The 72,089-nt window shown below is 36.7% G+C and overlaps 2 protein-coding genes across 2 annotated transcripts; both read left to right on the forward strand.

Moving 5' to 3' along the window:
- Positions 1 to 322: 322 nt before the first annotated feature.
- LOC111610414 (gastrula zinc finger protein XlCGF8.2DB-like) lies at positions 323 to 20,383 on the forward strand. The gene is made up of 2 exons (XM_023344600.1): positions 323 to 431; positions 19,218 to 20,383. Exons 1-2 carry the CDS (start codon positions 343 to 345, stop codon positions 20,164 to 20,166), a joined length of 1,038 nt encoding a protein of 345 aa, XP_023200368.1. The 5' UTR covers positions 323 to 342; the 3' UTR covers positions 20,167 to 20,383.
- An 8,886-nt stretch (positions 20,384 to 29,269) lies between these two features.
- On the forward strand, positions 29,270 to 35,653 carry LOC111610430 (zinc finger protein OZF-like). Its single transcript, XM_023344644.1, has 2 exons — positions 29,270 to 29,359; positions 34,302 to 35,653. The coding sequence occupies exons 1-2, from the start codon at positions 29,296 to 29,298 to the stop codon at positions 35,474 to 35,476; spliced, it is 1,239 nt and encodes a 412-aa protein (XP_023200412.1). The 5' UTR covers positions 29,270 to 29,295; the 3' UTR covers positions 35,477 to 35,653.
- The last annotated feature ends 36,436 nt before the right edge of the window (positions 35,654 to 72,089 follow it).

The raw sequence follows: 72,089 nt of genomic DNA on the forward strand, positions 1-72,089 counted from the left end.
CTGCACATGATGATTCACACTGGTGAAAAGCCATTTTCATGTGAGAACTGTGGAAAAAGTTTTAGTCAAAAACTTAGTTTAACTCAGCACATGATGATTCACACAGGTGAAAAGCCGTTTTCATGTGTGAACTGTGGAAAAGGTTTTAGTCAAAAACAGAATTTAACTCAGCACATGATGATTCACACTGGTGAAAAGCCGTTTTCATGTGTGAAATGTGAAAAAAGTTTTAGTCAAAAACGGATTTTAACTGAACACATGATGATTCACACTGGTGCAAAGCCGTTTTCATGTGTGAAATGTGGAAAAAGTTTTAGTAATAAACAGCATTTAAGTCGGCACATGATGATTCACACTGGTGAAAAACCATTTTCATGTGTGACCTGTGGAGAAAGTTTTCGTCACAAGGTGAGTTTAATTCACCACTTGAGGCGTCACACAGGTGAAAAGCAGTAGAAGTATTTTCCATACATGTCCTATGTTGAGGTTCACTATAGAACTGATTTGGTTTAAAACTAGAATGAAAGACTGGAGGGGTTTCATGTCTATAAAGCTGAAAATTGTTGTATTTGTTAAATGTGATCATTTGGATTCTTGGAGATGTGCAACCATGACACATTTTCCTTCAGAGATGTTTTATTTTTTTGGTATATTCTTTATCAAAAAACAATAATGATAAACTGTATGTTATTGTATTAAAATACTGTTTATGTCAAACTGTATGTTGTGTGTGTACAACGTGAAGAGCAGAGGGCTCAGCACACAGCCCTGAGGAGTGCCAGTACTGATGCTGATAGATGAAGAGGCTTGGGGGCCCACTGACTATTTCATGCATTAACAGAGTTTGACCGGACATGGACTCCTTTCCAGAACATTCTCACATGATTGGACTTGAGGGATTGATTTGTATTATTCTGTACCATAGAGAGTGTTTGTGGGGTTTATTTTTGTAGTTTTTTAAATTAACAATAGAATGTACAGAATTGAGTATTTTCAAAACATCTGCAAAAAAAGTATTTGTGATAGTTTTGTCTTTAAATTAAAATGAGTTTTCTTTCAAATTATTGTGACCAGTTTTACTCTACCTAATTAAAATCTTTTCAAATGAAAGAAAACTCATTTGTACTTTAAAGAAAATTCAAGATTCACCACAAACTAATTGTCATGCATTGATTGCACAAAGTACATGTAATTATTTTTAATATTTTCCTTTTTTTATCTAGTTTTAGCTGTAATATTTTGCTCTTTTTTGCTGCATGCATTTATGTTGAAACAATTTTTATGTGTATTTATATATGTATTTTAGAAAGAAGTTACAGTGTAACATTTCATTGAAGATTAAAAGTTTTGAGTTTTCCTTTAGTGTATGTTGTTCCTCATACTTGAACCCAGTAGATGGTGGTACTACAGCTAAACTGGTTGTAGCCACTGTGGTTCCTGTAACTGATGGGTTGCCGGTTCAAACTCCCCACATCCATCTCAGTTGTTGAGTCCTTGAGCAAGGCACCAAACCTGCCTTGCCTGCTGTTAGTCAAAGGTCCGATGGCGCCGATTGTGTAGCAGCTTCTATCAGTCTGCCCTGCTCAAAAAGACAACCATACACAAGTTATTTCTAAAAGATGCATTACAGAAACTACTGCCGATCGATTTATTCAGGCTGTTCCTTCAACTGCTATACACTCCTGTACTTCTCTGAGTGATTTAACAGACAAGTTTATTTTTACAATTCAGAAGGTTATTGACACCATTGCTCCTGTTACTACAAAAGTAATCTCTGGGAAACGTAAACCACCTTGGAGAAATTTTGAGTCAGTTAGAAAAGGGAAAAAAAGAGTCCCGGAAAGCAGAACGTCGGTGGCGTAAAACTAAAGTACAAACCCATTTAGATATCTTCAAAGATAAACTGAGAAATGCAAGGTTTTTTTTTCCAAATGTCATCTCTACCTCTGCCAACAACTCTCGTGCTCTGTTCTTGATTATTGACAGATTGACAAATCCACCTTCTTCTGTTAACTGTAAATGTTTCTCCTCTGAGGCCTGTGACAAATTGACCACCTTTTTCATTAATAAAACGGTGAAAATAAGGGAGACAGTGAACTCCTCTGTGTCTGTTGTTAGGAAACAATTAACTATATTTTCCACCAAACAGGACTTACCTAGGATCACAGCAAAAAGCCCAGTGTTAATTTAACTCCCACAGAGTGGATTTTAACACTTTTTCAGTGTTTATATAGTCCACACTCTTCAGAGTTAAATTAACACTTTCAATATAGTTAAAATTTTAACACTTTATCAGAGTTACTTATTTAACTCAAAACAGGGTTCATCCATATAATGGATAACACTGATCCAAGAACAAAATGTACCACTTTTAGTGTTGATTTAACACTTTCAAGTGTTATTTACTCCAAAAAAAGTTACTTTATGATTATGATTAATTATAATAATTATTAAGAAAAAAAATTTGACACAAGTACATCAATTTTGAACACTTTATTTTTGCAGCTGTGCTTCCAACATTTTAAATTGTGGTACGATGAACAAGCATTCATTAGAAACGCCATAAGAGTTTTGAATATCAAAAGGCTTATGAAATTTAAGTTTTCTTTACTAAATGCCTTTCTTCACTTTGAACAATCCTGAAAGCATGATGATGATCATCAAATGTTTCTGTGAATAGCTGTTTAGATAACAAAAGAAAGGTATTGTCAACTAAAAGTACATCACTTATCTGACAAAACACTGGCATCTCATCTTGAATTGTGCTGCAAACAGCAAGTCCTGGTCTGTATTCAACACCCTCAACTCTAACCCAGCTGGTTGAGAAAACATCTCCTGATGAAATCATTTGAAGCATTTCTTTGTTGACCACATCTTCATCTTTAAGTGAAAATGGTTTGAGAGGCCCATGCTCATTTTCTTTAGTACTTATTGTTTCCCAATGATAAGCTGTGGCCATCTGATGCTTTTTCGCAAGTGATTTGGTTATATTTTTAAAGTTTTTAAAATATTCTTTAAACATTTTGTGTTTAGCCTCAAACCTCATAGACCACATATGTAACAATGGACCTATTTTCCTAATGGAAGATGGATAGTGGATCATAAAATGATGCTTAGGTATCAAATTTCGATGTGAATATAAGAACTTAAAGAGTCTATGGTGTTCAACAATCAAATGCTTCAAATACATCGTCATACCCATAGTGAGAATAGGAGAAAAGACAATGTTCACAAAATGTGCTTTGAATAGCTCATCAAATGCTCCAAGAGAACCGTTTGTCTGGCATGGGATGAGGCACTTATCCATGACGATGTAGAAGCTGTCAATCTTGCTTCTCTGACGCCCAACAGCAAGGAGGTATGGCTGCAGACCCTGTTGACCCCGGAGATGCTCCTCTAAACTGCAGCATGACTAAAATTAAAAAGATATACACCAAACATAAGAAACAAAACATACAGCTTTACGATACACGTTACATTGAAAATAAATGTAAGTATGCCCAGACATCTTCAAAGCTGTCATTCAAACATCTGTATTTATGCATGTCTATAAAAGGAAATAGACAGATAATTTTGCATATTTTAAACTTCAATTACCTTATGAAAGACAACAAGTCTCTCAACTGCATCACTTGCACTGATTTTTGGAGACTTCTGTCCTCCTGGTTGCGGTGGAAGGAGATGTAAGAGAAGTAACAGCGAGGCCATTTCTTGGTCATAGCCTGAGGACAAATTTATAAAAGTTTTCAGATATAACATCAGAACTTTATGAGTACTCTGAACAGTCAACTATCTTCAGATATATCTAGGTACTTACTAGATGTGTTAGCAGACAAAAAATATTGTTACATTCTTAGCAGACATTGAGTTATTAGGATTCTCAGTTTTATGGAAATATTAAAATTATAAATTATTATAATCCATGTAAAAATCTTGATAATGAAATATTTAAGGAAATAGGGAAAATACATAGAAGAGAAGTTTGGTGTGGAGATTTTAAAGCTCACAATAGTCTATGGGGTAGCAAGAAGACAGATCATAATGGTGAAATAGTGGAAGAATTAATGGATGAAAGGTCATTAGTTTGTCTTAACAATGGAAAAGGTACAAGAGTAAATATACATAAAAATGCAGTTTCATGTCTTGATATTACATTAATATCAGACTGTCTTGTTAATGCATGTGAATGGGATGTTAATTGGGAGTCTACAATAGGGAGTGATCATTTTCCAGTTAGTACAATAATTGATGACAATATAAATAGACAAGAAGAGTTAACATTAATAAGATGGTGCTTTAATAAAGCTAATTGGTTTAAATTTAAAACAAAATGTGAAGAAACAAGTCATGTAGTAACATTAAAAGGTAATATTGAAGAATGTACAAATCAAATAACAGAACATATCTTAAATGCTGCAAATTATAGTATACCAAAATTAAAAGTGAAAGGTCAGAAGAAAGTAGTTCCTTGGTGGAATAATGAATGTAGTAAAACAATTAAAGATCGTAATAAAGCATTTAAAATATTACAGAAAAATGTAACAATCAAAAACAGGAAGATCAACAATGGATGCTCTAACTAGAGTCAGTAATGAAATAGAGAAAGCTTTAAAAATGAAGGAACTAATGATTATAGTATTTTTTGATATAGAAAAAGCGTATGACTCACTATTTAAAGAAGGATTACTTATAAAAATGAAACAGATGGGAATAGGTGGGAGAATGTATATTTGGATAGCAAATTTTCTGCTAGATAGAAAAATAAGAGTAAAAATTGGGAATGATTATTCAAAAGAATTTAATGTTGAAAATGGAATACCTCAAGGTAGTGTAATTAGTCCAATTTTATTTAATATTATGATCAATGATATTTTCTATGATACTGATAAATGTATAAAATCTGCACTATATGCAGATGATGGGGTCATATGGATGAAGGGGAAAAATATTAAATATGTGGTAGGAAATATTAAAAAAGCAATTAGTAAAGTAGAGAAATGGTCTTATGAATGGGGTTTTAAATGATCAGCAAGCAAGTCTTGTTATATGGTTGTCACAAAGAAGAGAAATATTAATATAGAAACAATAACATTATATGGACAAACGTTAGAAAGAGTAACAGAATATAAATATCTAGGTTTATGGTTGGATAGTTCGTATTCATGGAAAACACATTTAGATAACTTAGAAACCAAGTGTAAAAAAGTTATTAATCTATTAAAGGCTGTGGCTGGAAATAATTGGGGTGCAGATAGACAGTCATTATTAAGCATATACAGGGCTCTCATGAGATCAATAATAGATTATGGCAGTATAATATATGGAGCAGCAGCTAAAACATCATTACAAAAAATAGAAAGATTACAGTGTAGGGCTTTACGTATATGTACAGGAGCAGTAAAAACAACACCTATTAATGCTCTTTTAATTGAAACTGGGGAAACTCCACTGGAAATGAGGAGAATTAAATTAGCTTTAGCATATTGGATGAAAATCAAAAGTAATACAGATGATAATGTGAATTCAATTATTTTACAGAATTGTTGGGAATATTTGAAGTTCCAAAGTAATGGATTTGGATGGATGGTTAGGAAATGGATTAAAATGTATAGATTAGAGGACAAGGAAATAGCTCATTTTAATCCAATTAGCGTTATTCCTCCATGGCTAATACCAGAGGTTAATGTAGATTTGAAAATTAATACAATGAAAAATGATTGGAATTTAAATGAAATAGGGATCAAGACTGATATTTATTTAAGAAATACATATAACAATTATCTCAAAATTTATACAGATGGATCTAAGAATCTAAAAGGATATGTGGGAATAGGAATATATATATCAGAGTTTAAAACATTTATTTCTAAAAGAATATCAGATCGACGGTTTTTACAGCAGAAATGGTGGCAGTTATATTAAGCTTGCAATGGGTTGAGGAGGTCCGACCAGACAGGGTGGTGGTGTGCACAGATTCCAAAGCAGTAGTAGAAAGTATTAAGGGAGAAGGAAACGATAGAAAAGATTTAGTATTAGAAATTCATCATATTTTATTTAGATTACATAGGGGTGGCAATGATGTTTGGTTTTGTTGGGTGCCAGCACATGAAGGAGGAAAAGGCAATGAAAAGGCAGATAAAACAGCAAAAAGGGCTTTAGAGGGGGAAATAACAATTTCAATTCCTTTTGGGAAAGGGGAAGGGAAATCACTTATTAAAAGTAAAGAAATGGAGAAATGGCAAAAAATGTGGAATGAAGATAAGAAAGGAAGAAGATTATATGAAGTACAAAAGTCAGTTCGAACTCGAAGCATTAATGAAAGAAACAGAAGAGAAGAAATAATAGTTAGTAGATTAAGAGTAGGTCATACCTACTTAAATGACATGCTTTATACAATAGGGAGGAAAAATGATGATAAATGTGAGAGATGTGGAGAGAAAGAAAATGTAGAACACATAATGATGAACTGTAAGTCAAATGAAATCGAAAGGGAAGAATTAAAGAGAATAGTTAGAAATATGGGGCATGAATGGAATCTTAAAGGTATATTAGGAAATGAAGGAAACATAACAGATATTCACAAATTAAGGAAAGCATTGTTTATTTATCTTAAGAATACAAAATTAAAAAATAGAATTTAATAGATGTGAAGTAATGCTGCTACACACTCATGTACAGTAGGTGGCGGTATGCACCTTAAAGTTGCTTGTGACCCGCCATAATAGAAAAGAAGAAGAAGAAGAAGAAGAAGAAGAAGAAGAAGAAGAAGAAGAAGAAGAAAATTTTTTTTTGATTTTTCACAAAACATTTATTATACAATAAACCTATTTTTGTCACATTATTCCCTTAAATCAAGGCACTAATCAATACATAAAAAATAAATATACATATTCACAATAACAATTTGTTATAAAATAAATCCTTCTGGTCTGAAATGGTGCACAATACATTTTTAAAACCCCACAAGCTTAAAAACCCCGACAAATTCCCAGTGGCTCTGTGGAAACAAAACTCTAACCTCAACCTGGCTTTGACGTTGACCTTCCACAGAGTCACAGCATCAAATTGAGGTCCAGCCTGCATTCTGTCCCGTCGAGTAATATAAATAGCCATTTTGGCTTCGGAAATTAAATAATTTAAAATCCGGGATTTAAAACTAGTGGTTTTACTATGATGTACTCCATTGATAAAGACAGCATTAGAAAAAACCATATGAAAAAAACTAAAAAAAGTCGATAAAAGATTAAAAAAACTAGTTAGCCGTGCACAATCTATAAAAACATGAAAAACACTCTCGGACATCTTGCAAAAAGGACACTCGTTTAAAACCCCAGGACTGATGACAGATAAAAAAGAATTGGTGGCAATGGCTCCGTGAAGGATCCTCCACTGAAGGTCACCAGTCCTTTTCTTGATTGGAGGCTTATACAAGGTTCTCCAGTGAGTTTTCTGTCCTCCGAACTTGCTGTCCCACACACTCACTTCTCTTTTTTGGAGGGTCCTTTTGTTTAAGAGTTTTGTACAGTATCTATACAGTATTTTTGGACCTGTTTTACATAGGTCCATCTTCGAGTCTGTGCTCTGCAGTAAGGGACCACTGTCCTCCTCAAAATCCGGGTCCAGAAACATTTCTGGGAACGGGTCAGTGGAATCCGGCAGGCACTCCTCCTTCTCGTACCATTGTAGGAGCCTCCTCTCCTCGGCGGTCAACCGATTTTTCACCCTCTCCAAGAAGCGCCTCGTCAATCTGACGGACCGTATTCCAATGACCGAGGCAACCTCCTGGGCATTATCAAAGTCCGGTCCGGACGCCTGGATCAGTTGCCGTAGAGTTACCGTTCTGGACTCAGACAACACTTCAGAAAAACCCGGAACGGCATTATCGCTGACATCCAATCTTGCTCCACAGATCAAAGGTTCTTCTAAAAGCCAATACAGAGAGTTATTCTTATCTGGTCTGTGCAATTTAAAAAATGCACACGATCTAAAAACGCTTTGATAAAATTGAGGAATTCCCTTTAACTTTAAAAGGCTAAAATTTGTTAAAAACAGAGCAGCATCCAGCCCTAGAAAATTTACACGTCTCAGAATGCAGCTGGCCACATCCCTCCACACAGGGGATCCTGTTAGATACTTTTGCAGAAACTGCAACCGGAAAACAGCGGCTCTACTGGCCAGGTGGACAAGGCCCTGGCCCCCCTCCTCTCTGGATAAAAACAAAACGGACTGCGGCACCCAGTGATGGTTGTTCCAGAAGAAATTGACCATCTCTGACTGTATTTTTACTAGTAGTCCTGATGGAGGATCTAAAACAGCAAGCTTGTGCCACAATTGTGACGCCACCAAATTATTCAGAACCAGCACTCTTCCTCGATATGACATTTGTTTATGCAACCATTTCCATTTTGCCAGTTTATTCTGTATTTTTTGTTCCAAGTCTTCCCAGTTTCTTTTTACAGTATCCTTTCCACCTAAAAAAACACCAAGATATTTAAAACCGTCTCTCTTCCACTGGAGTCTTTGAGGGAGAACTGGTAGCCCACCGGGCCACTCGCCCACGGCCAAAGCTACGGTCTTTCCCCAGTTCACCTTCGCAGCAGACAAGACGGAGAATTTTTCTATTATCTCGATTAAAATGTTGACATCATGTTGATCTTTAATAAAAACAACAACATCATCAGCATAGGCGGATAAAATCAACTTGTTGTTAAAACCAGGTAAAACCAGACCATGAATTTCTGAGCGTATTTTCAAGAGAAGGGGTTCCAGGGAGAGTGCGTAGAGCATCCCCGAGAGCGCACAGCCCTGTCGGACGCCTCTACACACTCTAAAAGGGGCACACAGGCTACCGTTGATCTTCAGCACACTCTCAATGTCACTGTACATCACCTGGATCTTGGCGATAAAACCCTCGCCGAACCCAAACCTCCTCATTACTTTCCAGAGGAAGTCGTGTTCGACGCGGTCAAACGCCTTTTCTTGATCTAATGAAATCAAGCCTGTCTGTAAACCCAATGAACTGGAGACTTCCAAAATGTCCCGAATTAGATAGACATTGTCCACCATGGACCTGCCGGGGACGCAGTAGGTCTGGTCCCGGTGGATGACTTGCTCCATGGCTTTCCCTAGTCTCGTGGCCAGAGCCTTCGAAAGGATTTTGTAATCCGTGCAGAGGAGGGACACGGGGCGCCAGTTTTTTATTTCCTGCAGGTCGCCCTTCTTTGGCAGCAGGGTGATGACCGCCCTGCGACAGGATGTGGGGAGCGAACCGGTGGCTAGACTCTCGTTGTACATTTCGAGTATGTCTTGGGCCAGAAGGTCCCAGTAGGCCCTGAAAAACTCGACTGTTAGCCCATCAACGCCCGGGGACTTCTGGCCCTGCATGCTCTGGAGGGCTGTGTGGAGCTCTTGTATGCCCAGCGGGCGCTCCAGATCGGTACTGATCTCCTTATAGATCTGAGGTAGTTCTTCGCAGAACTCCTCCATCATTCTCTCACTCTCATCATATTCGCTCCGGAACAGAGAATGATAAAACTCCACAGCCCTCCTCCTTATCTGCCCCGGTTCGCTCAGGTGCTGCCCCGTGTCCGACAGCAATGAGTGGATCATCTTCCTCTGACCTTGTTTCCTCTCTAGACCAAAGAAAAAGCCAGAGGGAGCATCCATCTCTGTGATGTTCTGCATCCGGGACCTGACCAACGCGCCTTGTACCTTACTCTCCAGCAGGTTGGCTAAAGTTAGCCTTTTTGATTTGAGAGCTTCAAAATACTCTCGATTTCCTGTGGTGTCACTAAGTCGCTCCAAATCCACTATACTCATCTCCAGATCTCTGATAGATTCAGTGATGTCACGAGTGACATTAACAGTGTGCTGCTGACTCAGCAGTCTAATCTGGACCTTCCCATAGTCCCACCACTGTTTGATTGAACTAAAATCAGCCTTTGTTTCTCTAAAACCGGTCCAAAAATAAGTTAAAACCTCTTTAAAACTCTGATCGTATATCAATGCAGAATTAAAATGCCAATACGCACTTCTCGGTAAAATGTTTCTAATAAAAACACTTCCTAAAAGTAACGAATGGTCTGTGAAGGGTACAGGTACGATCTGGCATGTTTTAAACACATTAAAATGATGCTTAAAACAATAAAAACGATCTAAACGAGCTAAAGAGATTTTACCTTCCTTGATGTGGGACCATGTATACTGCCTGAAACCTGCATGCATCCTCCTCCATACATCCACCAGGCTATGAGACGAGACCAGCTGCTTTAAGACATGTTGGGCTGCCGGGTGCGGCTCTGCGTGATTACGATCTAAAAACTCGTTTTCTGTGCAATTAAAATCCCCACCTATAAAAACATAATCTTCAGTCTCACAATTTTCCAATCTTTCCCCAATTTTCTCATAAAAACGTTTCTTCTCTGCATTGACGATTGGAGCATAGATGTTAATAAAAACCATGTTAAAAAAATCAAACTTCATCTTTACTAAGAGACACCTCCCTTGTATAACGTGCTCAGTTTCAATAGAAAGTGGGATAAAAGCTTTAGAAAAAACAAAGCCCACTCCTGCATTCTTGGAGGTGCCGTGACTCAGAATCACCTCCCCCCTCCACTCTCTTCTCCAGTCTGTTTCGATCAAAAGATCGCTGTGCGTTTCTTGCAAGAAAATGACATCTATTCTTTTTTGATTCAACATTTGATACACTAATGCCCTTTTTTTTGCCTCCCGCGCCCCGTTAAGATTCAAAGATGCTATCTTAAAAGAATCCATGATGGGTAAAAGGCTAAAGACAACATGCCAAAAACAATTAAAAAAAATTAAAAATATTAAAAAGTTACTGTGCATCATTAAAACTGTTTTCTAGCTTTGGTCATTATTTTCTTTAACCTAAAAACCTCTGTATTTGTAAAACCTGACACCTCTTTGTTTTTTACATAATGCCTCGCAGATAAATAAAATATTTTTAGATCAGGGAAATAGCTTTCAAGTTTTATTCTTTTTACTCCTTTTGTTTGTTTTAAAAAGGTCTTGAATAATTCCACCGGGTACCTTGGTTCTTTGCTTGCTTGTGACATTGAAACCTCACTGGTGTCGGAAAACCAGCTCTCTTCATCACTGCTCTCCGACACCTCTTTCCTTTCTACAGCTAACTTACTAGCTTGCTTACTAGCCTGTTCAGCAGTAACCACATTTCTCCTTTTGCTTCGCCTCTTTGCTGAATAACAAACCTCTAAATCCATCTCTTTCTCCGCCCCACCCATATCCCTCTCTTCTCCACCTCCTTTAACCGACTTTTCACTATATTTTCCTTCAACCTGTTCATGCGCCTGCACTTCCCCTCTCTCCCCCTTGTCTCCACACACTAGATGTTCCACATCATCCTGCACTCCCTCCTGCTCTTCCTGTACATCACCTCCTCCCCCCTCTACACTCTCATCTGCATCACCAATTGTCCCACCTCCACACACCACCGTGCTCTCATCTTTTTCCGCATACACACTCCTACTACTATCCTCTATTGACCCCTCAACAGTGGCTTCCACCACCACCTCCTCCGCTGCCCCCAAATCCCCCACCGCGGCGTCGGGTTCCCCCGCCGCTTCAGCAGCAGCTGGCTTCTCCGCTGCTGCAGCAGCAGCAAGTTCTCCCTCCACAACAACCTCGCTGCCTGTTCCCCCACTCTGCTCAGCAGCAGCGGGTTGCTGCTTTTCTGAATCCGGCCTGGCCGACTCTGCCTTATCCGGGCACATTTTTATTACGTGGCCCTCCTGTCCACATCCAAAGCATTTCATCTGACCTGATGTTGCAAACAGCACATAATCAAAATCATCCACTCTAACGTGAAACCGCAAATTCATTTCTTCATCTTTTTTATTCAAAATCATGAATAATTGTCTCCGATGAGAAACAACATGTTTCAGTAGCGGTGATTTACACCCGGAAGGGATTTTTTTGATCGGTGACACCACTTTGCCGTGCCTCGACAATTCTTTTATCAAGAACTCGTCGCTGATAAAAGGGGGTATATTTGACAACATTATCTTAGTGGCTGGTAGCGTGAGCGGTGTAACTTGTAAAAATAACCCATTCACCGACACACCTTTTTCCACCACCTGTTGTGCATGTTCCACTTTTGCAACAAACAATACCACCGCTCCATTCATTCGTGCCGCCGACCTTATATTCCCGTGTCCAATCATTTCCCCTACAGCCAAACAAACTTCCTCCACGCTGCACGGAGAACCAGCACCCACCTTGATACCGTTCTTCCGTGTCAGCGTGGAGAAAAACCCACCACCGACAACACCCACCATTGTTGCCGTCAGACGCCGGCAAGCCAGGCACGCCCGACGGCCACACCTAAACTAAACGAAAAACCCCCCTAAAACGTGACCAACTAGCACAAAAACACAATTAAACAAATGAAAAACAAAACACCTAGTGAAAAACAGTAAGAAAAACAAAGATAGAAAAGTACACACTCGCTCTCTCTCTCACTCTTCTTCCGCTCTCCACTCACCCTCCTCTCACACGAAGAAGAAGAAGAAGAAGATCTCCGAACAAAGCAGCAGCGATCATTGTGGATATACGGAAACTATAGGAAAGGTTCTGATCTGGTGGAGTGAAGAAACTGTGAAACATGTTGCGGGATGTAGGAGATACGAATCAGAAGACAATATTAACTTTGGATTTGTGGAAAACTGGAATACTAATATTGTATTTGTTTTATTTAGATAAAGTGGAAGAAAAGATTTTACGTCTTTCAAAGAGAACTGGCACTGTATGAGAAATCTTTAGATGTGATGATCGTAAGATCCACAAGGTGGCGGTAATGCAATGACATGAATGAACGACAGTCATAAAATCCCAAAGAAGAAGAAGAAGACAAAGAAAATGGCGCATGGTCTGTTTGGTTGAATGTTCGACTGTTTCTCTAAACGAGTTTATCAACGAGCCGTTAACTGCTGCTGAAGAAACATTCACAGAGTTTAAAGAAATCATCGTCAAGTCGGAGGAAGAGATGGATGATCATCGCAGACTGCTGGATTTCTCCCGGAGGCCCCAGATAATCTTACACCGAATAGGTAGGAACCACCAGCGTTTGGATGCAGGTTAAGGTCTAAATGTCTGCACCTTTCTGTATGAGGATCATTTTAGTAAATGTTCTTTTCCCGTATAAATGTTTTGTTAACCGGTAAATGAACGCAGGAATCACAATTACGCTGTGAAAATGGCTTATTGATGTAGAAATAAAATGACCTTTTATGGCTTTTCCTCCTTTAACTACACGAAGCTGAAGTTGGTTTCCGATTCCACCTAATTTTTCACTTCCTTTCGCATCTTTAATAGACTCTGGTTTAAAAACTGCAAGAACTGCACTCTTCAAAACCTGGACTGGATTATTCTGCTCTAATAGCAGAATATTTAAATCCATGTTTGGGATTTGTGAAACTTTTTTCTGATTTGTGAAACTTTATGTAACAGACGGCTGCAGAAGATCTTTCCTTCCAACAACCATCTCCATCTACAATAACTCTTGGAAGAATTCATGAGTAACACCAACATTTAATTTCCCATTAGGATTAATTAAGTGGTTTTGAATTAGAATTGAATTGGAATTTTAAAAAACTGCATGGAACAAATGTGAATAGTAATCTAAACTTTAGTGAAGTTTCACAAATCCCAAACATGAATTAAAATATTCTGCTATTAGAGAAGAATAATCTAGTCCAAGTTTGAAATACGTAGTTGTTGTAGTTTTGGCATTAGAGCAGTTTTAATATGAGCTGGATGCAAAGATGGGTAAAAACGGCATTTTATTGAAGTTCCACAAATCGGATAAAAGTTTCACAAATCACAAAGATGGTTTTAAATATTCTGCTGTTAGTTGAAAATAATCTTGTCCAGGTTTCAAGAGTTTAGGTGTTATGGTAGTTTGGGAATTTGAGCAGTTATACTATAACAGAGATTAAAAAGTGGTGAAATCAACCTTTATTGAAGTTTCACAAATCAGAAACATGGTTATAAATATTCTGCTGTGAGAGCAGATTAACCCAGTCCAGGTCAGAAGAGTCTAGCTGTTGTAGTTTTTAAACTAGAGTCTATTAAAGATGTGGAAGGTAGTGAAAAATTAAGTGGACTCGCCCTTTAGTGATTTTGTGAATCAGAAGCTGGAATCGGAAACCAACTTCAGCTTCATCCAATGATCCCAGGTAATTACTAATTGGAACGTGCATATATAAGCTAGTAAAGCCTTGCAAAGCAAACAGCATGAAACAATAATAGAGGTGTTATTATCTGTCAAACTAAACCTCATATAAAAGTCCAATCAACAAGCCACTGCTGCATTGAGGTGATGTTTCATACGTAGGTGTAACACATGAGAAAACCCGGATCGTGACAGACGACGTGGAGTTTCAAATAATATCAAGTGGCCTAGGCTCTCCCTATTAAAAGTACCCAGGCAAGTCTGGCTTAAAATTATGAAACAGAAGTAGTATACAAAATATATTTTATTTATACATACTTTTATAATATTAAAAATAGACTTTATTATTCTAATTTAAAACCCAATGAAGCACAGCAACCCAGAACAAACACTAGGAGCAGTCTGAGACTTAAAACAACTGCAAACCAAATTAGTAGCACACACCACACACTACAGGATGATCGGTTACGAAATCGCAAGCGACAATCTTAGAGAACGATCAACGTTCTAAAATTGTCGTATGGAGAGGGGGGGGGATTGTGTAGTGTGAACTATTGCATCGGGTAGTCGATGTGCCCATCTTCTCTATTTAAATCTAATTATTACTATAGGGCAACATGATATACAGACTTTATAATCTGCACTCTTTTGGTTGAATGCAGTATTTATTTCCACTTTGGCTTTATGTTGTTTAATTTTTGTTCAAGTAGATTTTTTATTAATGGAGACTGAGAATCCATGTTATTTATGGTTTTGGTTGTTTTGTTTTGTTCATCAGTTCCAGTGTTTAGTGTTCTTTTGAAAATAAAGTGTATCTATCTTTGGCAGGAAATCGCATGCATTATTACGTCATTTCCATTAAATCAGTGTAAAATGGTCTTCAAACAATATTATCGTTTATCGCAATAATTTTTGAGACGATTAATCGTTCAGCAAAATTTATCGTGACAGGCCTAGTAGCAACAATATAAAAAGCGACACTGACGTTACACAGAACCAGCCACAAGTGACACATCAAAAATCCATTTATCCTACCAGCAGCACATATATTGATGATCCTGCGGCGCCAGCGCTCATCCGACAGACATCCAACTGCACACAACAACACTCATAGCTTGGCTGCCACACCCGGTGCCTATCTGCACTAATAAGCCCGACAATGCTGTGAACCGGAAGTGAAGGTGGGGAAAAGCATAGACATAATATAATGAGTAGACCCCGCATGGCTGCTCTGGCGTAGGAAATACGACGGCCATCTTGGAGCGGTCGTCCCTCCTACTTGGCTAAACCAAAACAGCAGAAGATGCCTCAGCACTGCCAGATATTTGTGTTCAGATCGACAGACTAATGACGCGAGATCTCGGGGGATAACGTTTCACAAGTAAGATGGACATATTACAGTTTATATTTTGTTATTAGAATATTACTATACTGTATTTATGTCCACTGACAAAACAACAGCTAATATTAGCTATCAGCTTAGTGTAATACCAGGGTTCAGCCCCGCTATGAAGGCTAACCGAGATTTTGTAAATCTTAAAAAGTTTTAAATATTCCCTAACATTGATTTAGATTATTCCACACAAGGTGGCAAAGACTCTTATTTATATGAAATTCTTTCACTCTGTCTAAAGTAAAATAGCTCCTGTTTTTGTTTTGAAGGTTTCATAAAGACCATGTGAGGAAGAAGTGGGGAATGTCTTTAAGGAGAGACGGATTCACTGCACTGATGAATCTCAGCTGCTGAATCTCTCTTAAGCTCCTCCTCAGCTGGAAAACATGAATAAAACCTATATAGATATTATGTATATACGCATGTCCATATAAATATGTGTAGTTAATGCATATTATTCAGCATTAATAATTATTTAAGCATCTTTATTTCTCTCTGATTGTATTATTTTGTGTTTGTATATTTATATAAATATGTATTGATATTACTAAATAACATATTTAAAAATTATGACTGGTTGTGTGCTTTGTAAAATAATCATAATACAGAAATATCAACACATTCTATTCTGACTCTATTCTGTTTTCCCCACTAAGAATAGTTAAATATGCTCAACCTTATATCAGTCATTCAAAAATACTTTAAAAATCATTTCCTTGTAAATCTTGCTAACATTTTAATAAGGTCTACAGAAAAATTGGTGAATATCTGTTTAGTATTTAGCGAGTTATGATTGATAAATGCGCTGATACGTCATTGAGTCTGTTAAACATAAAGCTGAGTGGAACGGTCGACCGCTCCAAGATGGCCGCCTTAAATCTCTTCAGTAACAATAGGCAAGAGCGGTCCATGAGGCGTTTATTTATAGTCTATGGGGAAAAGGGGCACAATGACTATGGGCAAAGGTGCATTCATGGGCCCAATATGGGTGGGAATTTACAGCTACTTCATGTAAACACATTTTTCAACTAATATACCAAACAGTTACATAAATAAAAGAAGTTCAATGTCCAAAAAACTTGAAAATTGCTTTTATAGTTTATTTTTTCCCGTTTGACAAGCAAATAACAAAGATCAAACTTTACATTAGTGATGTGTTGAGTAATGAAGCGGGTAAGACAGAGAACTCACCTAAACCTGAGCAGTTAAAGTTTTTATTTTTTAGTAATAAATCGTTGTCCCTGGTGACATAGCGAGTAACAAGCCAATCACAACCCTCTTTTCTATTTGTTTCTAGTTTTCTTTTGGATCCAGCCATTGTTTCATACAACCAGATTAATCAGAATTTATGTATCAGAATCACAAACATTTTAAACTTGTTTATTCATTGTAAAGCTTCGTGTTGTTTTCACGTTGCCTATTTGGGGCCTGCCATGCAAAGCAATGGCAGGAACCTATTACTATTCTCCCAATTCTTTATTTTTCTTCCGTAACCGTTAATGCGGCTCATACCGCTGCGTGCACACCTACAAATGAGGTATCAAAACGTGCAGAAAATTCACGCCATTGGAGCTATTACTTTTGGTGGGATTCGGGGTTAACATGGCGACATAATTCGCAAAAAACTACGAAAAAAACCCCATTATAAGTCAATGGGAAAAATCCTTCAAATACCCTGCTTTTGAGGATTTTCTGTGTCGTCACGAATTCACGTAGAAATGCCATTCAAATTTCATTTTGTAGATACGTCCGTGATCTCTTCGAAAGTGAAGACGGCTCGTCGATACCAATTACGGTTTGTCCACAATTTGTCTCTAAGCGACCCAAAGTTTTTCATTTTTCCTAAAATTAGAGTGAGAGTCAGGGCCTTTAGATCTCCGCTAGAGTGAGAAATGAAGGAATTTTTCACCCCAAAATAATTTTGAAATCGCCATCACGCCCACAAATATCGCACGATTGGTATCAAAATCGGTCCTGACATTGATACGCATGTCTGCTCCGGTAAAATGTTTTCGAAATTTATCTAGACCGTACGGTTTTCTGTCACGGTGCTTCAGAGCAAAGTCATTTTGACAGGATTTTCTCAGGCTCTCTCCCATATATTTCTCAAACATTTCAGATCTGGGCAAACCATTTCTTTCTCTCATCGCTGTAAATGCTCTGAGTGAGGTAGAGATATGAATCTCGGGACTATCGCAGAAGACACATTGCCCTCTCATACGCTTCAAACGGTTTTTGAATATATATTACGGTTCCCGAATGGAAAGGAGTTGTTTTCAATGCTTTTTTTCAGTAAAACTGGCTGGCTCAAAGAGAGTATTCTCTGCCCCAGCCTCTCTCACTAACAGTTCACACTTTGCTGAGAAAATTATTTACCATAGCAACGGAACTCAAGAGGCTATTGGCTGCTGATTAGGACTACAAATACGCATCACTGTAGTTCTAACTATAGTGGAACACTCAGTTGAAACAGATCAGGACTGAACTGGCCTTTAGAACTACTTGCTGCTATGGGCTGTATATAACTGATTTAACTCAGTAACTGTTACACATGGGATTAGTTCAAAACTTTAAAATGAAGCATAATAATAATTTCAAAATAAAAGCCTTGAATATTTTTAAATCAGGTAATTGCTCTGTTGAGCATTATATAACTGATTTAACCCAATGACTGTTATACATGGGATTAGTTTGGCCCTTTGAAATGAAGTTTAACAAAAATTGCAAAATAAAAGCCTTGACAAATTTTAAATCATACTGAATGGTGCACGTCCACCTTACTTAACGTTCTTGTGATTCTCCACATGCTATTGATTACATTGCAGAGTTCTTTAGCATCGATGCTAATTTCTAGCATGATAACGCCGGGCCCATACCGACGGACACGCTTTGGCAGGCCCCAGTTAAATTTCTTCAGAAATTTTCTAGTTTACATATATTGTCCAGTTGATGTCACAGTAGAGCAAATGAAGCACCGCGGTGTATCGGCTCATGAGTCGAATGATTGGATGGAGTTCCTCAGGGCTTTTAAAAATGTGGACTAAAATTAAATTTGAATATAATTTATAGTATTTGTTTAAAATCCGTTCATTTGAGAATTCTCCAAATGTCAGCTGGATATGTCGATTCATCTATATCTCTGTCTACGCTCTTGAATTTTCAAATGGATTTTTGTTCATTTCTGCCTTAAACGATTTACTTCAGTAAAGGTAACAATTACTCTTTTTCTCTGTTTTCTTCTCCAGATTCCCTGAAGTGTAACGTTTATAACCAGGAGAGGAGATCCACTCTGGACCAGGAGGAGTTAGAACCTGTGCAGGTGAAACAAGAACAGGAAGAGCCAGAAGATCATCAGATAAAAGTGGAAGAGAAAGAAGTTTACTGCAGTCAGGCTGAAGAACAGATTGGATTAAAACAGGAGACTGATACCTGCATGATGGTTCCTGTTGATGAGCAAACAGACCACACTGAATCAGAACCAAACAGGAACCAAGTCATCTTTCAGGAAGCTGCTGAAGCTGAGAACCAAAATCAGGAAAGAAGAAAACCTTTCTCATGTGACATCTGTAAAAAGTGTTTTGCTTTCAAATCTGCTTTTGATGCTCACATGAGAACTCATACGGGTGAAAAGCCGTTTACATGTGTGAACTGTGGAAAAGGTTTTAGTCATAAAGGTAATTTAACTAAGCACATGATGATTCACACTGGTGAAAAGCCATTTTCATGTGTGAACTGTGGTAAAAGTTTTAGTCAAAAAGGTAATTTAACTCAGCACATGATGAATCACACTGGTGAAAAGCCATTTTCATGTGTGAAATGTGGAAAAAGTTTTAGTCAAAAACAGGATTTAACTTGGCACATGATGATTCATACTGGTGAAAAGCCGTTTTCATGTGTGAACTGTGGAAAATGTTTTAGTCGAAAACAGGACTTAACTAAGCACATGATGATTCACACTGGTGAAAAGCCATTTTCATGTGTGAAATGTGGAAAAAGTTTTAGTCAAAAACAGGTTTTAACTCAGCACATGATGATTCATACTGGTGAAAAGCCGTTTTCATGTGTGACCTGTGGAAAACGTTTTAGTCGAAAACAGCATTTGACTCGGCACATGATGATTCATACTGGTGAAAAGCCGTTTTCATGTGTGAAATGTGGAAAAGGTTTTAGTCAAAAAGGTTATTTAACTCAGCACATGATGACTCACACTGGTGAAAAGCCATTTTCATGTGTGAATTGTGGAAAAGGTTTTAGTCACAAACAGCATTTAACTCTGCACATGATGACTCACACTGGTGAAAAGCCATTTTCATGTGTGAATTGTGGAAAAGGTTTTAGTCGAAAACAGCATTTAACTCAGCACATGATGACTCACACTGGTGAAAAGCCATTTTCATGTATGAACTGTGGAAAGAGTTTTAGTCAAAAACAGGTTTTAACTCAGCACATGATGATTCACACTGGTGAAAAACCATTTTCATGTGTGACCTGTGGAGAAAGTTTTCGTCACAAGGTGAGTTTAATTCACCACTTGAGGCGTCACACAGGTGAAAAGCAGTAGAAGTATTTTCCATACATGTCCTATGTTGAGGTTCACTATAGAACTGATTTGGTTTAAAACTAGAATGAAAGACTGGAGGGGTTTCATGTCTATAAAGCTGAAAATTGTTGTATTTGTTAAATGTGTTCATTTGGATACTTGGAGATGTGCAGCCATGACACATTTTCCTTCATTGATGTTTTATTTTTCTGGTATATTCTGTATCAATAAACAATAATGATAAACTGTATGTTATTGTATTAACATACTGTTTATGTCAAACTGTATGTTGTGTGTGTACAACATGAAGAGCAGAGGGCTCAGCACACAGCCCTGAGGAGTGCCAGTACTGATGCTGATAGATGAAGAGGCTTGGGGGCCCACTGACTATTTCATGCATTAACAGAGTTTGACCGGACATGGACTCCCTTCCAGAACATTCTCACATGATTGGACTTGAGGGATTGATTTGTATTATTCTGTACAATAGAGAGAGTTAGTGGGGTTTATTTTTGTAGTTTTTTAAATCAACAATAGAATGTACAGAATTGAGTGTTTTCAAAACATCTGCAAAAAAAGTATTTGTGATAGTTTTGTCTTTAAAGTAAAATGAGTTTTCTTTCAAATTATTGTAACCAGTTTTACTCTACCTAATTAAAATCTTCTCAAATGAAAGAAAACTCATTTGTACTTTAAAGAAAATGCAAGATTCACCACAAACTAATTTTCATGCATTGATTGCACAAAGTACATGTAATTATTTTTAATATTTAGCTTTTTTTCTCTAGTTTTAGCTGTAATATTTTGCTCTTTTTTGCTGCATGCATTTATGTTAAAACCATTTTTATGTGTATTTATATATGTATTTTAGAAAGAAGTTAAAGTGTAACGTTTCATTGAAGATTAAAAGTTTTTAGTTTTCCTTTAGTGTATGTTGTGCCTCATACTTGAACCCAGTAGATGGTGGTACTACAGCTAAACTGGTTGTAAGTAAGTAAGTAAGTAAACTTTATTTCTATAGCGCTTTTCACAGACCAGGTTACGGTGGCCGACAGGTGCAAATGCGCAGCAAAAGAGAAAACATGCAAACAAAAAAAAAAACACGCGCACAAATTAAATGCGGCAAGCAAAAAGCGAATAAAATGCAGCAAACAAAAAGAGAGACGCAAACAAAAAAGAAGACACCCCCGAATGAAATGCAGCAAACAAAAAGTGTTGAAAACGGAAGTGCTCCAGACCACTAGGGGAGTCAAAGAAAATAGTATTCATTTCTATGGGACCAGATGCAAGATTCAGAGAAAGAAATTTGAAAGAAAGTAAAGGTACGTATTACTATATTTCTTTTCAGATATGCCGTCTTTTATAATATTAAAGAATAACAGAATAATTTATGGGTAGCGTGATAGACTTTGTGTCTTTTTTGTTTGCATCTCACTTTTTGTTTGCAGCATTTCATTCGGGGGTGTCTTCTTTTTTGTTTGCATCTCTCTTTTTGTTTGCTGCATTTTATTCGCTTTTTGCTTGCCACATTTAATTTGTGCGCGTGTTTTTTTGTTTGTTTGCATGTTTTCTCTTTTGCTGCGCATTTGCACCTGTCGGCCACCGTACCAGGGTCACAAAGTGCTGCACAAAGTGTAAAAAATAAATAAATTAAAAGCAACATACAAAACAATAAAACACAGTATTAAGCTAAAAAGCAAGTTTAAAAAAGTGGGTCTTAAGTTGTTTCCTAAAAGTGTCTATACAATCCAGAGATCGAATGGTACAAGGTAGCTCATTCCAGAGGCGAGGCGCCACAGCTTTAAAAGATCTGTCTCCTCGAGTCTTAAAAAGGGTCCGAGGAACCATCAGCAAGTTCAGATTGGACGACCTGAGACTCCTAGTCGAAACATAAGGCTGGATGAGGTTCTTAATATAGTCTGGCGCCTGTCCATGATGAGTTCTAAAAGTCAGTACCAGGATTTTGTAGTGCATCCTGTAAGATACAGGCAGCCAGTGCAAGCTTTTGAGGATGGGTGTAATATGTTCCCTCCTGTGAGTGCGAGTGAGCAGGCGTGCAGCAGAGTTTTGTACAACCTGCAGACGCGCAAACTCCCTCTTGTTAAGACATGTGAACAGACTGTTACAATAATCCAATCTCGATGAGACAAAAGCATGAACAATCATCTCAAGCTCACCATAAGTCACCATCTTACGAAGTTTAGAAATGTTCCGAATTTGGAAAAAGCAGTTCCTAACAAGCTGATTTATGTGCCGCTCCATAGACATCGCTCCATCCATGAAAACACCCAGGTTGCGCAGGTTGCTTTTAACTGTGCAGCTCAAGTTTCCGAGGTGCTGCTTAATTCCAGGCACAGCACTGTCAGGAGCAACAATCAAGGTCTCGGTCTTGTTGGAGTTCAATAATAGGCTGTTTTCAGTGAGCCATTTTGTCACTTCGGCCAAGCAACTAGTGAGAGTGCAAAGTTTATGTGGCTCACTTGGCTTGAAAGAGCAGTACAGTTGCAGATCATCAGCGTACAGATGATAGGACACATCACTGAACTTCTGGATGACCCTGCTCAGAGGAAGTAGGTACAGCAGGAACAGAACAGGTCCCAAGACCGATCCCTGCGGCACACCCCACAAAAGCTCTGCAGAATCAGACACTGCATTTCCCACTGACACACTAAAAGTTCTGCCAACCAGGTAAGAGGTGAACCATTTCAAAACGCAACCCGACGTTCCAACCAAATGTTGGAGCCTGTTTATCAGGATGCCATGGTCCACTGTATCAAACGCCGATGACAGATCCAACAAAACCAGCACAGAACATTTACCGGTGTCAGCTGCCATCATAATATCACTAAACACCTTCAACAGGGCTGTTTCAGTGGAGTGAAACTCACGATACCCAGATTGAAAAGTGTCATAAATGTCATTTACCTGCAAAAATGATCTAAGTTGGGTGCAGACCACCTTTTCCAGGACTTTGGCCAAGAAAGGGGTCTTGGATATTGGCCGGAAATTCTTGAGTTCGGAAGAGTCCAGTCCCGTTTTCTTTAACTGTGGCTCCACAATGGCATGTTTGAAAAGACAAGGAAACACACCACTAAGCAAAGACATGTTAAACATTTTAGCAATATAGGGCCCAATGGAGTCAAAAACCCTCACAAACAGTTTAAAAGGAAGAACATCTAAAGTACCAGAGGACGGTTTTATTTTTTTCATGATGGTTGAGATGTCTTCCACAGTGACAGGCTCAAATGAGGCCCAGCTCTGAGTGGGAGGTTCCAAATGCTGGGAACCATGGCAAGGAGGCAAGCTGTCCTTTATTACTTTGACCTTATCAATAAAGAAATCCAGGAACTCATCACAACTAATTGTAGAGTTACGAGGATTTACAGAAACAGGTGACACAAGAGAGCTGATAGTGTCGAAGAGCACTTTAGGATTTTTTTATTTGAGGCAATCAGACATTTAAAATAACTTGCCCTGGCCTCCTCAATCCTCTTATTTATGAACAATATTAAGTCCTTTAAATGCAGCCTATGGACCTCCAATTTAGTAGACTTCCATAAACGTTCAGTCTGGCGGCATGTTCTCCTCAGAGACATAATTTCATCATTTATCCAAGGACAGAAACTTTCCTGTGGTGCCTTCCTAGCCTTAACTGGCGCTACTTGATCCAAGATATCAGCACATTGGCTATTAAAACAATTCACAAAACAGTCAGTTTCAGTGAGATTATTAAGAAGAGAAGGATCAAACTTATCGCAGAAAAGCATGGCTGTCGCCTCTGTGATGATTCTCCTCTTTGCCTTAGTAAATACAGGCCGAGGTTCAGATGGCACCATCAAGTCAAAGAAAACACAGTAATGGTCACTGAGAAGCACATCCTCCACACACACATTGGTAATTTGCAAGCCCAGTGCAAAAACCAGGTCTAACATGTGACCCTTGTTGTGTGTGGGACCTGACACATACTGTGTAAAGTTAAGCGCCTCTGTCAGTGATATAAGATCTCTTGCTGGGATAGAAGTAACATCATCAATCTGCAAATTAAAATCACCCACAATCAAGACCTTTCCCAATCCAATTATAGAAGATAAAAAGTCAGCGAAATCCTGAAGAAAAGTCCCAGCAGGGCCAGGAGGGCGATATTTCAAAATAGTATAAAATGTATCTGAGGAACCAACTTCCATCATGAGGGTTTCAAAAGAGGTGGTGTGGCTTCAGAGAGAGCGGCGCGAGAGTTTTTGAAACAACTTTACAAAGGGATTTGTTATTTTGGCGGTTGGCATAAACTGGAGTGTGACTGGATTGGGATGACCACAAAGGTAGATGGGGGTGGTGATGAAGATGATATGGATTTTGACGAATGGACTACGGTAGGTAGAGGAAGGGGTAGAGGGAAGGAAAAAGTTTCGAAAGATGATAGAGAGATTGGTAACCTAAATAGTAAGAGAAGTTTAGAAGAATATAGTTCAGATGAAGAAAACAGAGTGGTTAGGAGGAAAATGGTAAATGAGGAGTTTAAGGTAATACTTAAATTCAGGAAGGAAGATATGAACATAAACCTCAGTCCGATAGCAGTGTCTAGAGAAATAAAAAAGAAAATAGGGGAAGTTGAGTTTGTAAAAATCTTGCGAGATGGTAATATGTTGATAAAATGTAAGTCTGAAGAACAAAAGAATAAAAGCATGCGGATTGATAACATTTGTAAAAAGGTTGTGAGTGAAAAGAAATTGTTGGAGAAAACAGAGTATCACGTGGTGTAATCACAGGTATTCCGCTTGAGGAAGATTTAGAAAAACTTAAAAGAAATATACATGGTGGTGAAGTGCGGAGATTGAAAAGATTGTTAAAATCTGTGGATGGGGAGAAAATAGAAAGTTTTTCGATACTTCTGGAGTTTCAAGGTGATGTTCTTCCTGATAAAGTGAAAATTGGGTTCTTGAGTTTTCCTGTTAGACCTTATATTCCTCCTCCCTTGCGCTGTTACAAATGTCAAAGGTATGGTCACATTGCATCAGTGTGTAAAGGGAAGCAAAGATGTGCTAAATGTGGTGGAGATCATCGATATGATGAATGTGGAGCAGATGTACAGTTGAAATGTTGTAACTGCGGTGGTCAGCATAATGTAGCATATGGAGGTTGTGAAGCAAGGAAAAAGGCAGCAGAAATTCAACAGCTGAAAGTAGTTAAAAACATTTCTTATGCAGAGGCAGCAAAAAGTGTTCAAGAAAAAAGAATAGTTCAGAAAAATCAGCAAGTGTCTTCTAGTCCAAATTGTGAATCAAGTCAAAAAACAATGTCAGGAATGGAAATTACAATGGATAAATTAATTTTATTCATGGCTTATGTTATTAATTGTACTGATCAGGTGAAACAGAAAACTGAAAAAATCAAGATTATAGTGAAAGGTGCAGAAAAATTTCTAGCTGTGAAGGATTTATCTTGGGAGTTGATAAATAAAAGGCTTGAAATAGATGGGAAGCAAGGTGGAGGAAGAATTTAATGCTTATTTTACAATGGAATGCAAGAAGTTTGTTAGCAAATGGACAAGAATTTAAAGGATATTTAAACTATTTGAAAAATAAACCAGATATTATTTGTATTCAAGAAACATGGCTTAAACCAGAGTTAGATTTTGTCATAAGAGGGTATAATAGTATTAGAAGAGATAGGGAACAAGAAAGTGGAGGAGGATGTGTAATATTTATAAAACAAGGAATACAGTATAGATTTTAGGAAAAGGAGCTTCACTAGAATGGTTATCTGTGGAAATTTGGATTAATAAAGAAAGTATTAATATATTAAATTTTTATAATCCGTGTAAAAAATTGGATTTAGAGGAAATGGAGGAAATGTTTAAAAATATAGGAAGAAAGTTCATTTGTTGTGGAGATTTCAATGCTTATAGTACTTTGTGGGGTAATAGGAATGATGCAAATGGAGAAGTGGTGGAAGAAGTAATGGATAGAAAACATTTGGTTTGTCTTAATAATGGAGAAGGGACGAGAATTAATATTAGAAATGGATCAGGATCAGTGTTAGATTTAACTTTAGTTTCAAAGAATTTGGCTGGGATTAGTAAGTGGAAAATATTAAGAGAATCAACTATAGGTAGTGATCATTACCCTATACTTATTGAAATTGGTAAAGAAATAGGAAAAAGTGTTAATGAGAACTTAGAAAGATGGATATTTGGAAATGTTGATTGGGAAAAATATAAAATAATAAATGATGAAGAGATGCAAAAAGTTAATATAGATTTGGATGTTGATATGATAAATTCTTCTATGGATATCCAGTTTTGAAAGATGGAAATGTTATTGCTGTGACTGAGGAGGAGAAAGCAAATATGTTAGTTAAAAATTTGTTAAAGTTCATAGTTGTAATAATTTAAGTGTAGAAGAAAACCGCAGAAGAAATTGTACAATTAATGAAAATGTAAATTTATTAGAAGAAAATGTAAGACATAATGATTTATTGAATAGTCCCTTTTCTTTATTTGAATTAAACAATGCCTTAGGAAAATCAAAAAATTAATCTCCAGGAAAAGATAATATTTCTTACATTATGGTTAATAAGCTTAGCAATTCATCTAAGAAGGTTTTATTGGAATTCTATAATAAGATATGGGAAGTGGGTATTTTACCTGTGGCATGGAAAGAAGCAATCATAGTTCCAATCTTAAAGCCAGGTAAAGATCAGTCAAACCCAGCAAGTTACAGACCCATTGCTTTAACTTCTCATATTTGTAAATAATGGAGAGAATGGTAAATGAAAGATTGAGCTATTTTGTTGAAAAGAGGGGATATTTATCAAAATGTCAAAGTGGATTTAGAAAAGGGAGAAGCACTATGGATCCTTTATTATGTTTAGAACATGAAATCAGAAAAGGGCAAGTTAACAAGGAGAGTGTAGTGGCTGTTTTCTTTGATATAGAGAAAGCTTATGATATGATGTGGAAAGATGGATTTTTAATTAAATTGAAAAAAATGGGAATTAATGGATCAATGTTTTATTGGATAAAAGATTTTTTTACAAGATAGATCAACACATCAACACAAGTAAGAATAGGACAACAATTGTCAGAAAAGTTTTTTGTTGAGAATGGTACACCTCAGGGAAGTATTGTGAGTCCTTTGTTTTTTTCTTTTATGATTAATGATATGTTTGACAATTTGGAAAGTGGAATGGGTGTTCTTTATTTGCTGATGATGGAGCAATATGGAAGAGGGGGAAAAATTTAAAGTTTATTGTTAAAAAGATACAAGAAGCAATTAGTATTATAGAAGACTGGTCATTTAAATGGGGATTTAAAATTTCTATAGACAAAACAAAGACTTTATTTTTTACAAGGAAGAAAGCATCTGAAAATTTAAAACTGCAAATATATAATCATGAATTAGAAAGGGTAAGGGAATTTAAGTTATTGGGTTTATGGTTGGATGAAAAACTTACTTGGAAAAATCATATTCAAAAAGTAGTGAATAAATGTAAGAGAGTTTTAAATGTAATGAGGTGTTTGGTGGGAAGTGAATGGGGTGCTGAGAGGAAGGCATTGAAATCCATATATACTGGGTTAATAAGGTCTGTATTTGATTATGGAAGTATTGTATTTGGGTCAGCATCAGAAACACTATTAAAAAATTAGATAGTATTCAGTATCAAGCCTTGAGGTTATGTACAGGAGCAGTTAGAACAACTCCAACGTCAGCTTTGCTAATAGAAATGGGAGGGATGCCACTTAATCTCAGAAGATTACAGTTAAAGACCAATTATTGGTGTAATTTAAAGGACCATGATGAAAATCATCCATGTCAAGACATTTTAAAATCTAGTTGGGAAAAAGAAAAGAAGAAATTAAATTCTTTTGGATGGGAGATAGAAAATGTTATAAAAGATTTTGGTTTATCTGATATAAACATTAGTCAAACAGTTCCTCTTTCACCAGTTTATCCGTCTTTATTTCATAATAATGTTGTTGATTTAACTTTGTTGGAGAAAAGGAAAGGAGAAAACATTTCAGATCCATATTTGGTTCAATCATATTTAGATAGTAAGTACTATGGATATGTCCAAGTTTTTACAGATGCATCTAAAAACTCAAATAGCAGTAATGGGGTAATAGTATGCTCTGATTCAAGTTCTTCATTATATTCATTAAAAAATAATCAGGCTATTAGTAGACCGGATCTTTTATTAGAAATTCAGTTAATAACATATAGAATTCAAGTAATGGGGTTATTAGTTATATTTACATGGATACCATCACATATAGGAATAAGAGGGAATGAGTTGGCTGATAAATATGCAAAACAAGCTTCAAATATAGTGATATTGATATATTAGTTCCATTTAGTAGAGAAGAAATCAAATCTATTATTAAACAAAAGGTTAAGGAAAGATGACAGAGACAGTGGGAGGAAGATAGAAATGGTAGATGGCTGTACAGTATTCAAAGAAAAGTTGGTCCATTGAGGAGAACGGGACGAAATAGAAAAGAGGAAACAGTTATATCTAGGTTGCGTTTTGGACATACAAGGTTAAACAGTAATTTATTTAAAATAGGAAAACATCGAACTGGAAGTTGTGATTTTTGTGGTCAAGAAGAGACAGTAAAACATGTTTTATTGTTCTGTACCAAATATTCTGTTGAGAGAAGGAAATTAGTTTGCCGGTTACAAGAAAATAAATTACAGTTAAATTTACAAGATATTTTGGGAAAAAATTCTAATTCTAAAGATATAAGTTATTTAATTAATTATCTTAAGAAAACAAAATTGATAGAAAAGATTTAAGTGTTGTTATTTTATTATTATTATTATTATTATTTTATTTATTTATGTATTTATTTATTTATATATTTTTTTTATTTTATTGTTTTGTTTGTTTTGTTTTGTTTTGAGGGGGGTGTATATAGTTAGCGTCCCGATCCACACTCCATTCCAGTAGATGGCGGTAATGCACATCTAAAAGTTGTTTGCCAACCGCCATAAAAAAGGAAAAGAAGAAGAAGAAGAAGACAGAAAATGGCGCATGGTCTGTTTGGTTGAATGTTCGACTGTTTCTCTAAACGAGTTTATCAACGAGCCGTTAACTGCTGCTGAAGAAACATTCACAGAGTTTAAAGAAATCATCGTCAAGTCGGAGGAAGAGATGGATGATCATCGCAGACTGCTGGATTTCTCCCGGAGGCCCCAGATAATCTTACACCGAATAGGTAGGAACCACCAGCGTTTGGATGCAGGTTAAGGTCTAAATGTCTGCACCTTTCTGTATGAGGATCATTGGGGCCTGCCCATAGCAGGCACCTATTGTTAGCATGGCAGGCACCTATTGTTCTACACCTCAAAATAACTGCCGCTTCCTACTACCGTTAATGCGGCTCGTACCGCTGCATGCCCCCTCACAATATATATATCAAAACGTGAGGCTCAATCCCGTGAGGGGAGCTATTACTTTTGTTGGCATTTCGAGTAACTGTGGCGACATAATTAACAAAAAACGAGCCAAATTTAACTCAAAACAAAAGTCTAACTGACACAAAACTGTGTCAGTTAGACTCAAAATAGACATAGAATTTAGTCTGCCTCTCTGAACTGCTCTTTAGAACTACAATGACTGAAGGTTAGAACTACAACATGGCGGACACTGAGTGCCTACAAAAGAGGTCTGAGCTGAATGTCAGAACTACAACATGGTGGAACTGTCAGTTACTACAGAGGAGGACTGAGCTGGCCTTTAGAACTACTTGTGTTTTGGGCTTTTTATAACTGATTTTACCCAACCATTGTTACACATGGGATTAGTGTGGCAATTTAAAATGAAGCTTACTGAAAATTTCAAAATAAAAGCCTTGAATATTTTTACATCATGTAGTTGCTCTTTTTGGCTTTATTTGACTTTTTCATCCAAAGCACTGTTACACATGGTATTAGTTTAGCTCTTTGAAATGAAGCATACTGAAAATTTCAAAATAAAAGCCTTGAATATTTTTACATCAGATAATTGCTCTTTTTGGCTTTATGTGACTTTTTTATCCAAAGCACTGATACACATGGGATTAGTGTGGCAATTTAAAATTAAGCTTAACAAAAATTTCAAAATAAAAGCCTTGACAATTTTTACATCAGATAATTGCTCTTTTGAGCATTATATAACTGATTTAACCCAGCAATTGTTACACATGGGATTAGTTTGGCACTTTGAAATGAAGCTTAACAAAAATTTCAAAATAAAAGCCTTGAGAAATCTTACATTAGGTAATTGCTCTTTTGAGCAATAAATAACTGATTTAACCCAATGACTATTAGACATGGGATTAGTTTGGACCTTTGAAATTAAGCTTAACAAAAATTTCAAAATAAAAGCCTCAACATGCCCCTGAGGTTAGTGCACCGCCGCAGGCGGTGCAATAATATTATTCTGCATTATCTTTTTCTCTCAGGTCAGGGAACTGCCTTGCTGCGCAAGGCAGTTCATTAGCATTAGCATTTTAGCTTATATAAGCTATTAGCTATTTATTTGACTTATTAGCCATGTTTAGTCTACTGAATGGAGTAATACCATTATAGAAAACATCCCAGTGATGTCCCACATGCTACTGACAGCAATCACGCTAACATTAGCATTTTTGCTAATTTTAGCTGATACACTTACTTTATCATACTGAATGGTGCAAGTCCATGTTAGTAAACATTCTTGTCATTGTATTCATATGATTGCAGCTTTCTTTAGCATTGATGCTAATTTGTAGCATCAGAACGCTGGGTCCAAACCGACGGGCACACTTTGGCAGGCCCCGGTTAAATTTCTTCAGAAATTTTCTAGTTTTAGTAAATGTTCTTTTCCCGTATAAATGTTTTGTTAACCGGTAAATGAACGCAGGAATCACAATTACGCTGTGAAAATGGCTTATTGATGTAGAAATAAAATTACCTTTTATGGCTTTTCCTCCTTTAACTACACGAAGCTGAAGTTGGTTTGGGATTTGTGAAACTTTGTACTGATTTGTGAAACTTTTATCTGATTTGTGAAACTTTATGTAACAGACGGCTGCAGAAGATCTTTCCTTCCAACAACCATCTCCATCTACAATAACTCTTGGAAGAATTCATGAGTAACACCAACATTTAATTTCCCATTAGGATTAATTAAGTGGTTTTGAATTAGAATTGAATTAGAATTTTAAAAAACTGCATGGAACAAGTTTGAATAGTAATCTAAACTTTAGTGAAGTTTCACAAATCCCAAACATGAATTAAAATATTCTGCTATTAGAGAAGAATAATCTAGTCTAAGTTTGAAATACGTAGTTGTTGTAGTTTTGGCATTAGAGCAGTTTTATTATGAGCTGGATGCAAAGATGGGTAAAAATGGCATTTTATTGAAGTTCCACAAATCGGATAAAAGTTTCACAAATCACAAAGATGGTTTTAAATATTCCGCTGTTAGTTGAAAATAATCTTGTCCAGGTTTCAAGAGTTTAGGTGTTATGGTAGTTTGGGAATTTGAGCAGTTATACTATAACAGAGATTAAAAAGTGGTGAAATCAACCTTTATTGAAGTTTCACAAATCAGAAACATGGTTATAAATATTCTGCTGTGAGAGCAGATTAACCCAGTCCAGGTCAGAAGAGTCTAGCTGTTGTAGTTTTTAAACTAGAGTCTATTAAAGATGTGGAAGGTAGTGAGAAATTAAGTGGACTCGCCCTTTAGCCATTTCCTGAATCAGAAGCTGGAATAGGAAACCAACTTCAGCTTCATCCAATGATCTCAGGTAATTACTAATTGGAACGTGCATATATAAGCTAGTAAAGCCTTGCAATGCAAACAGCATGAAACAATAATAGAGGTGTTATTATCTGTCAAACTAAACCTCATATAAAAGTCCAATCAACAAGCCACTGCTGCATTGAGGTGATGTTTCATACGTAGGTGTAACACATGAGAAAACCCGGATCGTGACAGACGACATGGAGTTTCAAATAATATCAAGTGGCCTAGGCTCTCCCTATTAAAAGTACCCAGGCAAGTCTGGCTTAAAATTATGAAACAGAAGTAGTATACAAAATATATTTTATTTATACATACTTTTATAATATTAAAAATAGACTTTATTATTCTAATTTAAAACCCAATGAAGCACAGCAACCCAGAACAAACACTAGGAGCAGTCTGAGACTTAAAACAACTGCAAACCAAATTAGTAGCACACACCACACACTACAGGATGATCGGTTACGAAATCGCAAGCGACAATCTTAGAGAACGATCAACGTTCTAAAATTGTCGTATGGAGAGGGGGGGGATTGTGTAGTGTGAACTATTGCATCGGGTAGTCGATGTGCCCATCTTCTCTATTTAAATCTAATTATTACTATAGGGCAACATGATATACAGACTTTATAATCTGCACTCTTTTGGTTGAATGCAGTATTTATTTCCACTTTGGCTTTATGTTGTTTAATTTTTGTTCAAGTAGATTTTTTATTAATGGAGACTGAGAATCCATGTTATTTATGGTTTTGGTTGTTTTGTTTATTTTGTTCATCAGTTCCAGTGTTTAGTGTTCTTTTGAAAATAAAGTGTATCTATCTTTGGCAGGAAATCGCATGCATTATTACGTCATTTCCATTAAATCAGTGTAAAATGGTCTTCAAACAATATTATCGTTTATCGCAATAATTTTTGAGACGATTAATCGTTCAGCAAAATTTGTTATTGTGACAGGCCTAGTAGCAACAATATAAAAAGCGACACTGACGTTACACAGAACCAGCCATAAGTGACACATCAAAAATCCATTTATCCTACCAGCAGCACATATATTGATGATCCTGCGGCGCCAGCGCTCATCCGACAGACATCCAACTGCACACAACAACACTCATAGCTTGGCTGCCACACCCGGTGCCTATCTGCACTAATAAGCCCGACAATGCTGTGAACCGGAAGTGAAGGTGGGGAAAAGCATAGACATAATATAATGAGTAGACCCCGCATGGCTTTGTAAAATAATCATAATACAGAAATATCAACACATTCTATTCTGACTCTAATCTGTTTTCCCCACTAAGAATAGTTAAATATGCACAACCTTATATCAGTCATTCAAAAATACTTTAAAAATCATTTCCTTGTAAATGTTGCTAACCTTTTAATAAGGTTTACAGAAAAATTGTGAATATCTGTTTAGTATTTAGCGAGTTATGATTGATAAATGCGCTGATACGTCATTGAGTCTGTTAAACATAAAGCTGAGTGGAACGGTCGACCGCTCCAAGATGGCCGCCTTAAATCTCTTCAGTAACAATAGGCAAGAGCGGTCCATGAGGCGTTTATTTATAGTCTATGGGGAAATAGGGCACAATGACGTATGGGCAAAGGTGCATTCATGGGCACAATATGGGTGGGAATTTACAGTTTCCTTATGTTTACGCCGTTTTCAACTAATACACCAAACAGTTACATAAATAAAGAAGTTCAATGTCCAAAAAACTTGAAAATTGCTTTTATAGTTTATTTTTTCCCGTTTGACAAGCAAATAACAAAGATCAAACTTTTCATTAGTGATGTGTTGAGTAATGGAGCGGGTAAGACAGAAAACTCACCTAAACCTGAGCAGTTAAAGTTTTTATTTTTTAGTAATAAATCGTTGTCCCTGGTGACATAGCGAGTAACAAGCCAATCACAACTCTCTCTTTTCTATTTGTTTCTAGTTTTCTTTTGGATCCAGCCATTGTTTCATACAACCAGATTAATCAGAATTTATGTATCAGAATCACAAACATTTTAAACTTGTTTATTCATTGTAAAGCTTCATGTTGTTTTCACGCTGCCTATTTTACATATATTGTCCAGTTGATGTCACAGTAGAGCAAATGAAGCACCGCGGTGCATCGGCTCATGAGTCGAATGGTTGGATGGAGTTCCTCAGGGCTTTTAAAAATGTGGACTAAAATTAAATTTGAATATAATTTATAGTATTTGTTTAAAATCCGTTCATTTGAGAATTCTCCAAATGTCAGCTGGATATGTCGATTCATCTATATCTCTGTCTACGCTCTTGAATTTTCAAATGGTTTTTTGTTAATTTCTGCCTTAAACGATTTACTTCAGTAAAGTTAACAATTGCTCTTTTGCTCTATTTTCTTGTCCAGATTCCCTGAAGTGTAACGTTTATAACCAGGAGAGGAGATCCACTCTGGACCAGGAGGAGTTAGAACCTGTGCAGGTGAAACAAGAACAGGAAGAGCCAGAAGATCATCAGATAAAAGAAGAGCAGGAGGATCTAAAACACCAGCAGATAAAAGTGGAAGAGAAAGAAGTTTACTGCAGTCAGGCTGAAGAACAGATTGAATTAAAACAGGAGACTGATACCTGCATGTTGGTTCCTGTTGATGAGCAAACAGACCACACTGAATCAGAACCAAACAGGAACCAAGTCATCTTCCAGGAAGCTAAGAACCAAAATCAGGAAAGAAGAAAACCTTTCTCATGTGGCATCTGTAAAAAGCGTTTGACTTTCAAATCTGTTTTTGATGCTCACATGAGAACTCATACGGGTGAAAAGCCGTTTTCATGTGTGACCTGTGGAAAAAGTTTTAGTGAAAAAGGTCATTTAACTCAGCACATGAAGATTCACACTGGTGAAAAGCCTGTTTCATGTGTGAACTGTGGAAAAAGTTTTAGTCAAAAAAGTAATTTAACTCAGCACATGAAGATTCACACAGGTGAAAAGCCGTTTTCATGTGTGAACTGTGGAAAAAGTTTTAGTCGAAAACAGGATTTAACTCAGCACATGATTATTCACACTGGTGAAAAGCCGTTTTCATGTGTGAATTGTGGAAAAGCTTTTAGTCACAAACAGCATTTAACTCAGCACATGATGATTCACACTGGTGAAAAGCCGTTTTCATGTGTGAAATGTCGAAAATGTTTTAGTCACAAACGGATTTTAACTCAGCACATGATGATTCACACTGGTGAAAAGCCGTTTTCATGTGTGAAATGTGGAAAAAGTTTTAGTCGAAAACAGGATTTAACTCGGCACATGATGATTCACACTGGTGAAAAGCCATTTTCATGTGTGAATTGTGGAAAAAGTTTTAGTCAAAAACGGCATTTAACTCTGCACATGATGATTCACACAGGTGAAAAGCCATTTTCATGTGTGAATTGTGGAAAAGGTTTTAGTCAAAAACAGGTTTTAACTCGGCACATGATGATTCACACAGGTGAAAAGCCGTTTTCATGTGTGAACTGTGGAAAAGGTTTTAGTCGAAAACAGAATTTAACTCATCACATGAGGATTCACACAGGTGAAAAGCAGTAGAAGTATTTTCCATACATGTCCTATATTGAGGTTCACTAAAGAACTGATTTGGTTTAAAACTAGAATGAAAGACTGGAGGGGTTTCATGTCTATAAAGCTGAAAGTTGTTGTATTTGTTAAATGTGTTCATTTGGATACTTGGAGATGTGCAACCATGACACATTTTCCTTCAGAGATGCTTTCTTGTTCTTTTTGGTATATTCTGTATCAATAAACAATAATGATAAACTGTATGTTATTGTATTAACTTACAGTTTATGTCAAACTGTATGTTGTGTGTGTACAACATGAAGAGCAGAGGGCTCAGCACACAGCCCTGAGGAGTGCCAGTACTGATGCTGATGGATGAAGAGGCTTGGGGGCCCACTGACTATTTCATGCATTAACAGAGTTTGACCGGACATGGACTCCCTTCCAGAACATTTTCACATGATTGGACTTGAGGGATTAATTTGTATTATTCTGTACCATAGAGAGAGTTAGTGGGGTTTATTTTTGTAGTTTTTTAAATCAACAATAGAATGTACAGAATTGAGTGTTTTCAAAACATCTGCAAAAAAAGTATTTGTGATAGTTTTGTCTTTAAAGTAAAATGAGATTTCTTTCAAATTATTGTAACCAGTTTTACTCTACCTAATTAAAATCTTTTCAAATGAAAGAAAACTCATTTGTACTTTAAAGAAAATGCAAGATTCACCACAAACTAATTTTCATGCATTGATTGCACAAAGTACATGTAATTATTTTTAATATTTAGCTTTTTTTCTCTAGTTTTAGCTGTAATATTTTGCTCTTTTTTGCTGCATGCATTTATGTTGAAACAATTTTTATGTGTATTTATATGTATTTTAGAAAGAAGTTAAAGTGTAAAATTTCATTGAAAATTAAAAGTTTTGAGTTTTCCTTTAGTGTATGTTGTGCCTCATACTTGAACCCAGTAGATGGTGGTACTACAGCTAAACTGGTTGTAGCCACTGTGGTTCCTGTAACTGATGGGTAGCCGGTTCAAACTCCCCACATCCATCTCAGTTGTTGAGTACTTGAGCAAGGCACCAAACCTGCCTTGCCTGCTGTTAGTCAGAAGTCCGATGGCGCCGATTGTGTAGCAGCTTCTATCAGTCTGCCCTGCTCAAAAAGACAACCATACACAAGTTATTTCAAAAAGATGCATTACAGAAACTACTGCCGATCGATTTATTCAGGCTGTTCCTTCAACTGCTATACACTCCTGTACTTCTCTGAGTGATTTAACAGACAAGTTTATTTTTACAATTCAGAAGGTTATTGACACCATTGCTCCTGTTACTACAAAAGTAATCTCTGGGAAACGTAAACCACCTTGGAGAAATTTTGAGTCAGTTAGAAAAGGGAAAAAAAGAGTCCCGGAAAGCAGAACGTCGGTGGCGTAAAACTAAACTACAAACCCATTTAGATATCTTCAAAGATAAACTGAGAAATGCAAGGTTTTTTCTTCCAAATGTCATCTCTACCTCTGCCAACAACTCTCGTGCTCTGTTCTTGATTGTTGACAGATTGACAAATCCACCTTCTTCTGTTAACTGTAAACTTTTCTCCTCTGAGGCCTGTGACAAATTGACCACCTTTTTCATTAATAAAACGGTGAAAATAAGGGAGACAGTGAACTCCTCTGTGTCTGTTGTTAGGAAACAATTAACTATATTTTCCACCAAACAGGACTTACCTAGGATCCCAGCAAAAAGCCCAGTGTTAATTTAACTCCCACAGAGTGGATTTTAACACTTTTTCAGTGTTTATATAGTCCACACTCTTCAGAGTTAAATTAACACTTTCAATATAGTTAAAATTTTAACACTTTATCAGAGTTACTTATTTAACTCACAAAACAGGGTTCATCCATATAATGGATAACACTGATCCAAGAACAAAATGTACCACTTTCAGTGTTGATTTAACACTTTCAAGTTTTATTTACTCCAAAAAAAGTTACTTTATGATTATGATTAATTATAATAATTATTAAGAAAACATTTTGACACAAGTACATCAATTTTGAACACTTTATTTTTGCAGCTGTGTTTCCAACATTTTAAATTGTGGTACGATGAACAAGCATTCATTAGAAACGCCATAACAGTTTTGAATATCAAAAGGCTTATGAAATTTAAGTTTTCTTTACTAAATGCCTTTCTTCACTTTGAACAATCCTGAAAGCATGATGATGATCATCAAATGTTTCTGTGAATAGCTGTTTAGGTAACAAAAGAAAGGTATTGTCAACTAAAAGTACATCACTGATCTGACAAAACACTGGCATCTCATCTTGAATTGTGCTGCAAACAGCAAGTCCTGGTCTGTATTCAACACCCTCAATTCTAACCCAGCTGGTTGAGAAAACATCTCCTGATGAAATCATTTGAAGCATTTCTCTGTTGACCACATCTTCATCTTTAAGTGAAAATGGTTTGAGAGGCCCATGCTCATTTTCTTTAATACTTATTGTTTCCCAATGATAAGCTGTGGCCATCTGATGCTTTTTCGCAAGTGATTTGGTTATATTTTTAAAGTTTTTAAAATATTCTTTAAACATTTTGTGTTTAGCCTCAATCCTCATAGACCACATATGTAACAATGGACCTATTTTCCTAATGGAAGATGGATAGTGGATCATAAAATGATGCTTAGGTATCAAATTTCGATGTGAATACAAGAACTTAAAGAGTTTATGGTGTTCAACAATCAAATGCTTCAAATACATCGTCATACCCATAGGGAGAATAGGAGAAAAGACAATGTTCACAAAATGTGCTTTGAATAGCTCATCAAATGCTCCAAGAGAACCATTTGTCTGGCATGGGATGAGGCACTTATCCATGACGATGCAGAAGCTGTCAATCTTGCTTCTCTGACGCCCAACAGCAAGGAGGTATGGCTGCAGACCCTGTTGACCCCGGAGATGCTCCTCTAAACTGCAGCATGACTAAAATTAAAAAGACATACACCAAACATAAGAAACAAAACATACAGCTTTACGATACACGTTACATCGAAAATAAATGTAAGTATGCCCAGACATCTTCAAAGCTGTCATTCAAACATCTGTATTTATGCATGTCTATAAAAGGAAATAGACAGATAATTTTGCATATTTTAAATTTCAATTACCTGATGAAAGACAACAAGTCTCTCAACTGCATCACTTGCACTGATTTTTGGAGACTTCTGTCCTCCTGGTTGCGGTGGAAGGAGATGTAAGAGAAGTAACAGCGAGGCCGTTTCTTGGTCATAGCCTGAGGACAAATTTATAAAAGTTTTCAGATATAATATCAGAACTTTATGAGTACTCTGAACAGTCAACTATCTTCAGATATATCTAGGTACTTACTAGATGTGTTAGCAGACAAAAAATATTGTTACATTCTTAGCAGACACTGAGTTATTAGGATTCTCAGTTTTGTGGAAATATTAAAATGATAAATTATTATAATCCATGTAAAAATCTTGATAATGAAATATTTAAGGAAATAGGAAAAATACATAGAAGAGAAGTTTGGTGTGGAGATTTTAAAGCTCACAATAGTCTATGGGGTAGCAAGAAGACAGATCATAATGGTGAAATAGTGGAAGAATTAATGGATGAAAGGTCATTAGTTTGTCTTAATAATGGAAAAGGTACAAGAGTAAATATACATAAAAATGCAGTTTCATGTCTTGATATTACATTAATATCAGACTGTCTTGTTAATGCATGTGAATGGGATGTTAATTGGGAGTCTACAATAGGGAGTGATCATTTTCCAGTAAGTACAATAATTGATGACAATATAAATAGACAAGAAGAGTTAACATTAATAAGATGGTGCTTTAATAAAGCTAATTGGTTTAAATTTAAAACAAAATGTGAAGAAACAAGTTATGTATTAACATTAAAAGGTAATATTGAAGAATGTACAAATCAAATAACAGAACATATCTTAAATGCTGCAAATTATAGTATACCAAAATTAAAAGTGAAAGGTCAGAAGAAAGTAGTTCCTTGGTGGAATAATGAATGTAGTAAAACAATTAAAGATCGTAATAAAGCTTTTAAAATATTACAGAAAAATTTAACAATTGAAAGCCTTATTGATTATAAAAGGAAAATAGCAAAGGCTCGGAAAACTATAAAGGATGCAAAAAAGAAAACATGGAGAGATTATTGTTCATCAATAGGTTCAGAAATAAAATTACAGAATGTTTGGTTAATGTTTAGAAAAATGATGGGGAAAAAGAATAATGTTAATATTCCATCATTAGTTAGAGGACAGGAGGTATTGGTTTTAAATAAAGATAAAGCAGAGTTGTTAGGTGAGACATTTGCAGCAGTTCATAGTGGTGATCAGTTGACAGATACTCATAGAAGGCAGATGATTCAAAAAATTGGAAATCATAAAAATTCACTAGAAAAATATCAAAAATATTTGTCAACATTAGATATGAATATAACCATGAAAGAAATAAAAACAGTATTGAAAGGGACAGGATATTCAGCTCCAGGGGAGGATCAATTATGTTATGCTATGTTCCGACAGATGCCGGAAGTAACACTGAAATTAATATTAAAATTATTTAATAAAATATGGAAAGAAGGATCGATACCAAATAGTTGGAAAAGGGCAATAATATTACCATTTAATAAGCCAGGTAAAGATCCTACCTGTCCAAATAATTACAGACCAATTGCTCTAACTTCTCATTTCAGTAAATGGATGGAGAAAATAATAGTAAATAGACTTGGATACTTTCTTGAGAAGAATAATCTAATTAATGGATATCAATGTGGATTCAGAACAGGAAGATCAACAATGGATGCTCTAACTAGAGTCAGTAATGAAATAGAGAAAGCTTTAAAAATGAAGGAACTAATGATTATAGTATTTTTTGATATAGAAAAAGCGTATGACTCACTATTTAAAGAAGGATTACTTATAAAAATGAAACAGATGGGAATAGGTGGGAGAATGTATAATTGGATAGCAAATTTTCTGCTAGATAGAAAAATAAGAGTAAAAATTGGGAATGATTATTCAAAAGAATTTAATGTTGAAAATGGAATACCTCAAGGTAGTGTAATTAGTCCAATTTAATTTAATATTATGATCAATGATATTTTCTATGATACTGATAAATGTATAAAATCTGCACTATATGCAGATGATGGGGTCATATGGATGAAGGGGAAAAATATTAAATATGTGGTAGGAAATATTAAAAAAGCAATTAGTAAAGTAGAAAAATGGTCTTATGAATGGGGTTTTAAATGGTTGTCACAAAGAAGAGAAATATTAATATAGAAACAATAACATTATATGGACAAACGTTAGAAAGAGTAACAGAATATAAATATCTAGGTTTATGGTTGGATAGTTCGTATTCATGGAAAACACATTTAGATAACTTAGAAACCAAGTGTAAAAAAGTTATTAATCTATTAAAGGCTGTGGCTGGAAATAATTGGGGTGCAGATAGACAGTCATTATTAAGCATATACAGGGCTCTCATGAGATCAATAATAGATTATGGCAGTATAATATATGGAGCAGCAGCTAAAACATCATTACAAAAAATAGAAAGATTACAGTGTAGGGCTTTACGTATATGTACAGGAGCAGTAAAAACAACACCTATTAATGCTCTTTTAATTGAAACTGGGGAAACTCCACTGGAAATGAGGAGAATTAAATTAGCTTTAGCATATTGGATGAAAATCAAAAGTAATAAAGATGATAATGTGAATTCAATTATTTTACAGAATTGTTGGGAATATTTGAAGTTCCAAAGTAATGGATTTGGATGGATGGTTAGGAAATGGATTAAAATGTATAGATTAGAGGACAAGGAAATAGCTCATTTTAATCCAATTAGCGTTATTCCTCCATGGCTAATACCAGAGGTTAATGTAGATTTAAAAATTAATACAATGAAAAATGATTGGAATTTAAATGAAATAGGGATCAAGACTGATATTTATTTAAGAAATACATATAACAATTATCTTAAAATTTATACAGATGGTTCTAAGAATTTAAAAGGATATGTGGGAATAGGAATATATATATCAGAGTTTAATAAATTTATTTCTAAAAGAATATCAGATCGTCGGTTTTTACAGCAGAAATGGTGGCAGTTATATTAAGCTTGCAATGGGTTGAGGAGGTCCGACCAGACAGGGTGGTGGTGTGCACAGATTCCAAAGCAGTAGTAGAAAGTATTAAGGGAGAAGGAAACGATAGAAAAGATTTAGTATTAGAAATTCATCATATTTTATTTAGATTATATAGGGGTGGCATTGATGTTTGGTTTTGTTGGGTGCCAGCACATGAAGGAGGAAAAGGCAATGAAAAGGCAGATAAAACAGCAAAAAGGGCTTTAGAGGGGGAAATAACAATTTCAATTCCTTTTGGGAAAGGGGAAGGGAAATCACTTATTAAAAGTAAAGAAATGGAGAAATGGCAAAAAATGTGGAATGAAGATAAGAAAGGAAGAAGATTATATGAAGTACAAAAGTCAGTTCGAATTCGAAGCATTAATGAACGAAACAGAAGAGAAGAAATAATAATTAGTAGATTAAGAGTAGGTCATACCTACTTAAATGACATGCTTTATACAATAGGGAGGAAAAATAATGATAAATGTGAGAGATGTGGAGAGAAAGAAAATGTAGAACACATATTGATGAACTGTAAGTCATATGAACTCGAAAGGGAAGAATTAAAGAGAATAGTTAGAAATATAGGGCATGAATGGAATCTTAAAGGTATATTAGGAAATGAAGGAAACATAACAGATATTCACAAATTAAGGAAAGCATTGTTTATTTATCTTAAGAATACAAAATTAAAAAATAGAATTTAATAGATGTGAAGTAATGCTGCTACACACTCATGTACAGTAGGTGGCGGTATGCACCTTAAAGTTGCTTGTGATCCGCCATAATAGAAAAGAAGAAGAAGAAGAAGGACGAGGAAACGGAAAGAAAGAAAGAAAATGGCGCATGGTCTGTTTGGTTGAATGTTCGACTGTTTCTCTAAACGAGTTTATCAACGAGCCGTTAACTGCTGCTGAAGAAACATTCACAGAGTTTAAAGAAATCATCGTCAAGTCGGAGGAAGAGATGGATGATCATCGCAGACTGCTGGATTTCTCCCGGAGGCCCCAGATAATCTTACACCGAATAGGTAGGAACCAGCAGCGTTTGGATGCAGGTTAAGGTCTAAATGTCTGCACCTTTCTGTATGAGGATCATTTTAGTAAATGTTCTTTTCCCGTATAAATGTTTTGTTAACCGGTAAATGAACGCAGGAATCACAATTACGCTGTGAAAATGGCTTATTGATGTAGAAATAAAATGGAGCCAAAAACCTTTTTTATGGCTTTTCCTCCTTTAACTACACGAAGCTGAAGTTGGTTTCCGATTCCACCTAATTTTTCATTTCCTTTCGCATCTTTAATAGACTCTGGTTTAAAAACTGCAAGAACTACACTCTTCAAAACCTGGACTGGATTATTCTGCTCTAATAGCAGAATATTTAAATCCATGTTTGGGATTTGTGAAACTTTTTTCTGATTTGTGAAACTTTATTGGAGAAAGACACAGTTAAATTTTTATTTTTAAATAATAAATCGTTGTCCCTGGTGACATAGCGAGTAACAAGCCAATCACAACCCTCTTTTCTATTTGTTTCAAGTTTCTTTTTGATCCAGCCATTGTTTCATACAACCAGATTAATCAGAATTTATGTATCAGAATCACAAACATTTTAAACTTGTTTATTCATTGTAAAGCTTCGTGTTGTTTTCACGTTGCTTATTTTACATATATTGTCCAGTTCATGTCACAGTAGAGCAAATGAAGCACCGCGGTGCATCGGCTCATGAGTCGAATGATTGGATGGAGTTCCTCAGGGCTTTTAAAAAAGTGGACTAAAATGAAATTTGAATATAATTTATAGTATTTGTTTAAAATCCGTTCATTTGAGAATTCTCCAAATGTCAGCTGGATATGTCGATTCATCTATATCTCTGTCTACGCTCTTGAATTTTCAAATGGTTTTTTGTTCATTTCTGCCTTAAACAATTTACTTCAGTAAAGTTAACAATTACTCTTTTTCTCTGTTTTCTTCTCCAGATTCCCTGAAGTGTAACGTTTATAAGCAGGAGAGGAGATCCACTCTGGACCAGGAGGAGTTAGAACCTGTGCAGGTGAAACAAGAACAGGAAGAGCCAGAAGATCATCAGATAAAAGTGGAAGAGAAAGAAGTTTACTGCAGTCAGGGTGAAGAACAGATTGAATTGAAACAGGCGACTGATACCTGCATGTTGGTTCCTGTTGATGAGCAAACAGACCACACTGAATCAGAACCAAACAGGAACCAAGTCATCTTCCAGGAAGCTGCTGAAGCTGAGAACCAAAATCAGGAAAGAAGAAAACCTTTCTCATGTGGCATCTGTAAAAAGTGTTTTGCTTTCAAATCTGTTTTTGATGCTCATATGAGAACTCATACGGGTGAAAAGCCGTTTTCATGTGTGAACTGTGGAAAAGGTTTTAGTCACAAACAGCATTTAACTCAGCACATGATGACTCACACAGGTGAAAAGCCATTTTCATGTGTGAACTGTGGAAAAAGTTTTAGTCAAAAAGTTAATTTAACTCAGCACATGATGATTCACACTGGTGAAAAGCCGTTTTCATGTGTGAAATGTGGAAAAGGTTTTAGTCAAAAACAGGTTTTAATTCAGCACATGATGATTCACACTGGTGAAAAGCCGTTTTCATGTGTGAAATGTGGAAAAAGTTTTAGTCAAAAACAGGTTTTAACTCAGCACATGATGATTCACACTGGTGAAAAGCCGTTTTCATGTGTGAAATGTGGAAAAAGTTTTAGTCGAAAACTTAGTTTAACTGAACACATGATGATTTACACTGGTGAAAAGCCGTTTTCATGTGTGACCTGTGGAAAAGGTTTTAGTCAAAAACAGCATTTAACTCGGCACATGATGATTCACACTGATGAAAAGCCTTTTCATGTGTGAACTGTGGAAAAATCTTTAGTCGCAAAGGTCGTTTGACTCGCCACGAGGCGTCACACAGGTGAAAAGCAGTAGAAGTATTTTCCATACATGTTCTATGTTGAGGTTCACTATAGAACTGATTTGGTTTAAAACTAGAATGAAAGACTGGAGGGGTTTCATGTCTATAAAGCTGAAAATTGTTGTATTTGTTAAATGTGATCATTTGGATACTTGTAGATGTGCAACCATGACACATTTTCCTTCAGAGATGCTTTCTTGTTTTTTTTTTTGGCATATTCTTTATCAAAAGATAATAATGATAAACTGTATGTTATTCTATTAACATACAGTTTATGTCAATCTGTATGTTGTGTGTGTACAACATGAAGAGCAGAGGGCTCAGCACACAGCCCTGAGGAGTGCCAGTACTGATGCTGATAGATGAAGAGGCTTGGGGGCCCACTGACTATTTCATGCATTAACAGAGTTTGACCGGACATGGACTCCCTTCCAGAACATTCTCACATGATTGGACTTGAGGGATTGATTTGTATTATTCTGTACAATAGAGAGAGTTAGTGGGGTTTATTTTAAAAGTTTTTAAAATCAAAACTAGAATGTACAGAATTGAGTGGGTTTTTTTTAAAATCTGGAAAAAAAATATTTGCGATATTTTTGTCTTTAAAGTAAAATGAGATTGAGTTTTCTTTCAAATTTTATTAACCAGTTTTACTCTGATTAAAATCTTTTCAAATGAAATAAAATGGATTTGTACTTGAAGGAAAATGCAAGATTCACCACAAATTAATTTTCCTGCTTTGATTGCCAGAGCCGGCACAAGGCATAGCAAACTAAGCAGCCACTTAGGGCCCCAGGGCCACTAGGGGGCCCCCTCAGTGGAGCTGATTTTATTTCTTTTTCTTAGTAATAATTTCTGTCATAATATCAAAACCACACAATGTCACTATTAAGTGGTTTGTTTTTACAATAATATATACGTATATTTGATAATGTATGTAGAAATGATTTTTTTATTGATAGAAAGAAACAATATGGAAGAAAAGAAAAAAGCCAAGATAAAGGTTTGTTTTAATGTGTCTTGGTAATGTCATGTAAAAGATTTGTAAAGCTGCTAACAGAAAATTAGCTTGAATGGTCCAGTTCAACAGCCCAACATTTATAGGGTCTTTGTGTTTGTGTGAACCTGAGTTTAAACTTTAAACGAGTTGATTCTCATGGTTGGCTCTGTATATTTCTGAGGTACTTTTGGCTTCAAAACTCCGTGTTTGATAAGGTTTGATAACAATAACTTAAACTTCTCAATGTTTGACATTGTCTAGCAAAATGTTTTTACGTCAGGCTACATAGCTGCTACATGGATGAGCTGCTCTATGCTGTAGTTGGTGATTTGTTGTTTGCTGCTGAGCATAATCATTTTGTGGCCAAAACAAACATTATTTTTACATCAACTTCTAAGTTATGTTAGAATCATTTGAAGGATCAGAATCAGTCCAGTACTGGTACCGGTCCACATTGTAGGGGAGAAAGACTCACCTGGTATAAATTACAATTTTTAGCTATTTGTTAGATTTTAAATTTCTTATTTTCATATGTACTCATTTATCTTACTTTAATTTGCTTTTTCTAGCAGCTGTTAACTTCTGTAACTAGGGTTTCCCAAGTCTGAATAAAAAGAGGAGCAGCGAGAGGGGAAATTTAGAGTGAATTGCAATAGACACTGTTTCAAAGTTATAATAATTTATTAAAATAAAAACAGTAAAATTAAATAATACTTCTATGTAGATGAGAAGAAGTTAGGAGAAACTAAGCTGAGTTGCCGAGGCTTGGCGGTAGGTGCTGACAGGTTCTGGATCGGAGGCTCCCGAGCAAAGAATCACCAAACACCGTGACGTCACACACTCGTTGGATTTCCCTCAATCGATTTATGTTGATCACGGGACAGCCACAGCAACAGGGGGCGCCACCATCTGGGCCAAACGCACCACCTTCAATCCTCAGAGCTAAAAAAGAAATAAATACAAACTATTATTAAAATACCGGTAGAAAAATCAAATAGATAAAACCGTTAAAAGTCATTTACACTCGACCACCAGCACCACAATTCAGTGAACAAGCCGGTGCTGATCGGCTCTCAATAAGCCACAGGATGGGCGGAACCAGCGGTAACTCCGAACAAAGCAGCAGCGATCATTGTGGATATACGGAAACTATAGGAAAGGTTCTGATCTGGTGGAGTGAAGAAACTGTGAAACATGTTGCGGGATGTAGGAGATACGAATCAGAAGACAATATTAACTTTGGATTTGTGGAAAACTGGAATACTAATATTGTATTTGTTTTATTTAGATAAAGTGGAAGAAAAGATTTTACGTCTTTCAAAGAGAACTGGCACTGTATGAGAAATCTTTAGATGTGATGATCGTAAGATCCACAAGGTGGCGGTAATGCAATGACATGAATGAACGACAGTCATAAAATCCCAAAGAAGAAGAAGAAGACAAAGAAAATGGCGCATGGTCTGTTTGGTTGAATGTTCGACTGTTTCTCTAAACGAGTTTATCAACGAGCCGTTAACTGCTGCTGAAGAAACATTCACAGAGTTTAAAGAAATCATCGTCAAGTCGGAGGAAGAGATGGATGATCATCGCAGACTGCTGGATTTCTCCCGGAGGCCCCAGATAATCTTACACCGAATAGGTAGGAACCACCAGCGTTTGGATGCAGGTTAAGGTCTAAATGTCTGCACCTTTCTGTATGAGGATCATTTTAGTAAATGTTCTTTTCCCGTATAAATGTTTTGTTAACCGGTAAATGAACGCAGGAATCACAATTACGCTGTAAAAATGGCTTATTGATGTAGAAATAAAATGACCTTTTATGGCTTTTCCTCCTTTAACTACACGAAGCTGAAGTTGGTTTGGGATTTGTGAAACTTTTTTCTGATTTGTGAAACTTTATGTAACAGACGGCTACAGAAGATCTTTCCTTCCAACAACCATCTCCATCTACAATAACTCTTGGAAGAATTCATGAGTAACACCAACATTTAATTTCCCATTAGGATTAATTAAGTGGTTTTGAATTAGAATTGAATTGGAATTTTAAAAAACTGCATGGAACAAGTGTGAATAGTAATCTAAACTTTAGTGAAGTTTCACAAATCCCAAACATGAATTAAAATATTCTGCTATTAGAGAAGAATAATCTAGTCCAAGTTTGAAATACGTAGTTGTTGTAGTTTTGGCATTAGAGCAGTTTTAATATGAGCTGGATGCAAAGATGGGTAAAAATGGCATTTTATTGAAGTTCCACAAATCGGATAAAAGTTTCACAAATCACAAACATGGTTTTAAATATTCTGCTGTTAGTTGAAAATAATCTTGTCCAGGTTTCAAGAGTTTAGGTGTTATGGTAGTTTGGGAATTTGAGCAGTTATACTATAACAGAGATTAAAAAGTGGTGAAATCAACCTTTATTGAAGTTTCACAAATCAGAAACATGGTTATAAATATTCTGCTGTGAGAGCAGATTAACCCAGTCCAGGTCAGAAGAGTCTAGCTGTTGTAGTTTTTAAACTAGACTCTATTAAAGATGTGGAAGGTAGTGAAAAATTAATTGGACTCACCCTTAAGTGATTTTGTGAATCAGAAGCTGGAATCGGAAACCAACTTCAGCTTCATCCAATGATCTCAGGTAATTACTAATTGGAACGTGCATATATAAGCTAGTAAAGCCTTGCAAAGCAAACAGCATGAAACAATAATAGAGGTGTTATTATCTGTCAAACTAAACCTCATATAAAAGTCCAATCAACAAGCCACTGCTGCATTGAGGTGATGTTTCATACGTAGGTGTAACACATGAGAAAACCCGGATCGTGACAGACGACGTGGAGTTTCAAATAATATCAAGTGGCCTAGGCTCTCCCTATTAAAAGTACCCAGGCAAGTCTGGCTTAAAATTATGAAACAGAAGTAGTATACAAAATATATTTTATTTATACATACTTTTATAATATTAAAAATAGACTTTATTATTCTAATTTAAAACCCAATGAAGCACAGCAACCCAGAACAAACACTAGGAGCAGTCTGAGACTTAAAACAACTGCAAATCAAATTAGTAGCACACACCACACACTACAGGATGATCGGTTACGAAATCGCAAGCGACAATCTTAGAGAACGATCAACGTTCTAAAATTGTCGTATGGAGAGGGGGGGGATTGTGTAGTGTGAACTATTGCATCGGGTAGTCGATGTGCCCATCTTCTCTATTTAAATCTAATTATTACTATAGGGCAACATGATATACAGACTTTATAATCTGCACTCTTTTGGTTGAATGCAGTATTTATTTCCACTTTGGCTTTATGTTGTTTAATTTTTGTTCAAGTAGATTTTTTATTAATGGAGACTGAGAATCCATGTTATTTATGGTTTTGATTGTTTTGTTTTGTTCATCAGTTCCAGTGTTTAGTGTTCTTTTGAAAATAAAGTGTATCTATCTTTGGCAGGAAATCGCATGCATTATTACGTCATTTCCATTAAATCAGTGTAAAATGGTCTTCAAACAATATTATCGTTTATCGCAATAATTTTTGAGACGATTAATCGTTCAGCAAAATTTGTTATCGTGACAGGCCTAGTAGCAACAATATAAAAAGCGACACTGACGTTACACAGAACCAGCCACAAGTGACACATCAAAAATCCATTTATCCTACCAGCAGCACATATATTGATGATCCTGCGGCGCCAGCGCTCATCCGACAGACATCCAACTGCACACAACAACACTCATAGCTTGGCTGCCACACCCGGTGCCTATCTGCACTAATAAGCCCGACAATGCTGTGAACCGGAAGTGAAGGTGGGGAAAAGCATAGACATAATATAATGAGTAGACCCCGCATGGCTGCTCTGGCGTAGGAAATACGGCGGCCATCTTGGAGCGGTCGTCCCTCCTACTTGGCTAAACCAAAACAGCAGAAGATGCCTCAGCACTGCTAGATATTTGTGTTCAGATCGACAGACTAAAGACGCGAGATCTCGGGGGATAACGTTTCACAAGTAAGATGGACATATTACAGTTTATATTTTGTGATTAGAATATTACTATACTGTATTTATGTCCACTGACAAAACAACAGCTAATATTAGCTATCAGCTTAGTGTAATACCGGGGTTCAGCCCCGCTATGAAGGCTAACCGAGATTTTGTAAATCTTAAAAAGTTTTAAATATTCCCTAACATTGATTTAGATTATTCCACACAAGGTGGCAAAGACTCTTATTTATATGAAATTCTTTCACTCTGTCTAAAGTAAAATAGCTCCTGTTTTTGTTTTGAAGGTTTCATAAAGACCATGTGAGGAAGAAGTGGGGAATGTCTTTAAGGAGAGACGGATTCACTGCACTGATGAATCTCAGCTGCTGAATCTCTCTTAAGCTCCTCCTCAGCTGGAAAACATGAATAAAACCTATATAGATATTATGTATATACGCATGTCCATATAAATATGTGTAGTTTAGTGCATATTATTCAGCATTAATAATTATTTAAGCATCTTTATTTCTCTCTGATTGTATTATTTTGTGTTTGTATATTTATATGAATATGTATTGATATTACTAAATAACATATTTAAAAATTATGACTGGTTGTGTGCTTTGTAAAATAATCATAATACAGAAATATCAACACATTCTATTCTGACTCTATTCTGTTTTCCCCACTAAGAATAGTTAAATATGCTCAACCTTATATCAGTCATTCAAAAATACTTTAAAAATCATTTCCTTGTAAATCTTGCTAACATTTTAATAAGGTCTACAGAAAAATTGGTGAATATCTGTTTAGTATTTAGCGAGTTATGATTGATAAATGCGCTGATACGTCATTGAGTCTGTTAAACATAAAGCTGAGTGGAACGGTCGACCGCTCCAAGATGGCCGCCTTAAATCTCTTCAGTAACAATAGGCAAGAGCGGTCCATGAGGCGTTTATTTATAGTCTATGGGGAAAAGGGGCACAATGACTATGGGCAAAGGTGCATTCATGGGCCCAATATGGGTGGGAATTTACAGCTACTTCATGTAAACACATTTTTCAACTAATATACCACCCAGTTACATAAATAAAAGAAGTTCAATGTCCAAAAAACTTGAAAATTGCTTTTATAGTTTATTTTTTCCCGTTTGACAAGCAAATAACAAAGATCAAACTTTACATTAGTGATGTGTTGAGTAATGAAGCGGGTAAGACAGAGAACTCACCTAAACCTGAGCAGTTAAAGTTTTTATTTTTTAGTAATAAATCGTTGTCCCTGGTGACATAGCGAGTAACAAGCCAATCACAACCCTCTTTTCTATTTGTTTCTAGTTTTCTTTTGGATCCAGCCATTGTTTCATACAACCAGATTAATCAGAATTTATGTATCAGAATCACAAACATTTTAAACTTGTTTATTCATTGTAAAGCTTCGTGTTGTTTTCATGTTGCCTATTTGGGGCCTGCCATGCAAAGCAATGGCAGGAACCTATTACTATTCTCCCAATTCTTTATTTTTCTTCCGTAACCGTTAATGCGGCTCATACCGCTGCGTGCACACCTACAAATGAGGTATCAAAACGTGCAGAAAATTCACGCCATTGGAGCTATTACTTTTGGTGGGATTCGGGGTTAACATGGCGACATAATTCGCAAAAAACTACGAAAAAAACCCCATTATAAGTCAATGGGAAAAATCCTTCAAATACCCTGTTTTTGAGGATTTTCTGTGTCGTCACGAATTCACGTAGAAATGCCATTCAAATTTCATTTTGTAGATACGTCCGTGATCTCTTCGAAAGTGAAGACGGCTCGTCGATACCAATTACGGTTTGTCCACAATTTGTCTCTAAGCGACCCAAAGTTTTTCATTTTTCCTAAAATTAGAGTGAGAGTCAGGGCCTTTAGATCTCCGCTAGAGTGAGAAATGAAGGAATTTTTCACCCCAAAATAATTTTGAAATCGCCATCACGCCCACAAATATCGCACGATTGGTATCAAAATCGGTCCTGACATTGATACGCATGTCTGCTCCGGTAAAATGTTTTCGAAATTTATCTAGACCGTACGGTTTTCTGTCACGGTGCTTCAGAGCAAAGTCATTTTGACAGGATTTTCTCAGGCTGTCTCAGGCTCTCTCCCATATATTTCTCAAACATTTCAGATCTGGGCAAACCATTTCTTTCATCGCTGTAAATGCTCTGAGTGAGGTAGAGATATGAATCTCGGGACTATCGCAGAAGACACATTGCCCTCTCATACGCTTCAAACGGTTTTTGAATATGTATTACGGTTCCCGAATGGAAAGGAGTTGTTTTCAATGCTTTTTTTCAGTAAAACTGGCTGGCTCAAAGAGAGTATTCTCTGCCCCAGCCTCTCTCACTAACAGTTCACACTTTGCTGAGAAAATTATTTACCATAGCAACGGAACTCAAGAGGCTATTGGCTGCTGATTAGGACTACAAATACGCATCACTGTAGTTCTAACTATAGTGGAACCCTCAGTTGAAACAGATCAGGACTGAGAACTGGCCTTTAGAACTACTTGCTGCTATGGGCTGTATATAACTGATTTAACTCAGTAACTGTTACACATGGGATTAGTTCAAAACTTTAAAATGAAGCATAATAATAATTTCAAAATAAAAGCCTTGAATATTTTTAAATCAGGTAATTGCTCTGTTGAGCATTATATAACTGATTTAACCCAATGACTGTTATACATGGGATTAGTTTGGCCCTTTGAAATGAAGTTTAACAAAAATTGCAAAATAAAAGCCTTGACAAATTTTAAATCATACTGAATGGTGCACGTCCACCTTACTTAACGTTCTTGTGATTCTCCACATGCTATTGATTACATTGCAGAGTTCTTTAGCATCGATGCTAATTTCTAGCATGATAACGCCGGGCCCATACCGACGGACACGCTTTGGCAGGCCCCAGTTAAATTTCTTCAGAAATTTTCTAGTTTACATATATTGTCCAGTTGATGTCACAGTAGAGCAAATGAAGCACCGCGGTGTATCGGCTCATGAGTCGAATGATTGGATGGAGTTCCTCAGGGCTTTTAAAAATGTGGACTAAAATTAAATTTGAATATAATTTATAGTATTTGTTTAAAATCCGTTCATTTGAGAATTCTCCAAATGTCAGCTGGATATGTCGATTCATCTATATCTCTGTCTACGCTCTTGAATTTTCAAATGGTTTTTTGTTAATTTCTGCCTTAAACGATTTACTTCAGTAAAGGTAACAATTACTCTTTTTCTCTGTTTTCTTCGCCAGATTCCCTGAAGTGTAACGTTTATAACCAGGAGAGGAGATCCACTCTGGACCAGGAGGAGTTAGAACCTGTGCAGGTGAAACAAGAACAGGAAGAGCCAGAAGATCATCAGATAAAAGTGGAAGAGAAAGAAGTTTACTGCAGTCAGGCTGAAGAACAGATTGGATTAAAACAGGAGACTGATACCTGCATGGTGGTTCCTGTTGATGAGCAAACAGACCACACTGAATCAGAACCAAACAGGAACCAAGTCATCTTCCAGGAAGCTGCTGAAGCTGAGAACCAAAATCAGGAAAGAAGAAAACCTTTCTCATGTGACATCTGTAAAAAGTGTTTTGCTTTCAAATCTGCTTTTGATGCTCACATGAGAACTCATACGGGTGAAAAGCCGTTTACATGTGTGAACTGTGGAAAAGGTTTTAGTCATAAAGGTAATTTAACTAAGCACATGATGATTCACACTGGTGAAAAGCCATTTTCATGTGTGAACTGTGGTAAAAGTTTTAGTCAAAAAGGTAATTTAACTCAGCACATGATGAATCACACTGGTGAAAAGCCATTTTCATGTGTGAATTGTGGAAAAGGTTTTAGTCACAAACAGGTTTTAACTCAGCACATGATGATTCATACTGGTGAAAAGCCGTTTTCATGTGTGAACTGTGGAAAATGTTTTAGTCGAAAACAGGACTTAACTAAGCACATGATGATTCACACAGGTGAAAAGCCGTTTTCATGTGTGAACTGTGGAAAAGGTTTTAGTCAAAAAGGTTATTTAACTCAGCACATGATGATTCACACTGGTGAAAAGCCTTTTTCATGTGTGAAATGTGGAAAAAGTTTTAGTCAAAAACAGGTTTTAACTCAGCACATGATGATTCATACTGGTGAAAAGCCGTTTTCATGTGTGACCTGTGGAAAACGTTTTAGTCGAAAACAGCATTTGACTCGGCACATGATGATTCATACTGGTGAAAAGCCGTTTTCATGTGTGAAATGTGGAAAAGGTTTTAGTCACAAACAGCATTTAACTCTGCACATGATGACTCACACTGGTGAAAAGCCATTTTCATGTGTGAATTGTGGAAAAGGTTTTAGTCAAAAACAGGATTTAACTTGGCACATGATGATTCATACTGGTGAAAAGCCGTTTTCATGTGTGAACTGTGGAAAATGTTTTAGTCGAAAACAGGACTTAACTAAGCACATGATGATTCACACAGGTGAAAAGCCGTTTTCATGTGTGAACTGTGGAAAAGGTTTTAGTCAAAAAGGTTATTTAACTCAGCACATGATGATTCACACTGGTGAAAAGCCTTTTTCATGTGTGAAATGTGGAAAAGGTTTTAGTCAAAAACAGGTTTTAACTCAGCACATGATGATTCATACTGGTGAAGAGCCGTTTTCATGTGTGACCTGTGGAAAACGTTTTAGTCGAAAACAGCATTTGACTCGGCACATGATGATTCATACTGGTGAAAAGCCGTTTTCATGTGTGAAATGTGGAAAAGGTTTTAGTCACAAACAGCATTTAACTCTGCACATGATGATTCACACTGGTGAAAAGCCATTTTCATGTGTGAATTGTGGAAAAGGTTTTAGTCGAAAACAGCATTTAACTCTGCACATGATGACTCACACTGGTGAAAAGCCATTTTCATGTATGAACTGTGGAAAGAGTTTTAGTCAAAAACAGGTTTTAACTCAGCACATGATGATTCACACTGGTGAAAAACCATTTTCATGTGTGACCTGTGGAGAAAGTTTTCGTCACAAGGTGAGTTTAATTCACCACTTGAGGCGTCACACAGGTGAAAAGCAGTAGAAGTATTTTCCATACATGTCCTATGTTGAGGTTCACTATAGAACTGATTTGGTTTAAAACTAGAATGAAAGACTGGAGGGGTTTCATGTCTATAAAGCTGAAAATTGTTGTATTTGTTAAATGTGATCATTTGGATACTTGGAGATGTGCAACCATGACACATTTTCCTTCAGAGATGTTTTCTTGCTTTTTTTGGTATATTCTGTATTAATAAACAATAATGATAAACTGTATGTTATTGTATTAACATACTGTTTATGTCAAACTGTATGTTGTGTGTGTACAACGTGAAGAGCAGAGGGCTCAGCACACAGCCCTGAGGAGTGCCAGTACTGATGCTGATGGATGAAGAGGCTTGGGGGCCCACTGACTATTTCATGCATTAACAGAGTTTGACCGGACATGGACTCCCTTCCAGAACATTCTCACATGATTGGACTTGAGGGATTGATTTGTATTATTCTGTACCATAGAGAGAGTTAGTGGGGTTTATTTTTGTAGTTTTTTTAAATCAACAATAGAATGTACAGAATTGAGTGTTTTCAAAACATCTGCAAAAAAAGTATTTGTGATAGTTTTGTCTTTAAAGTAAAATGAGTTTTCTTTCAAATTATTGTAACCAGTTTTACTCTACCTAATTAAAATCTTCTCAAATGAAAGAAAACGCATTTGTACTTTAAAGAAAATGCAAGATTCACCACAAACTAATTTTCATGCATTGATTGCACAAAGTACATGTAATTATTTTTAATATTTAGCTTTTTTTCTCTAGTTTTAGCTGTAATATTTTGCTCTTTTTTGCTGCATGCATTTATGTTAAAACCATTTTTATGTGTATTTATATGTATTTTAGAAAGAAGTTAAAGTGTAACGTTTCATTGAAGATTAAAAGTTTTTAGTTTTCCTTTAGTGTATGTTGTGCCTCATACTTGAACCCAGTAGATGGTGGTACTACAGCTAAACTGGTTGTAAGTAAGTAAGTAAGTAAACTTTATTTCTATAGCGCTTTTCACAGACCAGGTTACGGTGGCCGACAGGTGCAAATGCGCAGCAAAAGAGAAAACATGCAAACAAAAAAAAAACACGCGCACAAATTAAATGCGGCAAGCAAAAAGCGAATAAAATGCAGCAAACAAAAAGAGAGACGCAAACAAAAAAGAAGACACCCCCGAATGAAATGCAGCTAACAAAAAGTGTTGAAAACGGAAGTGCTCCAGACCACTAGGGGAGTCAAAGAAAATAGTATTCATTTCTATGGGACCAGATGCAAGATTCAGAGAAAGAAATTTGAAAGAAAGTAAAGGTACGTATTACTATATTTCTTTTCAGATATGCCGTCTTTTATAATATTAAAGAATAACAGAATAATTTATGGGTAGCGTGATAGACTTTGTGTCTTTTTTGTTTGCATCTCACTTTTTGTTTGCAGCATTTCATTCGGGGGTGTCTTCTTTTTTGTTTGCATCTCTCTTTTTGTTTGCTGCATTTTATTCGCTTTTTGCTTGCCACATTTAATTTGTGCGCGTGTTTTTTTGTTTGTTTGCATGTTTTCTCTTTTGCTGCGCATTTGCACCTGTCGGCCACCGTACCAGGGTCACAAAGTGCTGCACAAAGTGTAAAAAATAAATAAATTAAAAGCAACATACAAAACAATAAAACACAGTATTAAGCTAAAAAGCAAGTTTAAAAAAGTGGGTCTTAAGTTGTTTCCTAAAAGTGTCTATACAATCCAGAGATCGAATGGTACAAGGTAGCTCATTCCAGAGGCGAGGCGCCACAGCTTTAAAAGATCTGTCTCCTCGAGTCTTAAAAAGGGTCCGAGGAACCATCAGCAAGTTCAGATTGGACGACCTGAGACTCCTAGTCGAAACATAAGGCTGGATGAGGTTCTTAATATAGTCTGGCGCCTGTCCATGATGAGCTCTAAAAGTCAGTACCAGGATTTTGTAGTGCATCCTGTAAGATACAGGCAGCCAGTGCAAGCTTTTGAGGATGGGTGTAATATGTTCCCTCCTGTGAGTGCGAGTGAGCAGGCGTGCAGCAGAGTTTTGTACAACCTGCAGACGCGCAAACTCCCTCTTGTTAAGACATGTGAACAGACTGTTACAATAATCCAATCTCGATGAGACAAAAGCATGAACAATCATCTCAAGCTCACCATAAGTCACCATCTTACGAAGTTTAGAAATGTTCCGAATTTGGAAAAAGCAGTTCCTAACAAGCTGATTTATGTGCCGCTCCATAGACATCGCTCCATCCATGAAAACACCCAGGTTGCGCAGGTTGCTTTTAACTGTGCAGCTCAAGTTTCCGAGGTGCTGCTTAATTCCAGGCACACCACTGTCAGGAGCAACAATCAAGGTCTCGGTCTTGTTGGAGTTCAATAATAGGCTGTTTTCAGTGAGCCATTTTGTCACTTCGGCCAAGCAACTAGTGAGAGTGCAAAGTTTATGTGGCTCACTTGGCTTGAAAGAGCAGTACAGTTGCAGATCATCGGCGTACAGATGATAGGACACATCACTGAACTTCTGGATGACCCTGCTCAGAGGAAGTAGGTACAGCAGGAACAGAACAGGTCCCAAGACCAATCCCTGCGGCACACCCCACAAAAGCTCTGCAGAATCAGACACTGCATTTCCCACTGACACACTAAAAGTTCTGCCAACCAGGTAAGAGGTGAACCATTTCAAAACGCAACCCTACATTCCAACCAAATGTTGGAGCCTGTTTATCAGGATGCCATGGTCCACTGTATCAAACGCCGATGACAGATCCAACAAAACCAGCACAGAACATTTACCGGTGTCAGCTGCCATCATAATATCACTAAACACCTTCAACAGGGCTGTTTCAGTGGAGTGAAACTCACGATACCCAGATTGAAAAGTGTCATAAATGTCATTTACCTGCAAAAATGATCTAAGTTGGGTGCAGACCACCTTTTCCAAGACTTTGGCCAAGAAAGGGGTCTTGGATATTGGCCGGAAATTCTTGAGTTCGGAAGAGTCCAGTCCCGTTTTCTTTAACTGTGGCTCCACAATGGCATGTTTGAAAAGACAAGGAAACACACCACTAAGCAAAGACATGTTAAACATTTTAGCAATATAGGGCCCAATGGAGTCAAAAACCCTCACAAACAGTTTAAAAGGAAGAACATCTAAAGTACCAGAGGACGGTTTCATTTTTTTCATGATGGTTGAGATGTCTTCCACAGTGACAGGCTCAAATGAGGCCCAGCTCTGAGTGGGAGGTTCCAAATGCTGGGAACCATGGCAAGGAGGCAAGCTGTCCTTTATTACTTTGACCTTATCAATAAAGAAATCCAGGAACTCATCACAACTAATTGTAGAGTTACGAGGATTTACAGAAACAGGTGACACAAGAGAGCTGATAGTGTCGAAGAGCACTTTAGGATTTCTTTTATTTGAGGCAATCAGACATTTAAAATAACTTGCCCTGGCCTCCTCAATCCTCTTATTTATGAACAATATTAAGTCCTTTAAATGCAGCCTATGGACCTCCAATTTAGTAGACTTCCATAAACGTTCAGTCTGGCGGCATGTTCTCCTCAGAGACATAATTTCATCATTTATCCAAGGACAGAAACTTTCCTGTGGTGCCTTCCTAGCCTTAACTGGCGCTACTTGATCCAAGATATCAGCACATTGGCTATTAAAACAATTCACAAAACAGTCAGTTTCAGTGAGATTATTAAGAAGAGAAGGATCAAACTTATCGCAGAAAAGCATGGCTGTCGCCTCTGTGATGATTCTCCTCTTTGCCTTAGTAAATACAGGCCGAGGTTCAGATGGCACCATCAAGTCAAAGAAAACACAGTAATGGTCACTGAGAAGCACATCCTCCACACACACATTGGTAATTTGCAAGCCCAGTGCAAAAACCAGGTCTAACATGTGACCCTTGTTGTGTGTGGGACCTGACACATACTGTGTAAAGTTAAGCGCCTCTGTCAGTGATATAAGATCTCTTGCTGGGATAGAAGTAACATCATCAATCTGCAAATTAAAATCACCCACAATCAAGACCTTTCCCAATCTAATTATAGAAGATAAAAAGTCAGCGAAATCCTGAAGAAAAGTCCCAGCAGGGCCAGGAGGGCAATATTTCAAAATAGTATAAAATGTATCTGAGGAACCAACTTCCATCATGAGGGTTTCAAAAGAGGTGGTGTGGCTTCAGAGAGAGCGGCGCGAGAGTTTTTGAAACAACTTTACAAAGGGATTTGTTATTTTGGCGGTTGGCATAAACTGGAGTGTGACTGGATTGGGATGACCACAAAGGTAGATGGGGGTGGTGATGAAGATGATATGGATTTTGACGAATGGACTACGGTAGGTAGAGGAAGGGGTAGAGGGAAGGAAAAAGTTTCGAAAGATGATAGAGAGATTGGTAACCTAAATAGTAAGAGAAGTTTAGAAGAATATAGTTCAGATGAAGAAAACAGAGTGGTTAGGAGGAAAATGGTAAATGAGGAGTTTAAGGTAATACTTAAATTCAGGAAGGAAGATATGAACATAAACCTCAGTCCGATAGCAGTGTCTAGAGAAATAAAAAAGGAAATAGGGGAGGTTGAGTTTGTAAAAATCTTGCGAGATGGTAATATGTTGATAAAATGTAAGTCTGAAGAACAAAAGAATAAAAGCATGCGGATTGATAACATTTGTAAAAAGGTTGTGAGTGAAAAGAAAATTGTTGGAGAAAACAGAGTATCACGTGGTGTAATCACAGGTATTCCGCTTGAGGAAGATTTAGAAAAACTTAAAAGAAATATACATGGTGGTGAAGTGCGGAGATTGAAAAGATTGTTAAAATCTGTGGATGGGGAGAAAATAGAAAGTTTTTCGATACTTCTGGAGTTTCAAGGTGATGTTCTTCCTGATAAAGTGAAAATTGGGTTCTTGAGTTTTCCTGTTAGACCTTATATTCCTCCTCCCTTGCGCTGTTACAAATGTCAAAGGTATGGTCACATTGCATCAGTGTGTAAAGGGAAGCAAAGATGTGCTAAATGTGGTGGAGATCATCGATATGATGAATGTGGAGCAGATGTACAGTTGAAATGTTGTAACTGCGGTGGTCAGCATAATGTAGCATATGGAGGTTGTGAAGCAAGGAAAAAGGCAGCAGAAATTCAACAGCTGAAAGTAGTTAAAAACATTTCTTATGCAGAGGCAGCAAAAAGTGTTCAAGAAAAAAGAATAGTTCAGAAAAATCAGCAAGTGTCTTCTAGTCCAAATTGTGAATCAAGTCAAAAAACAATGTCAGGAATGGAAATTACAATGGATAAATTAATTTTATTCATGGCTTATGTTATTAATTGTACTGATCAGGTGAAACAGAAAACTGAAAAAATCAAGATTATAGTGAAAGGTGCAGAAAAATTTCTAGCTGTGAAGGATTTATCTTGGGAGTTGATAAATAAAAGGCTTGAAATAGATGGGAAGCAAGGTGGAGGAAGAATTTAATGCTTATTTTACAATGGAATGCAAGAAGTTTGTTAGCAAATGGACAAGAATTTAAAGGATATTTAAACTATTTGAAAAATAAACCAGATATTATTTGTATTCAAGAAACATGGCTTAAACCAGAGTTAGATTTTGTCATAAGAGGGTATAATAGTATTAGAAGAGATAGGGAACAAGAAAGTGGAGGAGGATGTGTAATATTTATAAAACAAGGAATACAGTATAGATTTTTAGGAAAAGGAGCTTCACTAGAATGGTTATCTGTGGAAATTTGGATTAATAAAGAAAGTATTAATATATTAAATTTTTATAATCCGTGTAAAAAATTGGATTTAGAGGAAATGGAGGAAATGTTTAAAAATATAGGAAGAAAGTTCATTTGTTGTGGAGATTTCAATGCTTATAGTACTTTGTGGGGTAATAGGAATGATGCAAATGGAGAAGTGGTGGAAGAAGTAATGGATAGAAAACATTTGGTTTGTCTTAATAATGGAGAAGGGACGAGAATTAATATTAGAAATGGATCAGGATCAGTGTTAGATTTAACTTTAGTTTCAAAGAATTTGGCTGGGATTAGTAAGTGGAAAATATTAAGAGAATCAACTATAGGTAGTGATCATTACCCTATACTTATTGAAATTGGTAAAGAAATAGGAAAAAGTGTTAATGAGAACTTAGAAAGATGGATATTTGGAAATGTTGATTGGGAAAAATATAAAATAATAAATGATGAAGAGATGCAAAAAGTTAATATAGATTTGGATGTTGATATGATAAATTCTTCTATGGATATCCAGTTTTGAAAGATGGAAATGTTATTGCTGTGACTGAGGAGGAGAAAGCAAATATGTTAGTTAAAAATTTGTTAAAGTTCATAGTTGTAATAATTTAAGTGTAGAAGAAAACCGCAGAAGAAATTGTACAATTAATGAAAATGTAAATTTATTAGAAGAAAATGTAAGACATAATGATTTATTGAATAGTCCCTTTTCTTTATTTGAATTAAACAATGCCTTAGGAAAATCAAAAAATTCATCTCCAGGAAAAGATAATATTTCTTACATTATGGTTAATAAGCTTAGCAATTCATCTAAGAAGGTTTTATTGGAATTCTATAATAAGATATGGGAAGTGGGTATTTTACCTGTGGCATGGAAAGAAGCAATCATAGTTCCAATCTTAAAGCCAGGTAAAGATCAGTCAAACCCAGCAAGTTACAGACCCATTGCTTTAACTTCTCATATTTGTAAAATAATGGAGAGAATGGTAAATGAAAGATTGAGCTATTTTGTTGAAAAGAGGGGATATTTATCAAAATGTCAAAGTGGATTTAGAAAAGGGAGAAGCACTATGGATCCTTTATTATGTTTAGAACATGAAATCAGAAAAGGGCAAGTTAACAAGGAGAGTGTAGTGGCTGTTTTCTTTGATATAGAGAAAGCTTATGATATGATGTGGAAAGATGGATTTTTAATTAAATTGAAAAAAATGGGAATTAATGGATCAATGTTTTATTGGATAAAAGATTTTTTTACAAGATAGATCAACACATCAACACAAGTAAGAATAGGACAACAATTGTCAGAAAAGTTTTTTGTTGAGAATGGTACACCTCAGGGAAGTATAGTGAGTCCTTTGTTTTTTTCTATTATGATTAATGATATGTTTGACAATTTGGAAAGTGGAATGGGGTGTTCTTTATTTGCTGATGATGGAGCAATATGGAAGAGGGGGAAAAATTTAAAGTTTATTGTTAAAAAGATACAAGAAGCAATTAGTATTATAGAAGACTGGTCATTTAAATGGGGATTTAAAATTTCTATAGACAAAACAAAGACTTTATTTTTTACAAGGAAGAAAGCATCTGAAAATTTAAAACTGCAAATATATAATCATGAATTAGAAAGGGTAAGGGAATTTAAGTTATTGGGTTTATGGTTGGATGAAAAACTTACTTGGAAAAATCATATTCAAAAAGTAGTGAATAAATGTAAGAGAGTTTTAAATGTAATGAGGTGTTTGGTGGGAAGTGAATGGGGTGCTGAGAGGAAGGCATTGAAATCAATATATACTGGGTTAATAAGGTCTGTATTTGATTATGGAAGTATTGTATTTGGGTCAGCATCAGAAACACTATTAAAAAAATTAGATAGTATTCAGTATCAAGCCTTGAGGTTATGTACAGGAGCAGTTAGAACAACTCCAACGTCAGCTTTGCTGATAGAAATGGGAGAGATGCCACTTAATCTCAGAAGATTACAGTTAAAGTCCAATTATTGGTGTAATTTAAAGGGCCATGATGAAAATCATCCATGTCAAGACATTTTAAAATCTAGTTGGGAAAAAGAAAAGAAGAAATTAAATTCTTTTGGATGGGAGATAGAAAATGTTATAAAAGATTTTGGTTTATCTGATATAAACATTAGTCAAACAGTTCCTCTTTCACCAGTTTATCCGTCTCTATTTCTGTGGTGTTAATGTTATGCATAGTTAAGACTACAAATGGCCACCTGTGGTGACGTCATGGAGCGACAGGCTTAAGTAGTCCAGGTGAGGTTGATTGTGGCAATGAAGTCTGGCTGGATGTTTGGTGATCCGGGAATAAACTGATAACGATGATACAGTTCGACTCAGCGCATTTTTCTTAAAAACACGACATGGTGTCAGGAGTGCTGTAGTGTAAATCATCGGAGGCTGCAATTCTACCGGAGACATGGCTGATGACAACGTACAGGGAGTCGCTTCTGCTGGTCCATGTGCAACGTTCAGCATCCAGCCGCCGGAATCTTTCGACTTCACGAAGCCGCAGGAGTGGGCCAAGTGGATACGGCGATTCGAACGGTTTCGTTTGGCAAGTAACTTGAATTCTAGTTCTCAGGAGAATCAAGTTAACACGCTCATTTATTGCATGGGAGACGAGGCAGATGATGTTCTGCGGGGATTAGCATTACCAACTGACCAAAGAAACACGTATCAAGGAGTTCGTGATGGATTTCAAGCTTTCTTCGTTGTTAAGAAAAATGTCATTTATGAGCGAGCCAGGTTTAACATGCGCAAACAAGAGGAGCATGAAACCGTAGATGCCTTTGTTACTTCACTGTATGCGCTAGCAGAACATTGTAGTTATGGAGCGCTACATGATGAACTGATTCGTGACAGACTGGTGGTGGGATTGCAGGATAAAAGATTATCTGAGCGTATGCAGCTCGACCCAGATTTGACACTGGAAAAGGCCATTAATTCGGCGAGACAAAGTGAAGAGGTGAAACGGCAGCAATCCTGTCTGCGTAGTGGCATCAGATCGGAGACAGAAAATGGAAAATCTGTCGACAGAGTGTACAAAAGCAGTGTTAAGCATGCCAAGGCTAAATACCAACCTAAGTTGCGCACTACTACAAATAATAAAAGGGAGATTTCTCAATGTTATAAGTGTGGCTGCTCTCCATCCCATCCCAAACGTGATTGTCCGGCAAATGGGGAAAACTGTCATTTATGTGGGAAAAAGGGACATTATAAGAGGGTGTGTAGGACGCTCAAGACTGTACATGCTGTCGAAAAAGATGACTCTTTGTTTTTAGGCAGTATTACCAAGGGAGATGAGCCTTGGCGGGTGGATGTTGAAATAAATAAAAGAAACATCTCATTCAAGATTGACACTGGTGCTGATGTTACGGTCCTGCCATACGCCATGTACAGAGACATCTATAGAGACAAGAGTCCCCCCCCCCTGAAAAAAGCTACCAGGCAGCTGCTAGGACCAGGGAGAAATGCACTGGATATTGTGGGGGTTGCTGAGATGTTAATGAAAAAAGGAGAAAAAGAGATACAAGAAAGTGTGTATATTATGAGACACCTGCAAACTGCACTTTTGGGTAGACCAGCCATTCAGAAGCTGGAGCTTGTAGCTAGATTAAATGAGATAACTGTTGTAACATTAAAAACTAGCTATCCAAAGCTATGCAGTGGTTTGGGAGAAGTGAAACAGCCTTATGCCATCAAACTGAAACCAGGAGCTCAACCATTTTCATTAAAGACGCCCAGAAGGATTCCACTTCCTTTGATGGACAAAGTCAAGCAAGAACTGTCCCGTATGGAAAGTTTGGGGGTGATTAGTAGAGTTGAGGAGCCAACTGATTGGTGCTCAGGAATGGTGGTTGTTCCTAAAAAGACAGGGGCTGTACGTATATGTGTTGACCTCACCAAGCTGAATGAGTCTGTGTGCAGAGAGAAGTATATTCTTCCCTCTGTAGATGAAACACTCGGTAAGTTAGCAGGAGCTAACATTTTCAGTAAATTAGATGCTAATATGGGGTTCTGGCAGATCCCTTTAACTGAAGATACTGCAAAATATACAACTTTTATTACACCTTTTGGTCGTTATTATTTTAAACGGCTACCCTTCGGTATAGCTTCTGCCCCTGAGCATTTCCAGAACAGAATGGTAACAGAGGTTACGGAGGGATTAGAGGGTGTAGTTTGCCACATGGATGATGTGTTGGTGTGGGGGAGAACACAGGAGGAGCATGATGCTCGTCTGTATACCGTTCTTGGAAAGATTCAAGAAGCCGGTATTACACTGAACATTGATAAATGTGATCTTTCAAAGCAGAGTGTAACATTTTTGGGCCATATTATTTCTGTTAATGGAGTTAGTCCTGATCCAAATAAAACAGAAGCTGTGAGAAAGATGAAAGAACCAAGAAATGTGAGTGAACTAAGAAGTTTCCTTGGAATGGTTAACCAGCTGGGGAGGTTTATTCCAAAGTTGGCAGAGCGAGACAAGCCTTTGAGGGATCTCTTGTCAAAGAAAAACTGTTGGATATGGGGAGTTGATCAAGCTAGAGCATTTCAAGAACTGAAAGATTTGCTTTCATCTCCGCCAGTGTTAGCCATGTACGATACTAACCGAGAATGTAAGGTTTCAGCAGATGCGTCAGCTTATGGTCTGGGGAGTGTGCTGCTCCAAAAGTGGGGTCAGGAGTGGAGACCTGTTGCATATGTGTCACGATCTCTAACACAGACTGAGCAGAGATATGCACAAGTGGAAAAAGAAGCTTTAAGTCTTACTTGGGCTTGTGAAAGATTCAGTAATTATCTCGTTGGCAAACATTTCCAAATGGAGACAGATCATAAACCACTTCTGAGTCTTTTGGGTTCCCAGATGTTAGATGATCTTCCACCACGTATTCAGCGTTTTAGAATGCGTCTAATGAGATATTCTTATTCCATCTCATATGTGCCCAGGAAACATCTGTGGACAGCTGATACGCTGTCACGTGCTCCTATGGTGGAAAATTTATCAACAACTGAAGCAAAGTTGGTTGAAGATTCAAATATTTATGTAGATAATGTGATCCAAAACCTGCCTGCAAGCACTGGCTACCTTGTGGAGCTGAGACAGGAGCTGACGAGGGATAGTATATGTGCCCGTGTGATGCAGTTGTGTGAGGAAGGATGGCCTACACACTACAACAGTGAACCAGCACTCAGACTGTATTGGGCTGAAAAGGCATTTCTTACGGTGAAGGATGGTCTTTTGTTAAGAGGAGACAGACTTGTTATTCCTTCAACTATGAGAAATGATGTGCTCATGAAATTACATGAGGGACATCAGGGAGTGGTGAAATGCAGAGAACGTGCACAGCAGTCAGTGTGGTGGCCTGGACTGGGCCAGCAGCTAAAAGAACTGGTTCTAAAATGCCACACCTGCAACAGAGAGAAAGAGAATCCCACAGAGCCATTGATGCCATCACAGTATCCGGACAGACCATGGCAAAAACTTGGGGCCGATCTGTTTACTTTGCAAGGGAAAAATTATATTCTGGTTGTGGATTATGCATCAAGATTTGTGGAAATTGCTCAATTAAGTCCCACAAGATCAGCAGATGTGATTCCTCACCTGAAATCTGTGTTTGCACGTCACGGCATTCCAGAAGTAATGATCACAGATAATGGTCCTCAGTTTTCCTGTGCTGCTTTTGCTACATTTGCTAAGTTATATGGGTTTAGCCATATTACAAGTAGCCCAAGATATCCACAAAGTAACGGGGAAGCTGAACGTGCAGTTAAAACCATAAAGAACTTGTTGAAGAAAGCAGCTGATCCCTATCTAGCCTTACTCGCCTACCGAGCAACCCCACTTTGGAGTGGGTACAGTCCGGCGGAGCTCCTTATGGGAAGAAGGCTTCGCACGACTGTGCCAACACTTCCATCTTTGTTGAGGCCTGTTCTTCCAGACAGTAAGTTCATTGCTCAAAAAGAAAAGGAGAGAAGGATAAAGGATGCAGTGAGATATGATTCACGCCACAGAGCAAGAGTTCTTAGTAAACTTACTCCAGGACAAGGCGTGTGGATTAAAGATCAAGGCACAAGCGGAGCAGTGGTTACCAGTCATTCTACTCCACGGTCATACATTGTGGAAGGACCCCATGGATTGATTAGGTGAAATCGTCGTCATTTGGTTACCATGGAGCCTTCGACAGAGCCAGAAGTACCGGAAGGTGATGTTGGTGCAGAACAAGTTCCACCGAGTTCTGAGGAATCTTCACAGCAGAGTTTTCCTGAACTTTCACCTACTCCTAGAACCAGGTTTGGGAGACGGGTTGTGAAACCAGATAGACTGAATTTGTAGCTGAGGAAAATAAAATGATTGATGTAAATGTTATGATGTTATGCTAAAAATTTAAATATATATTTCTATTTATTGTAGCTTTTTCTTCTAGCTCTAGGTAGAAACAGACCTTCCAGCTATAGAGGCAGAATAATCCTCTAAGGTCTGTTGAATCAATGGTAGTCTACCCATTGATTCTAGAGAGGGGAGATGTGGTGTTAATGTTATGCATAGTTAAGACTACAAATGGCCACCTGTGGTGACGTCATGGAGCGACAGGCTTAAGTAGTCCAGGTGAGGTTGATTGTGGCAATGAAGTCTGGCTGGATGTTTGGTGATCCGGGAATAAACTGATAACGATGATACAGTTCGACTCAGCGCATTTTTCTTAAAAACACGACAATTTCATAATAATGTTGTTGATTTAACTTTGTTGGAGAAAAGGAAAGGAGAAAACATTTCAGATCCATATTTGGTTCAATCATATTTAGATAGTAAGTACTATGGATATGTCCAAGTTTTTACAGATGCATCTAAAAACTCAAATAGCAGTAATGGGGTAATAGTATGCTCTGATTCAAGTTCTTCATTATATTCATTAAAAAATAATCAGGCTATTAGTAGACCGGATCTTTTATTAGAAATTCAGTTAATAACATATAGAATTCAAGCAATGGGGTTATTAGTTATATTTACATGGATACCATCACATATAGGAATAAGAGGGAATGAGTTGGCTGATAAATATGCAAAACAAGCTTCAAAATATAGTGATATTGATATATTAGTTCCATTTAGTAGAGAAGAAATCAAATCTATTATTAAACAAAAGGTTAAGGAAAGATGGCAGAGACAGTGGGAGGAAGATAGAAATGGTAGATGGCTGTACAGTATTCAAAGAAAAGTTGGTCCAATGAGGAGAACGGGACGAAATAGAAAAGAGGAAACAGTTATATCTAGGTTGCGTTTTGGACATACAAGGTTAAACAGTAATTTATTTAAAATAGGAAAACATCGAACTGGAAGTTGTGATTTTTGTGGTCAAGAAGAGACAGTAAAACATGTTTTGTTGTTCTGTACCAAATATTCTGTTGAGAGAAGGAAATTAGTTTGCCGGTTACAAGAAAATAAATTACAGTTAAATTTACAAGATATTTTGGGAAAAATTTCTAATTCTAAAGATATAAGTTATTTAATTAATTATCTTAAGAAAACAAAATTGATAGAAAAGATTTAAGTGTTGTTATTTTATTATTATTATTATTATTTTATTTTTTTATTTTTATTTTTATTTTATTGTTTTGTTTGTTTTGTTTGTTTGTTTTGTTTTGAGGGGGGTGTATATAGTTAGCGTCCCGATCCACACTCCATTCCAGTAGATGGCGGTAATGCACATCTAAAAGTTGTTTGCCAACCGCCATAAAAAAGGAACAAGAAGAAGAAGAAGAAGAAGACAAAGAAAATGGCGCATGGTCTGTTTGGTTGAATGTTCGACTGTTTCTCTAAACGAGTTTATCAACGAGCCGTTAACTGCTGCTGAAGAAACATTCACAGAGTTTAAAGAAATCATCGTCAAGTCGGAGGAAGAGATGGATGATCATCGCAGACTGCTGGATTTCTCCCGGAGGCCCCAGATAATCTTACACCGAATAGGTAGGAACCACCAGCGTTTGGATGCAGGTTAAGGTCTAAATGTCTGCACCTTTCTGTATGAGGATCATTTTAGTAAATGTTCTTTTCCCGTATAAATGTTTTGTTAACCGGTAAATGAACGCAGGAATCACAATTACGCTGTGAAAATGGCTTATTGATGTAGAAATAAAATGACCTTTTTATGGCTTTTCCTCCTTTAACTACACGAAGCTGAAGTTGGTTTCCGATTCCACCTAATTTTTCACTTCCTTTCGCATCTTTAATAGACTCTGGTTTAAAAACTACAAGATCTACACTCTTCAAAACCTGGACTGGATTATTCTGCTCTAATAGCAGAATATTTAAATCCATGTTTGGGATTTGTGAAACTTTTTTCTGATTTGTGAAACTTTATGTAACAGACGGCTGCAGAAGATCTTTCCTTCCAACAACCATCTCCATCTACAATAACTCTTGGAAGAATTCATGAGTAACACCAACATTTAATTTCCCATTAGGATTAATTAAGTGGTTTTGAATTAGAATTGAATTGGAATTTTAAAAAACTGCATGGAACAAGTGTGAATAGTAATCTAAGCTTTAGTGAAGTTTCACAAATCCCAAACATGAATTAAAATATTCTGCTATTAGAGAAGAATAATCTAGTCCAAGTTTGAAATACGTAGTTGTTGTAGTTTTGGCATTAGAGCAGTTTTAATATGAGCTGGATGCAAAGATGGGTAAAAATGGCATTTTATTGAAGTTCCACAAATCGGATAAAAGTTTCACAAATCACAAAGATGGTTTTAAATATTCTGCTGTTAGTTGAAAATAATCTTGTCCAGGTTTCAAGAGTTTAGGTGTTATGGTAGTTTGGGAATTTGAGCAGTTATACTATAACAGAGATTAAAAAAAAGTGGTGAAATCAACCTTTATTGAAGTTTCACAAATCAGAAACATGGTTATAAATATTCTGCTGTGAGAGCAGATTAACCCAGTCCAGGTTAGAAGAGTCTAGCTGTTGTAGTTGTTAAACTAGACTCTATTAAAGATGTGGAAGGTAGTGAAAAATTAGGTGGACTCGCCCTTTAGCCATTTCCTGAATCAGAAGCTGGAATCGGAAACCAACTTCAGCTTCATCCAATGATCTCAGGTAATTACTAATTGGAACGTGCATATATAAGCTAGTAAAGCCTTGCAATGCAAACAGCATGAAACAATAATAGAGGTGTTATTATCTGTCAAACTAAACCTCATATAAAAGTCCAATCAACAAGCCACTGCTGCATTGAGGTGATGTTTCATACGTAGGTGTAACACATGAGAAAACCCGGATCGTGACAGACGACGTGGAGTTTCAAATAATATCAAGTGGCCTAGGCTCTCCCTATTAAAAGTACCCAGGCAAGTCTGGCTTAAAATTATGAAACAGAAGTAGTATACAAAATATATTTTATTTATACATACTTTTATAATATTAAAAATAGACTTTATTATTCTAATTTAAAACCCAATGAAGCACAGCAACCCAGAACAAACACTAGGAGCAGTCTGAGACTTAAAACAACTGCAAACCAAATTAGTAGCACACACCACACACTACAGGATGATCGGTTACGAAATCGCAAGCGACAATCTTAGAGAACGATCAACGTTCTAAAATTGTCGTATGGAGAGGGGGGGGATTGTGTAGTGTGAACTATTGCATCGGGTAGTCGATGTGCCCATCTTCTCTATTTAAATCTAATTATTACTATAGGGCAACATGATATACAGACTTTATAATCTGCACTCTTTTGGTTGAATGCAGTATTTATTTCCACTTTGGCTTTATGTTGTTTAATTTTTGTTCAAGTAGATTTTTTATTAATGGAGACTGAGAATCCATGTTATTTATGGTTTTGGTTGTTTTGTTTTGTTCATCAGTTCCAGTGTTAAATGTTCTTTTGAAAATAAAGTGTATCTATCTTTGGCAGAAAATCACATGCATTATTACGTCATTTCCATTAAATCAGTGTAAAATGGTCTTCAAACAATATTATCATTTATCGCAATAATTTTTGAGACGATTAATCGTTCAGCAAAATTTGTTATCGTGACAGGCCTAGTAGCAACAATATAAAAAGCGACACTGACGTTACACAGAACCAGCCACAAGTGCCACATCAAAAATCCATTTATCCTACCAGCAGCACATATATTGATGATCCTGCGGCGCCAGCGCTCATCCGACAGACATCCAACTGCACACAACAACACTCATAGCTTGGCTGCCACACTCGGTGCCTATCTGCACTAATAAGCCCGACAATGCTGTGAACCGGAAGTGAAGGTGGGGAAAAGCATAGACATAATATAATGAGTAGACCCCGCATGGCTGCTCTGGCGTAGGAAATACGGCGGCCATCTTGGAGCGGTCGTCCCTCCTACTTGGCTAAACCAAAACAGCAGAAGATGCCTCAGCACTGCCAGATATTTGTGTTCAGATCGACAGACTAATGACGCGAGATCTCGGGGGATAACGTTTCACAAGTAAGATGGACATATTACAGTTTATATTTTGTGATTAGAATATTACTATACTGTATTTATGTCCACTGACAAAACAACAGCTAATATTAGCTATCAGCTTAGTGTAATACCGGGGTTCAGCCCCGCTATGAAGGCTAACCGAGATTTTGTAAATCTTAAAAAGTTTTAAATATTCCCTAACCTTGATTTAGATTATTCCACACAAGGTGGCAAAGACTCTTATTTATATGAAATTCTTTCACTCTGTCTAAAGTAAAATAGCTCCTGTTTTTGTTTTGAAGGTTTCATAAAGACCATGTGAGGAAGAAGTGGGGAATGTCTTTAAGGAGAGACGGATTCACTGCACTGATGAATCTCAGCTGCTGAATCTCTCTTAAGCTCCTCCTCGGCTGGAAAACATGAATAAAACCTATATAGATATTATGTATATACGCATGTCCATATAAATATGTGTAGTTTAATGCATATTATTCAGCATTAATAATTATTTAAGCATCTTTATTTCTCTCTGATTGTATTATTTTGTGTTTGTATATTTATATAAATATGTATTGATATCACTAAATAACATATTTCAAAAATTATGACTGGTTGTGTGCTTTGTAAAATAATCATAATACAGAAATATCAACACATTCTATTCTGACTCTAATCTGTTTTCCCCACTAAGAATAGTTAAATATGCTCAACCTTATATCAGTCATTCAAAAATACTTTAAAAATCATTTCCTTGTAAATGTTGCTAACCTTTTAATAAGGTTTACAGAAAAATTGGTAAATATCTGTTTAGTATTTAGCGAGTTATGATTGATAAATGCGCTGATACGTCATTGAGTCTGTTAAACATAAAGCTGAGTGGAACGGTCGACCGCTCCAAGATGGCCGCCTTAAATCTCTTCAGTAACAATAGGCAAGAGCGGTCCATGAGGCGTTTATTTATAGTCTATGGGGAAAAGGGGCACAATGACTATGGGCAAAGGTGCATTCATGGGCCCAATATGGGTGGGAATTTACAGCTACTTCATGTAAACACATTTTTCAACTAATACACCAAACAGTTACATAAATAAAAGAAGTTCAATGTCCAAAAAACTTGAAAATTGCTTTTATAGTTTATTTTTTCCAGTTTGACAAGCAAATAACAAAG

This window comes from Xiphophorus maculatus, chromosome 13 (genome assembly GCF_002775205.1).
Source record: "Xiphophorus maculatus strain JP 163 A chromosome 13, X_maculatus-5.0-male, whole genome shotgun sequence".
Taxonomy (NCBI): domain Eukaryota; kingdom Metazoa; phylum Chordata; class Actinopteri; order Cyprinodontiformes; family Poeciliidae; genus Xiphophorus; species Xiphophorus maculatus.

Excerpts from the sequence above, each read along its gene's own strand:
- LOC111610414 (XM_023344600.1), top strand. The coding sequence starts at position 343 with ATGATGATTCACACTGGTGAAAAACCATTTTCATGTGTGACCTGTGGA. Across the intron at positions 432-19,217 it reads AGTTTAATTCACCACTTGAG|AACTCATACGGGTGAAAAGC; the intron begins GCGTCACACAGG and ends TGCTCACATGAG.
- LOC111610430 (XM_023344644.1), top strand. The coding sequence starts at position 29,296 with ATGGATGATCATCGCAGACTGCTGGATTTCTCCCGGAGGCCCCAGATA. Across the intron at positions 29,360-34,301 it reads GATAATCTTACACCGAATAG|ATTCCCTGAAGTGTAACGTT; the intron begins GTAGGAACCACC and ends TTTCTTGTCCAG.